Source organism: Pelophylax lessonae, assembly GCF_965119305.1.
Source record: "Pelophylax lessonae genome assembly, chromosome: 4".
Lineage (NCBI taxonomy): Eukaryota > Metazoa > Chordata > Amphibia > Anura > Ranidae > Pelophylax > Pelophylax lessonae.
The window spans coordinates 645,280,205-645,352,293 of record NC_138771.1 but is presented as its reverse complement, the minus strand read 5'-3'; the positions used below and the strand labels follow the sequence as shown (position 1 = coordinate 645,352,293).

The window sequence follows — 72,089 nt, the reverse complement described above, 5'->3', positions numbered from 1 at the left end:
AAGAGCACAGGTGGAGTCCAGTCTGCGCCAGTACTCATCTCGAGGTGTGGGTATGTCTTGACAATTTTGTGGTTCTTGTATGTCTTTAATGGGCATATATATGTTTAATCAGTTTCTGCTGTTTTTTCATGAAGGAAAGTTAACCTCCAGCTCCTCACAAGTTATTTATATTTGACAACCTACAGGTTTATTAGATTGTGCCACTCAGATGTAATACTCTCTAATATAATATCTATCTTACATAGAATTTATTGCCAAAACCGAGCTCTTTTTGTTTTCAGCACTCATGCTTATACATGACCTCTATTACTCATCCAAATATTAAATTATTGCTTGTGCAGATGGATAGGGACACCTTTGATCCTTTCCACGACTAAAACTCACCTCCTTTAATCCACCATCATCTCTACTGCCTTCTTACCACAACTCCAAACAGCTCCTTTTGTTGTGAGCTGAAATCAACCAGCAACTCCCACCCCTATAGCAGTTAAAAGCGGGACCTTTTTCTGCTGCTGGTTCACATTTACCACCCCCCCCCCCCCCACAAGGGGAGTGCTTATATACTCTTTCTATTCACCCTTATCTTTGTACCCATCTCCATCCTTTCTTACATTCTTCCCTTCACCCACCTGTCCTTTAATACAGCCTTCGTTATGGATATGTCTACACACAAACCTTCTTTCAAAAATCTTAAAATTGTTTCTATCAATGTGAAAGGTTTGAACGTCCCTGAAAAAAGATCCAAACTAATCCTCTACCTTCACTCACTCAAAGCAGATGTAGTGTTTTTGCAGGAAATACATTTAAAGTCTGACCACGTTCCCAAATGGGAACTAGAGAATTCCTAAAAATGCTCCACGCCATGAACAATCTGGCTAAAACCAAAGGGGCCTCGATTTTAATAGCGAAACATGTTCCCCTCGAGATATCGGACTCCCTGATTGACGAAGGAGGCAGGTATGTGTGTGTCAAAGGAACACTCTGGAAAATTCCTCTGACCCTAGTTAATGTCTATGCACCCAATACGGCTCAGGCAGGTACTTTCGAGAAATGACTTCAGTCCTCACCTCTTTTCAAGAGGGGTGTATAATTTACGGAGGAGATTTCAACTTAGCTCTCAACCGTGTGGAGGACACGTCCACCGGAATCTCCTCATTCCCATATAAAGCATTGAAGCAGGTCAGGACTCAATTACAGGATCTCACGTTACACAATTCATGGCGCTTACAAAACCCTACAGGTAGAGACTATTCCTTTTTCTCATCCCCACATAACAGGTACTCCAGGTTAGATTACCTATTTATCACACAAAAAGACATCCACCTACTTAATCCTCCTCATTCTGTTACTATCCATGATGTTAACGGGTCAGTTTTGACCCGTGTCTTAAATCAGCCATAAAATACCCTCTGAACAATTATTTATCATCCAATTTGTTTCTTACCTCTTGGTTACCTTGTTAGGCTTCTTTATCCTTGAAAAGATTGGTTTTAATATTTTTGGTGTGACCCTTAGACCTTTCTTTTGATAGCATACCTCTCATTTTCAAATTTAAAAAATGGTAAAATAAAGTCAGCAACTCTGAAATGTATTGGTCCTATGTTTCTTCACTTTATTTAGAGAAGCAGACAAGCATTCAAAGAGATAGGCCCCTCCCTAACTACAGCTCACACGGTTGAGAGGTGATTGGCTGTCAGTGTTACTAAGCAGAGAAAGTGTTTATGATTTCAGTTTTGACACTTATTAGTGTCCTATAATCCTATATTATAACTGGGTCAGAATTGACCCTAACACCATAAACGTCTTAATTTTCACCACAGTATTTTATAATTTAGTGAAAAGGATTCTTTTTCTATTACATTGTTTAAATAGAGGTTCCTGACAAAGTAAAAAAATCTTGATGCAATAAACAAATTTATGTGATACTTATAGACATTCAAAACCTGAAAACGGGTCGGTTCTGACCCTAACACAAGAGGAGGGTTAAAAAAACCTCCATTGAGCCAATGTACATATCGGACCATTGCGCCATTTCAGCCACACTAGCTATACCTCAGGCTCACAAACAGGACAAAATTTGCCGTTTAGACCAATCCATCATCATGCATCCTCAAAATACGGAAATAGTAAAAAAGCAAATCTCAGATTACTTTCTAACAAATGATACCCCTGATGTGGAGACCTCCTCTATATGGGAAGCTCACAAGTGTGTTTTTAGGGGCACTCTCCTAAAAATGGCTGCCCATAGGAAAAAACTGGCCCAAAGAAATCTATCTGAGCTCTTTTCGCAAGCCAAAAAGCTCGAACATTCACATAAATGCTTGCACGCATTAAAAAATCTTGAAGACCTTGAAAAGGTAAGAGACAAAATCAGAGAAGTGTTCAACACTAAGATCAAGAAATGTTTCATATTATCTCAAAAACTGTTTTACGAATTCAGTAATAAAAGTAATAACTACCTTGCTAGGGCGTTGGCTGCCAAGAGAGCTCAGAACACAATCCACCTCATAGTGGACTGTACAGGCAAAAACAGACATTCCAATTCTGAAATAGTCCAAGCCTTCACACAATATTACACATCTCTTTACAATTGCCCCCCCCAAACATAAACCGCAATCAATTAGTAATTCCCGAACCGAATATATTAAGGAGTATCTCCATCTCAACAGTTTTAAACCGCTTACTAAACAATAATCCGCCAGTATTGATGTTCCATTATCTGCAGATGAATTTAACTTGGCTTTAAAACAAATGAAAACCGGTAAAAGCCCTGGTCCAGACGGCTTTTCCCTGGCATACTACAGAACCTTTGCGGATGCCCTAACACCATTTTGGAAAACATTCAATGGTCTGGATAACCCTAATTCTAAGCACTCCAAACTTCTTGAGGCGCATATCTTGGTTATACCAAAACCAGGAAAAGACCCAACGCAAGTACAAAATTATAGGCCAATTTCCTTACTTAATGTAGATGTTAAAATATTCTCAAAAATTTTAGCCAACCGTCTTCTAACGTTATCCCTTCCCTAGTTGATTCGGACCAAGTCGGTTTTGTGCCTGCCAGGGAAGCTAGGGATAACACACTCAAAGCAGTTAATATACACTACATCCTTTCCTCCACATCTCAAAAGGCCTGTTGCTGTCACTTGATGCGGAGAAGGCATTCGACAGGTTAGCATGGGACTTCTTGGAGGCCGTCCTCAACTCGATAGGTCTGGGTTCCAGATTAATGGCCTTTGTTCTGGCTTTATATCATGGCCCCTCGGCAAGCGTCTGCGTTAATGGCTCCCTGTCTAATGCCTTCACCAGCAGCAATGGAACCCGTCAAGGTTGTCCCCTATCCCCACTTTTATTCATATTGACACTTGAACCCGTCCTTAAAAATATAAGACTAAACCCTGACATAACCGGTGTCTCTTCTGCCACTAACCATTATAAAATTGCAGCATACGCAGATAATGTCTTGCTCTTTCTTTCCAACCCCCTAATCTCACTGCCCAACCTACAAAAGGAACTAAAAATATTTCAGTATATTGCAAATTTTAAAATCAACAGAACTAAATCAGAAGCTCTTAACATATCACTACCTAGCAAAATTGTTGAACAATGTAAACCAGCCTTCCCCTACAAATGGAAACCCGATTCCATCACTTACCTAGGCATCGAAATCCCCACTAATCTGAATGCTATATTTAAGAAAAATTACCTCCCCATATCTCAGACGATATATCAGGACCTCAAGAAATGGAATAAGGCCCATTTCTCCTGGTTCGGCCGAGCTGCAATTGTTAAGATGAACATCCTTTCACGTATTTTGTATCTCATACAAACACTCCCGATTCGCCTACCACTCCACTTCATTTCTTCTTTGAAGAAAGCTATTAGACTATTCATTTGGCACCATAAAGCGCCACGCGTCAAATTCTCATTACTCTCCAGACCTAAATCCAAAGGGGGCATGGGCATTCCTGATATTTACCTCTACTATCAGGCTTCCCTTCTTTTGTGTATAGCAGATTGGCACACTCAAAAACACAGGAAAGACTGGGTGGAACTAGAAAGCTCCTTCTCATCAATCCCTATCCAATGTATTCCATGGCTTTCGTACTCGGATACACAAGATGCATTAAAAAAACATCCTCTAATTGGCCCTACTATTCTCTGCTTCCATTCCGTAAATGCCAAACATAAACTGATTAAAGAAAATAGCATCCTCACGCCCTTATTAAACAATCCCCAATTCGTTCCGGGTCAATCTTATCACTCTTTACGCTCAGTTCCCAATGATATAGGAATAAGCATTTTCCACCTTTTGCGGAATAGGAAACTTCCCAATTTTGAAGATTTAAAAACAACACTAAACACCCCCTCCCTGACCAGATGGGAATATATCCAGCTACACTATTTCATTACACCTCGATTGAAAAAAAACTCTAACAATTCCTTACTTACTAAATTTGAACAAATATGTGCACTTCAACAGCCTCAACAACCCCTGCTATCTACATTACACTCTCTCCTATGAGAAATATGTCCGAAGCACATGGGTAAATTATCTGATGACTGTTCTGCAGATGTGCAGATTCCCCTCACAGATACACAGTGGGAAAAAAATATTGTGTAACATCCTGAAGGGATCAGTAAATGTCTCTATTCAAGAAAACAATTACAAAATACTTACCAAATGGTATCGCACACCTCTGATACTCAACAAATTTAATAAAAACATACCAGATGAATGTTGGAGGTGCAAGCAATCACATGCTGATTTAAGGCATATTTGGTGGTCCTGCCCTCGTTTACAGCCGTTTTGGAGCACGGTCAGACTATATATTCACAAAGTCACTTCTCTAGATCTGCAACTACACCCAGCACAATTTCTGGTCCACTTTTACTCCAAACTTTACCCTAAATACTACCATATCTCTTCCTATGATCATTCCTATGATCATGATCAATGCCGCCAAATTATGTGTACAGGCGGTCTCCGGGGTAAAAACATCCGACTTACAAACGACTCCTACTTACAAACGGAGGAAGACAACAGGAAGTGAGAGGAAATCTACCCCTAGGAAGGGAAATTCACTACTGTAAGAGTTCTCATGGGAAACAGGGGTCTCCATTGAAGCTTTATCACCAATCCTTGTTTCCACAACAACCCAAAATTTTCAAAATCCAATTGTCATAGAGGCATAAAGTGAGGTGAAATCTTCTGAACAGGGGTACAGACAGCAAAACAAATGGTACAAGGGTGTTAACCCTTCCCTATACTATCCAAAAAGCTTAAAAATTATTCTTTAGGCTGGAGCTACATTTAAAAAAATGTACCTGTTTCCGACTTACAAACAAATTCAACTTAAGAACAAACCTACAGTCCCTATCTTTTTTGTAAGCCAGGGACCGCCTGTACAAAGGCTATGGGGCACTTCTAAAACCCCATCCCTTACCTCTTGGTTCTCCCAGATCAATAACATCTTAGAGATGGAAGAGCTCATTTCTACAATTCACGACTCTCCAAACAGATACACTAAAACTTGGGAAGATTGGATCATTTTCAAGCATTTGCAAGAGTACAACCAACTTGTCAACAGAAATGACGAATAAATAACATTATCCTTGGATTTCCTTTCACAGAATTACACCACTTACTCAAAGCAACTCTCCCTTTCCCCCTTCCTTATGGCCTTCCCTTTCCTCCCACCCCCCTCCCCTTCATTTCTTTGCTCTATTTTTTTCTCTCTTTTACCCTTCTCTTCTATCTCTTCTCCTTTCTCTTCTACTGTCCCTTTGCTGGTCACAGGGACCTCTCCTTGAACCCCACTTAGGCTACATCGTATTTTGCAATATAATAAAGCTACCTCCAATACCATTGAATTACTCTTTGTTGTTTGATGAACAGAATAATATTGCATTTATCTGAACTTTATCTTTCACCTTCGGGTATCTACGACATCATACTCTCTGTATAATGTTTGTCAACTGTTTGTTAACCATTATTTTCTTCAATAAACATTTTGGGAAAAAAAAAGAAAGGTTAAAACTCAGCTGGATCTTAACATATTGACAAAAGCTCCTAATAAAATTGAATGTATAAATGTCATATTAAATGCTGTTTTTGTTTTGCCATCCACCAGAATTGTGAGAAATTGAACACAGTAGATTTTCTTATGGTTACAACCTAAATTATTATGTATTTTTATGTTCTCTTACTAGATGGGCTATCACAATAACATAACTTATATTGTACTAACAGGCTTTCCAAATATAAATAGCATAAACATTCTATTTTTCTTGGTATTGTATTTCATTTATTGCATTACTATTTCTGGAAATATTTTTATTGTGGTTTTATTTAATCTGAGTAAATCACTTCAGTCTCCCATGTACCTCTTCATTACCCAACTTTCATTGTGTGATATAATTCTGTCCACAGATATTCTTCCCAACCTTCTTTATATCATCTTACATGATGAATGTACCATGTCTCTTGCTGGATGTATCATCCAGTTTTTCTTCTTTGCCCATGCTGAGGTCTCAGAGTGTTTTCTACTGACTGTGATGTCCTATGACCGGTATTTGGCCATCTGTAAGCCCCTGCACTACAACTCTTTAATGAACCAATCAATTTGCATTAAATCACTGATTATAGTTTGGTTACTAGGTTTTAAAATTGCATTGGCTGATTCGGCACCCTTGCTCACTTTACACTACTGTGGACCAAACATCATTCATCACTACTTCTGTGACTTTGAACCCATACTTGAGCTTTCCTGCTCTGATACTTCATTGGTTCATATTCAGACCTTTGTAGTAGGTTTCATTTTTATCATAACACCTTTTGTGTTAATTGTTATATCATATATCTATATTGTTGTAGCCATCCTCAAAATGAAATCAGTTGCAGGTAGACAAAAGGCCTTCACCACCTGCAGCTCTCACTTGACCGTAGTGTGCATTTTTTATGGGACTATAGTTGCTGTGTATATGTTTCCAACAAAAGGTCACCTAGATATTCTGAACAAGTTCCTCTCTCTCTTTTATACTGTAATGACTCCATTGATTAATCCAATCATATACACATTCAGGAACAAGGACGTTAAAAAAGCTATTGAGAAAATAAAATCATCATTTTTTAAATAAAAATGTCAATGTGATAGAAAGTAAACATAAAAAAAATAAATAATTGATTTTCCCATCCCAGTCTTAGTCCGTAGGGTTCAATATTGAGTTGGCCCATCCTTTGCAGCTATAACAGCTTCAACTCTTCTGGGAAGGCTGTCCACAAGGTTTAGGAGTGTGTCTATGTGAATATTTGACCATTCTTCCAGAAGCACATTTGTAAAGTCAGGCACTGATGTTGGATGAGCAGGCCTGGCTCTCAGTCTCCACTCTAATTCATCCCAAAGGTGTTCTATCGGATTGAGGTCAGGACTCTGTGCAGACCAGTCAAGTTCCTCCACCCCAAACTCACTCATCTATGTCTTTATAGACCTTGCTTTGTGCACTGGTACGCAGTCATGTTGGAACAGGAAGTGGAAATCCCCAAACTGTTCCCACAATTTGGGAGCATGAAATTGCCCAAAATGTCTTGGTATGCTGATGTCTTAAGAGTTCCCTTCACTGGAACTAAGAGGCCAAGCCCAACCCCTGAAAAACCACGCCTTACCATGATTCCCCCCTCAACCAAAAGATTTGGACCAGTGCACAAAGTAAGGTCCATAAAGACATGGATGAGCGAGTTTGGGGTGGAAGAACTTAACTGGCCTGCACAGAGTCCTGACCTCAACCCAAAGAAAAACTTTGGGATGAATTAGAGCGGAGACTGCAAACCAGGCCTTCCCGTCTAACATCAGTGCCTAACCTCACAAATGCGCTTCTGGAAGAATGGTCAATAAGTCCCATAGACGCACTCCTAAACCTTGTGGACAGCCTTCCCAGAAGAGTGCAAGCTGTTATAGCTGCAAAGGGTGGGCCAACTCAATATTGAACCCTACAGACTAAGACTGGGATGCCTTTAAATTTCATGTGCATGTAAAGGCAGGTGTCCCAATACTTTTGACAATATAGTGCATATATATATATATATATATATATATATATATATATATATATATATATATATATATATATATACCCACACACACACAGGATTGGGTGTCATCTTTGATCCACAAGGGGTACCATTTGTACGTGGACAATTTCTATACAAGCATGCCACTATTTCGACACTTATACAATCTTGGAATTGGCTCATGTGGCGTCATGTAACATGATCACCAGGGCTTCCCCAATGACTTGTAAACACCTATTTTAAAAAAAGGGTGAGAAATCCTGCTTGAGAAATAATGAATCGCCTGTCTTCCATTCACGCAGAGGGGATGGTCCAAATTTGCATGACAACTGGTGTTGTTGAGAATCCTCTCTGTGTCCATGACTATAACCTTAACATAGGAGGGATGGATTTCAACATCAATATGATAGAGCCATATTTATTTTTCCACAAAGTCAGACACTGGTACAAAAAGTGTATATTTTTTTATTTCAGTTGGCTTTATATATCACTTTTGAAATTTACAAAGAAACAGGAAGGAGTGGGTCCTTTCTAAAATGTCAGGAAGAAATCATGACAGCCCTTTTGTATCTAAAAGGTGCTGTGGCCCAAACACCAAATCCAGATGCAGTGCGCCTGCTGCATGAGAGACATTTTCCTGAAATCCTGTCTGGTACAAACCCAAAGGCCACCCCAAAGAAGATGTTGTGTCTGCAGCAGAAATGAAATAAGAAGAGACACCTGTTTTTTCTGTCCCTACTGTCCCGGCCAATCTGGTCTCTGCATCAAGGACTACTTCTGTCGTTACCACACACTAGTGGAGTATTAGTATAGAGAACAACACAGCACAGTGCAGGGCATGCAACTAGCTCACAAGGGTCTGTAAAGATGTTAGATAGTCAGGAAACCTGCTATAGCATTTTGAGAGATCCTAAAATCAGATGCTGGAAAGTTAATAGTTATAGTTTTTATAACTTACAAAAAAAAGTAAAAAAAAAATAAAAATGAATCAATAAATAAAAAAGTCAAAAAATAAGTTTTTGTTTTATTGAGTTCCATTGTTACTGTGTTTTATTGTTAACCATTGTTTGCTTCGCAGGAACACCATTCAGCTGCAGCATCGACCTGACAGTAGCAGGGTGTTCTTTCAGAATACATACATCAGTGCTTGCAGAGCTGCAGGAGGAGATTTCTCTTCTGCAGGTAAAAAAGAATGTATATGCCCAAGCATGTAAGGCCTGGGGTGATCAGTGGGTAGATTGCTCCTATGCTTCAGCATATATATTTTTCTTCTATTTGGGCACAGATTTCAATAACAAAAAAAGTTATTTTATTGAGTTAATGTTAAATAAAAGTAAAAAAAGTTCCATTGTTACTGTGTTTTAATGCTAACCATTGTTGTTTGCTTTGCATGAACACCATTCAGCTGCAGCACTGATCTGCTTATTCTAACAGAAACAGGGTGCTGCTCTTAGAATACATATGCCAGTGATTGCAGTACTGCAGTAGGAGATAGGAGAAAGGAGTAGGAGAAAATTCTTTGATGTGTGTGATGTGTCATCAGGAAATCACCAATCCATATAAAACCTTTATTCAGCCACCTTAAGAACTGCTGTGAATGTAACGCAAACACTGGAGCACTGAAGCTACTGGGGTGTGAGGAGAGAATAGGGATCTCTGAGCTCTCTGCCTTTCCCAAACAGTGAGCAAATAGGATAAGGTTGGACACAAGATAGCAGGATGCATCCCGCTATGAATCTAAATTAAAGCCCCAATTGGGCAGCAAGGACACAATAGTACTTCAGTCTCAACCCACTGAGGTTGAGGTCCCATTACAATAGTATAAGAAAACTGAGGAAACACTGAAAGAAATTTGATAGGGGGCATGGTAAGTATTTTGCAGATCTCATTGTATTGTCACAAGGTTTTGAAAAAATAAACCAATTAAATAAAAAATACATTTTAAATGTATTTCTTCATTTTCCAAAAACTCGTGGCAACAAATGGGATCTGCAAAATACTCCCCACTGCCTCTTAGCAAATACCTTGGAGTGTAGAAAAACAGTATACAAATACAACGGGTGTATCTCACAGTCAAATATGCAAAGTATGACGCAAATTTAATTTTTTTCACCCCAAAAGGGTGTATATTGAATAGTGGAATAGAAAAAAGTATATAAAACGATGTATCTCACACGTACAAACACAGACTAGGCCCCGATTACAATTTTTTGTACCCTAAAGGGAGGATGAGGAAGAGGAGTAGGAGGAGTTGGGAACAGGAGGCAAACTGAAGTGCCCTGCAATCCTTGGCGGTGGAAGGAGATGCGCCAAACAAATTTAAAAGGTGTATCTCACACGTACCGATACAGACTATGCCGTAATTTAATTTTTTATACTCCAAAAGGGTGTATATTGAATAGCGGAATAGGAAAAAATGTATAAAACGGTGTATTTCACACGTACAAACACAGACTAGGCCCCGATTACAATTTTTTGTACCCTAAAGGCAGGATGAGGAAGAGGAGTAGGAGGAGTTCGGAACAGGAGGAAAACTGAAGCGCCCTGCAATCCTCGGCGGTGGAAGGAGATGCACCAAGCAATTTAAAAAGGTGTATCTCACATGTACCAATACAGACTATGCCGTAATTAAATTTTTTACACTCAAACAGGGTGTATATTGAATAGCGGAATAGAAAAAAAATTATAAAATGGTGTATCTCACACGTACAAACACAGACTAGGCCCCGATTACAATTTTTTGTGTCCTAAAGGCAGGATGAGGATGAGGAGTAGGAGGAGTTCGGAACAGGAGGCAAACTGAAGAACCCTGCAATCCTCGGCGGTGGAAGATGCGCCCGAAAAGATTGAAAGGTGTATCTCACACGTACCGATACAGACTATCCCGCAATTTAATTATTTTTACCCCAAGGGTGTAGATTGAATAGCGGAATAGGAAATATGATATCAAAAGGTGTATCTATCTCACACGTACAGACCCAGACTAGGCCCTGATTACAATTTTTTGTACCCTAAAGGCAGGATGAGGAGTAGGAGGAGTTCGGAACAGGCAGGAGGCAAACTGAAGCACCCTGCAATCCTCGGCGGTGTAAGATGAGCCCCAAAAATTGAAAAGGTGTATCTCACACGTACCGATACAGACTATGCCGCAATTTAATTCTTTTTACCCCAAGGGTGTAGATTGAATAGCGGAATAGAAAATATGATATCAAAAGGTGTATCTATCTCACACGTACAGACCCAGACTAGGCCCTGATTACTATTTTTTTGTATCCTAAAGGCAGGATGAGGAGTAGGAGGAGTTCAGAACAGGCAGGAGGCAAACTGAAGCACCCTGCAATCCTCGGCGGTATAAGATGCGCCCCAAAAATTGGAAAGGTGTATCTCACACGTACCGATACAGACTATCCCGCAATTTAATTCCTTTTACCCCAAAGGGTGTAGATTGAATAGCGGAATAGAAAATATGATATAAAATTGGTGATTTTTCAATAGCACATGTGAACACAGCAGTGTCTTATGTCAGTCAGCTCTGCTGCAGGCTATGAAGGGAAAAAAAAGAAAATTCCCCTTTAAGTTTGTAATTTTTAAATAGATTAGTACAGACTATGCCACAATTTAATTTTTTTAACCCAAAAGGGTGTATATTGAATAGTGGAATAGAAAAAAGTGTATAATATTGAAAATCACTAGCACATGTGAACACAGCAGTGTCTTATGTCAGTCAGCTCTGCTGCAGGCTATGAAGGGAAAAAAAAAGAAAATTCCCCTTTAAGTTTGTAATTTTTAAATAGCTTAGTACAGACTATGCCACAATTTAATTTTTTTAACCCAAAAGGGTGTATATTGAATAGTGGAATAGAAAAAAGTGTATAAAATTTAAAATCAGTCAATAATAGCACATGTGAACACAGCAGTTTCTTATCACAGTCAGCACTGAAGCAAAAACGCTGCACACAACTGACTGATAAAAATAGATTTTTTTCTCCCTCCTCCTCAGCGGGCAAAAAGTTTGTGTTCACTGCACCACCCCACACACAGCAAAATCGATGTAGAACACTGACCCTGCCTATTCTCCAGCCTCGCCCTAAAATGCCCTAATAACTCGCCCTGCCTGCACTCCGACCTGACCCTGCATTATTTTCGGACACAATACAATTTTTCACTGTCTGTCCCTAATCAGCAGCCAGCACGTATGATGTGTGCTCTCTCCCTAATCTACAGCAGAATGACTCTCAAACTTATAAAAACATGGTCACATGCTTCAGATGGCCAATCGCAGCTACTAATACATTAGTAGGCATGGCTTGGATGGCTTAAGGCACACCAGTTAAACGCTTGTTGATTGGCTGTTGAAAGCCCGCCATTAAAAGCGCGCCATTACATACAAACCCGGAAATAAAATGACCGAACACGGATTTTAAACCCGAACATACAGTAAAGTTTTCGGGTCCATGTTCGGGTAACAAAAATCCAATTATTCGGTACGAACACGAATAATACAGTCCGTGTTCGCTCAACACTAATCCTGAGGAAGCCACCCATTTTCTCGACCGCTACTTCAATATCCAAGTGGACCCACCGGCGTCACCATCTCCCCAGCGCCCTCAGGGGGTGAGAGAACAGCGGAGTCCAAGGAAGGATCCGGCGAAAAAGCAACGCACCAATGGATCATCGTCACGCCACTGGAATCACTGAGTGCTCCTAAGCATCTACTGGTGCGGGCCACTCTTTCTCCAGGAGATGCTCTCTGTCCTGGCATCGATTCGCTCATGAGTCGCATATCCTTTTGCAATATTTCAATACGAGATGTTACTTTCTTTGCTCCTGTTGCCATGGGAAGCCTGCAGTTGAACGCCGGCTCTTCCGGCTTGGCCACCCCTATCAGCCTATCTGAGGACCTATGCCTCTCTTAAGGTCTCATTGCAGATGTTACTTTTGTTTTTTTTTCTTTCTTGCTTTATGGTTTGTTATACTCTTATGGATGCTGCCTGATGTTTATCTCTCTCTGGTTCACACAGCCTTATAGTTATCTGGGCCATGGTTTTACCCCTGGCTTCTATGATCGGTGATCCCCTCTGCTGCGCAATGTCGGCATTAACTATGTACTCTTCATCCATACTGGACGCTGATTATAGAGATCTCGGTAACTCTGTCCGTCCACATGTCTTTTTGCATGAGGAAAAAAGTGAAGTCTCCATGCTATCTGTGTTACCCATCCTTTTTACCCTTCCTGGCCTCTGTTGGGCCGACCTCTATCCTGCCTCTTCCCACATGTATGCTAGATACGCTATACCCTGTTTTATGCTCATCATGTTTCTTGTCTCAATTGTTACCTTATGAATGGCACCGTCTCACTCCCCTCGCTGCTCTAAACTGCCTCACGGCTCAATCTTGCCCGTATGATCCCCCATGACTATCGTTTCGTGGAATGTTAAGGGACTAAGGTCACCACACAAACGAATGGCAGTCCTCAGACACCTGAAGCGTCTGAGGACGGACATTGCTATATTACAGGAATCACATTTGGGGGAGAAAGACTTTTATAGAATGCCAAAACTCTGGGTGGCACAAGTATATGGTTCACCAGCGGTGAAAGGTAAATCAGGGGTATTGATTTTAATACATAAAAATTACCAGGCCACAGTCCAAACCACACATTTTGACAAGGAGGGCCGCATTGCCATCCTGCAGTTCACAAACATGCACCAGGACTGGGTGGTGGCTGGGGTATACGCCCCCACCACTTCTTCCGCACCATTTTTCCAAGCACTATCCCGCGACTTGGCGCCTTTCTTGCATCTACCTTTGCTAGTAGCAGGCGACTTTAATCAGCTCCTGCATCCCTCAGAAGACAGGTCACGGGACACGGGGACTATGCTCTCAAAGTGCTCCTATCACTCCCCTTTATTGCTCCACATGGTGGAGAGCCTACAACTCACTGACGCATGGCGCTTGTCCAATCCAACTGGCAGGGAATTCACTTTCTTCTCCCACCCCCATCACACACTCACGAGGATAGACTATGCTTTCACAAATGATAAATTGCTTCCTTACACCAGCTCACCAAAAATCCATGATATAGCTATATCGGATCACGCCCCCATCTCCATTGACATTTCCTTCTACGCTCATGCCCCATCCTTTAAGCACTGGAGGTTCCCCTCATATTTGGCCAAAGACCCTGGGGTCACTGCTCTTATCAGAGATGTGTGGTCTGACTTCATGACAAACAATGCCACCCCCTCCATTTGTCCGACGCTTTTATGGGAAACTGGCAAAGAGGTCCTTCGGGGACGCATCATATCATATGCGTTGGCGTATAAAAAGAACGTGGCCAAAGCCTACTTGGAGGCCAGCGCCTCTCTGAGAAAAGCTCAGGCTGACTTGAATCACACCAACTCCCCACCCCACAGAGAAACTTGGCGAAGGGCAAAGACTGACTTTGACACCTGGGCAGAAAATAGGGAACGCCTCTACAAATCTCACCTAGACTGGAAATACCACTCCTTTGGGAACAAGCCTGGGAAGCTGCTGGCCTCATTGTGCCACGGCCCCTTTGTCCCCACTCATATTTACTCCTTTAGGGGCAACGATGGCTGACTAGTAGAGTCCCCCTCCGAAATTAACACAGTCTTTGCGGACTTCTATACGTCTTTATATGGTCCTGAACCCTGCGATACCACTGCAGCTTCACGGTGGCTGTCATCTGTGGACCTGCCTAGAATATCTCTTGCCCAATTGGACACTCTGAATGCCCCCATCTCTTTGGAGGAGGTGCGGAAATCTATCCAAGGCTTGTCGCCAGGGAAATCGCCTGGCCCTGACGGCTACACCCCGGAATTTTATAAACTGGCCATAGACCACGTTGCTCCCACTTTGCAGCAAGTCTTTAATCATATTATGTCAGGACACCCTTATATGCCCACTGGCTATCAGGCACATATTAAGTTGATCTATAAAAAGGGAAAGGGCCCAAAAGATCCGGGTTCCTATAGGCCCATCTCGCTGTTAAACGTGGACTCAAAGTTACTCTCCAAAATTATAGCAGACAGACTGGCATCACTACTCCCTACACTTATTCACCCGGCCCAATCTGGCTTTACCAAAGGCCGATCGGCTGCCGCCAATATTAGAAAGGTGTTAACGGCCCTAGAAGTCTCCAAAGCTAATCAGGACAATCAGGCAGCTATTATAACCCTGGACACCGAAAGGGCATTTGATAATGTAAAAATACAGTGGTTAGACAAAGTGTTGGTACATTTCGGTTTCTCTGGCCCTTTATCACACACGATCAGAACTATGTATGCATCCCCCGAAGCTCAGGTGGTAATAGCAGGACACATATCGCAGTCTTTTAAACTGTACAAGGGTACCAGACAGGGGTGCCCATTGTCTCCCCTGTTGTTCAACTTGGCCCTAGAACCTTTGTCGAGATTCATGCTGAGCCATCCTGAGCTCCGGGGCATCAAGGTGGGCCAAGAAAAAATCCGCACTGCTATGTTCGCGGATGATGTCTTGATTTTCACAGCAGACCCCGGACACGATCTGCCTATTATACAGCAAATATTCGCGGAATACAGATTGTGCTCGGGCTTACGCATTAATTTTGCCAAAAGCGAAGTTCTCCCGCTTAATACAATACACACTCCACAGTGGGCCTCCTCCTCCACCCTTCGCGTTAACACCAGCTACATCACATATCTGGGCATAAAAATAGGTCACTTCCCATCCTCCTTATACCGTCTTAACTCCACACCGGTCATCGACAAGATGATCGCGGAATTGAAAACCTGGGCGGATTTGCCTCTCTCATTCATGGGCAGATGTCATCTGTATAAAATGGCTACTTTCCCTAAACTCCTATATCCCCTCCAAACCTTACCGCTTCTCCTTAAACATGCTGATGTCATTAGACTACACAAGGCCGTTTCTTCTTTCCTATGGAAGGGGAAGCATTCTAGAATATCGCTGGCCAAACTTCATCTATCTAAACGGGAAGGGAGCGAGGATCTTCCAAACACTCGCATGTATAATGTGGTCTGCCTCATGAGGAATTGTATGGACTGGTTGAGCCATGAATCTAGATATACGAACTATGCTATAGAATCGCATTTGGCCGCTCCTTGGAACCTGGCAGCACTGCTGCACTGTGGGACTGCTGACATTCCGGTGTCCCTGCGCCATAACCTCCTGCTCAGAGATACTGTGATGGCATGGAGGGAGTTGAGGAAACGTTTTAAGTTACCTCAACGTCTCTCCAGATACCTACCTATTTGCAATCACCCCATGTTCCCGCAGGCTCAGCAGTGCTCCGCTTATGATGAATGGTCAAAACGAGGTATTACTAAGTTTGCTCAGTTATTTGACATGCATACCGGTACACCTCTCCCTTTTGCTACTTTCTCTGCTCAATTTAATCTCCTAACTGGAGACTATCTATACTATCAACAATGTATCAGCTTTGTGGACTCTATTTGCCACACACCTCAAAACCATTTTGCTACCTCCCTTCTGGACACGTGGCTGCTACATGGCAAACATAAAATTTTGCATCTTTACAAGCCCTTACATGCTGATCTCCCTCAAGGCATATCAAATCAGGTAGAGACTGCACATCACCGCATCCTATCAGGCTACCTAACCACTCGTAGATTCATCACAAACAAATTTTGGAGAGAGCAACAATTTAAAATCTTGCACCGGGCATATTTTCCACATATCCGATGGTCCTCAGATATCTCTCACCATTTCTGTACGTTATGCAATTGTCGATTCCCTTCTTTACTTCATACAATTTGGATGTGTTCCCCAATATCCTCTTTCTGGGACAGAGTTCTGAGGTATGTGACAAAATGCGCGGGACTGCTGCTACCAAAGGACATATACCTTTTACTGTTTGGTGACCCCTCCTTGCCAAGCCTGCATTTGCCCAGACACTCTCAGAGTCTTTTGCTCAACTACAAGCCTTGGTTAATCTCCTGTCTCATGATAGCCCGCAGGCTAATCCTCAAACACTGGATGGATACATCTCCTCCCACACTCAAGAACTACATGATGACTTATCCATACTCCGAGATCGGGAACTTGTAGGCCTGCAGCATGCCTCATCCACTTGCCATACTCGTTTTGCCAGAAAATGGTCTGCCCTTCCCCCAGGGATGGGTACTCACCCACCTGACCTGACCTAGTCTATATTTGGTACTTCTAAACCCCTTTCTATGTACGCTGGTGCCACTTCTCTCCTAAACTTTATTTTCATACATCCAGTCAGGAGCCAAGTGCCACCAAGGAATGTCTAGTTGAGTGAAGGGGATGTTTGGTAATTATGTTTCCAGTTATAACTAGCTGATTTCCATGTTGTAAGGGGCAGTTTGAGACGGTGCCGAATGTTGATGTATATCCATACCCCCCACAGGAGCTTCTCTGGTGGGCACATGGCCCCCCTTAGCAAACTTCTTTTGTCCTTATGCACATCCATCTAGCTACTCCTCCTCTCCTCCCTTCCCCCTCCCGTCTTCCCCCCCCCATCCTTTCCCTCCCCCTCCTCCCCGTAGTTTTATAAAATGATACACTCCGTTTTGGTATCTCTTGTCCCCAGAGGTTACCGCCTACTTTTGAAGTTCCTCGAGCTACTGGGTAGGCTCTCATTTCATGACCAATTGCCTTCAGTTTTGTACCTTTGTTGTATATTTATTACATGGTTGTAATATACGTCTGTTGTACAGAGTTTGAACTTTAATAAAATATTATATAAAACAAATTAGTGCTGGGGGGGGGGGGGGGGTCGCGGCGGCGTTTTATTACTTATATAACTTAACTATAGTATATATTTTATATGCGGCCGGAGAAAATTTCTCTACACTCAATGTGGCCCAAAGAAGCCAAAAGGTTGGACACCCATGTCCTAAAGAATTGTATGTTAGTGCAAATAAAAAGTATCACGGACAGTACTCAATTGTCTATCTATAGACATATAATATTAATTTTAAGAAATATTAATAATAACATATCACACAGTAAACAACCAATATTGTCCTTGTAGTTAATGCAAGCAATTCATTTAAAATGTGCAGATTTAATGGTAGAAAATAGGCGAGTGGATAAAAGCTATAACAATAAACATGGATTCCCTACTGCTTTTAATTTAAGATTAAAAAAAGTGTGTGTGTCAGGAGATATACAATCTAAAATAAAAATATTCCTAAAAGATTATTACCTCAGATATATTTAGCAATGCAAAACAAAACAGCCCATCGAGGAGGAATAAATGTATAAAAGGGTTTCATATCAACTCAGTAAGTAACCAAGACTAACACGTCACTGCAAATGGTACATTGTTTCCACTAAAACATTTCATGGCTGATCTGACATTGTTTGATGGGGATTTTCAAAGCAAACAAATACATCCAGACCTCATCCCTAAAAATGTGCATGGAATTGAGGTGCAGTATGCAACAATTGTTTGAAGATAAATGAAAACACAGACGCATCATAGGATGCCTGTTTTGTGTTTGCATACCGATGAAGAACTGCAGAAGTAAAAGATGCATTTTTGATAATAATATTATTATAATACAGGATTTATATATATTTTTTTCTTTCTTCTCTCTCCTTCTCATGTCTCCTACTCCCTCTGTCTTCCCCCTTCTCCGTAACCCATCTCCCCCTATAGCCTCCAAATCCTATTAAGCCTCCAGTCCCTGGTTACAGATGCTCTACAACATTTCTATACATGTTTAAGATTTTTTGTGCATTACCCAATAGGCATAAATGCTTGTGTGTGTGGTTACAAGAAGCATTTTTTTTATCTGCTTGTCTGATATAAAGACTGGATTTAGTCTTCATTTAATGAGAAAGAGAAAGAACAAGAAAGTTGGATAGAGAGAGATGGAAAAAAAAAACAAGAAATTAGGATAGAGGGAGATAAAAGGGAAAGAAAGGAGAACAAAGAGAATGAGTGGCAAATCCTAAAATGTACCATAAGGGGTTTTAATTTTATATGAGTGGTAGGGATCCAGAAAGCATTATATGTCCACTAGTTAGGGGCGGAAATTACTTTCCTTGCCTTGGGTGCTGACAACCCACGCTACGCCACTGGGGCTGGTATGAAATTATTTCCAGGGCTGTTTTTTTCCCAGTCTGGCCCTGCCTCTGGATCAACTGTGGGTATAGAATTGTGTATATGGGATTGTATGATTGGGTTTTCATTACTTTTTTTTATTGGTTGAGCCAAATGGACTTTTTTCAACCTGACTATCTGTATAACCTCATCACACATGCACTGTTTCGATGGTCGGCGGCAACGGTCGGCCGATATTCAGACCGTGTATGTTGGCAACGTTTTCGACCGACAAATACTTTTTCAAAAGTCGGTGGTCGAATGATCGGGTGATATTCTAATCGTGTATTTACACCATAACTATGTAACTATCTTTTCATTATACTCATATACACTGTAACACATTGTTTTTGCTATGCTGTTTAATCAATAAACTTTTATTGAGAAAAAAAAAAAAAGATTTATATAGTGAAGCAATTTGCTCAGCGCTTAACAAAATAAAGGCAGTCAGCACAGTTACAATATAATTTGATACAAGAGGATTTAGAGGGCCCTGATCATAAGAGCTTACAATCTAAGGGGGAGGGTCAATTGATACAAAAGGTAATAGCTGTGGGGGTTGAGCTGATGGAGAAAGTTAAACAGTGTACTAGTTAGAAGCCGGATAGGTGCATGTATAGCTTCCCTCCACCACCAAATTCCAATTATTATACCATAATTTGCAACTCAACTCAACTGAAAAGATTGTATTATACATTTTGAAATCTGAGCTTTCTTGGTTCAGTGTCATGTTATAATATTCCATACATTTTGTACATATAGTATTACTTGCCAATGTCTAATTATCCAACTTCCTGACTATCTGCTGTTTTTTCTTCCTTCCTTCAACCACTTTAGCCCCGGAAGATTTGGCTGCTCAAAGACCAGGCCCTATTTTGCGATTCGGCACTGCGTAACTTTAACGGACAATTGCACGAACGTGCGACGCTGTACCCAAATGAAATTGATGTCATTTTTTTCCCCACAAACAGAGATTTCTTTCGGTGGTATTTGATCACCTGTGCGATTTTTATTTTTTGCGCTATAAAAAAAAAATGCAACAATTTGAAAATAAATAGCAATATTTTTCACATTTTTTTATATGAAATTCTCAAAAAAAAAAAGTAAAAATCTAAATTTTTTAACATTTTAGGCCAATTTGTTTTCTGCTACATATTTTTGGTAAAAAAAATCGCAATAAGCGTATTTTGATTGGTTTGTGCAAAAGTTATCGCGTCTCCTAACTACGGGAAAGATTTATGTCATTTTTATTGGTTTTTTTTTAATGGCGGCGATCTGTGATTTTTTGCGGGACTGCGACATTGCGTTAGACAGATGGGACCCCTACCTGATATTTGTGACACTTTTGGGGGGACCAGTGACATTGTTATAGTAATCAGTGCTAAAAAAATGCACTGTTAGTGTAGTAATGACACTGGCAGGGAAGGAGTTAACACTGTGGGTGATCAAGGGGTTAAATGTGAGCCTAGGGGAGTGATTCTAACTGTGGGGGGGGGGGCATGGCTTGTGAAATGATCATAGGGACCTGTGATTCTATATAGAAGGATCACAGGAGCTTTGTGACCATCCCAGGGAGAAGAACGGTCGGCTGTGTTTACAACAGCCATCCTTCTCTCTCAGCGGGGAAGATCGCGAGTGTCAGGTGGCAATTGGAGTCACCTGACACATGCATTGACTCCCCCGCTGATGATCGGGGGCGGGAGCGTGCCACCTGCTGCGCACGCTCGCCCCCTAGCTCCTCCCAGGCAAATGACGTACCCATACATGGTTTTGCCTGGGAGAGCCACTCTTCTGCCGTATATATACAGTATGCAGTCAGCAAGTGGTTAATCACTCCTGGACTGTCTTCCAAAATGCCCAGGAGTGAAGCGACTTACCTGTATGTCACTTTTTCTTCCTGGTCTGGGGCGCACGCTCGTGCCACCGGCGATCAGCTCCCACTGTGATTGGACACATCAGGAGCCAATCAGCAGGTTGAGTGGATGTGATGTCCGCCGGGACCTGCTGATCGTTTCTGAGTGAGGCAGAATGGCGGTATCATCATACAAGATCCGCAACATTATTCACTTGCAGGTTTTGATATTCTTTTTCACTTGATCTAATATAACACAATCACTATTTACATCACATCATTTTCACTGCAGGCAGGTTTCCCTATTACCTCTACAGGGTGTCCCAAATGTGTGACTCCTTGCAAGTCAGATCTTCTCTCCACCCGTTCGGGGCGTCGAGAGGCCATCTTTGAAATATCTCTAGACCAATGGAAACTCTCTGGTAAAAAACATCCATCAGTACTAATGATATCACATACCCCTGAAGAAGACCTTTACGATATTAGGTTGAAACGCATTGGGTTACCATTTTGCTGGTTGTAATGGTTTTCCTTTTTGCATTGTTTTTAATTTATAAGTGATTATTCTTGATGGGTTATGTTGTGTGGAATACACTTTTTAACATTCTTGTCAAATCAAAATCAATATTTTACAATTCTGTCTGGGGGGGGGGGTTTCCTTTCTGTAATCAATTTGGGGTGCGCAGCTTCCTCCTTCCTATATGTTTTTTTTTTAATTCTCTAGAAGCTAGGACTTAACCCTTGGGTGGTTCAGTGGATATGCAGCTGGCTAAGGGATGGATACCAGAGTGTGGTTGTAAATGGGGTTCACTCAGAACAGAGAGCAGTCACTAGTGGTGTACCACAAGGCTCTGTATTAGGTCCTGTTCTATTTAATCTCTATGTAAGTGATATAATTAAAGGTTTGGTGGGTAAGTTGTGTCTTTTTGCTGATGATACAAAGATGAGTAATATGACCAATAGTTTAGAAATAACACAGATTTATGCAGAAAGGTTAGGGGGGTGTGGCCGGAAGTGAACCGAGGCGGACGTGTAGGAGAAGAGCTCTGCCAGTTCCACGACTCAATCCTTTGAAATCCTCGGTTTAGGCTGCAATTAGAGGACCATCGCTGCCATACTAAGCTTCCTTAGACTCTGGGGGACCTGATCGGCCACAAATCGTGAAAAACGAGCCACTGGGAGCAGATTTACACTTGAGGCCTAGTCTAAGCCCGCCGAAATCGGGGACTTGGTAAGGCCATCTCCTCCCTATACATCCCCCAGACCACACAAAGGCATCTTCACAGGCAGGCAAGAAGCTGTAACCCTTGGCCCACTTATCATACAAGAACTTACAGCCTCATTCTATCCTGCCCATGTCAGACTAAGTGTGTTCCCCAGACAGTACAGCATCTGTTTCCACAAACAGCTTTCATCATTTTATCATGCTGGGTTTACATCCCTACAGAAGAACTGTGACTACTTTACTTTATGCTGCTTTACCCCAGTGGCACACCAGTCTTTCACTGTATAAAAAGTTCTCAGGGCGTGCGGCCCTGACATTAATGGTGGCACACATGTAAAACGGATTGTCCCACCAACCATCTGCCTAATTCACTTTACATCGAGGCATTTACCTGACCCACAATGGGAAAAAGTGACAGGGCTTCATCCTCCACCCGCTCTCGCTCTCCCAGAGATCAGGATCAACGTTCTGGAATCCAGGTTCCTGACATGTTTAAGAAACAGACAGGAGAGACATCCCATACTGCAGTGCATGGAGGTGAGAGAAGCATTAATTTCCCAAGGGACAAAAACTACAACTGTGAGTGTCCCCACACATCCCTCTCCTGCTCTCAGTGTACCAAATGACTCCCCTGGTCACTCTACATCCTCACACTGTGTATCACTACAGGATCTTAAGACTATAGCTGATGTCATAAAATCCACCCTTTCAGCAGCCATTGCAGATCTCAAAAGGGAGATGCATAACATTTCTGGAAGGCTGGAAGAAGTTGAAGAGATAACAGACAAACATGATACAGACATATTGAGTGCACAGAGAGACATATTGAACCATTGTACACAACTAAGAGATCTCCATAGACATCTGGAAGATCTTGAGAATAGAGGTCACAAGAACAACATTCGAAAAAGAGGCCTCCCGGAATCTATTGAACCTGCTCAATTAACACAGACTGCCCTTACCATATTCAACGACCTATTGGGAAGACCGCCTGACACCCCAATAGAGATTCATCGCCTTCACAGGGCACTGCGTCCCAAAGGGAGAGAATCGGACCCTCCCAGGGACATTATCGGTTGTCTAGCACAATTTAAACTAAAGGAGGAAATTCTCCATAATTCTAGGATCAGGGGTCGTATACTATTCCAAGGCTCTGAAATTAAATTATTCCAGGATCTCTCCCCGATTACATTACAGAAACAAAAAGACTTACGTCCACTACTAAACCTCCTCAGGGATAGAGAAATCCCCTACAAGTGGAAGTTCCCGTTTTGCTTGTTTGCTGGTTCCAGAGGACGCTTCGCTTCACTTAGACACCCTGAGGAAACTGCGACGTTCTACAACACTCTGGGCATACCTCTGATTGAAATCCCAGGCTGGTCTCATGTGAACAGACAGCACCCTAACCAACATGTTGAATAAATGGACACTGTGCATCAAGATGACTCTGCCTTCTTCAGAAGACACAGGTTATCACCTAATTCATCTCCTTCACAAATGTACAGGCACAACCCTGGTCAGGGTAGTGTCCCTTCATCTCCTGCCCACAGGAAACCTCATAGAAATTGATTAGGCTGTTGCATTTCTATCCGTATAGCAACAAGCGCAGAATCCAAAGATTGTAATTAAAATCATCTTGAGTTCTTTTTGACATGTATTGCTTGTGATCAATACTAGCTCCTTGAATACAACCAATACCAAAATCACCAAGAAAGACACCAAGAAAAAAGGGAAGAGGAGGGAGGGGAGGGGAAAGAGGGAAGAAAAGAGGGAAAATTGCATATAAGAATGACTGTACTCTGTATCTTTATAGGCCTTCTTGAACATACGTACAGACTCATATGTACTCACTGCCCTCTCTTCTTCTTTATTTAGTGAAGGAGAATTCCCCTCCCTGCTAATAATGTAATAGGGAGAGACAACGTACCAATTGTGCCTACCTACAATTAGCCTTATCTGTCTTATATTAAACTAAACTAATGCTGACAGGTGCTCCCTCTTTACTCTCTCTCCCAGACATACTGCCACCACTCTTAAGGGGTGAGTACCTCTCAGAGAGAAGTAACATGAACGAGATTCCTTGCCAGATATGTTATAACAATTAATTGTTCATTTAGATTGCGACATGTCCCACAATATATCCTCGCTAAAGAGTATTGGGGCGCATACTGCCTTCCACTGTGGAGCTTTAGAAATCTATGTCTTCCGTTTTTTTATTGTTGTGTTATTCCAATATATTACCACTAGATGGCGATACTTACCAATCTAAAACCCTAGCAGTCTCACTGGGTTATATTACTGCTGAATATTCTTACTCACCTGATTCTTTCCTATATACTCAGAGCACAGGTGGAGTCCAGTCTGCGCCAGTACTCGTCTCGAGGTGTGGGTATGTCTTGACAATTTTGTGGTTCTTGTATGTCTTTAATGGGCATATATATGTTTAATCAGTTTCTGCTGTTTTTTCATGAAGGAAAGTTAACCTCCAGCTCCTCACAAGTTATTTATATTTGACAACCTACAGGTTTATTAGATTGTGCCACTCAGATGTAATACTCTCTAATATAATATCTATCTTACATAGGATTTGTTGCCAAAACCTAGCTCTTTTTGTTTTCAGCACTCATGCTTATACATGACCTCTATTACTCATCCAAATATTAAATTATTGCTTGTGCAGATGGATAGGGACACCTTTGATCCTTTCCACGACTAAAACTCACCTCCTTTAATCCACCATCATCTCTACTGCCTTCTTACCACAACTCCAAACAGCTCCTTTTGTTGTGAGCTGAAATCAACCAGCAACTCCCACCCCTATAGCAGTTAAAAGCGGGACCTTTTTCTGCTGCTGGTTCACATTTACCACCCCCCCCCCCACAAGGGGAGTGCTTATATACTCTTTCTATTCACCCTTATCTTTGTACCCATCTCCATCCTTTCCTACATTCTTCCCTTCACCCACCTGTCCTTTAATACAGCCTTCGTTATGGATATGTCTACACACGAACCTTCCTTCAAAAATCTTAAAATTGTTTCTATCAATGTGAAAGGTTTGAACGTCCCTGAAAAAAGATCCAAACTAATCCTCTACCTTCACTCACTCAAAGCAGATGTAGTGTTTTTGCAGGAAATACATTTCAAGTCTGACCACGTTCCCAAATGGCACACTAGAGAATTCCTAAAAATGCTCCACGCCATGAACAATCTGGCTAAAACCAAAGGGGCCTCGATTTTAATAGCGAAACATGTTCCCCTCGAGATATTGGACTCCCTGATTGACGAAGGAGGCAGGTATGTGTGCGTCAAAGGAACACTCTGGAAAATTCCTCTGACCCTAGTTAATGTCTATGCACCCAATACGGCTCAGGCAGGTACTTTCAAGAAATGACTTCAGTCCTCACCTCTTTTCAAGAGGGGTGTATAATTTACGGAGGAGATTTCAACTTAGCTCTCAACCGTGTGGAGGACACGTCCACCGGAATCTCCTCATTCCGCATTGAAGCAGGTCAGGACTCAATTACAGGATCTCACGTTACACAATTCATGGCGCTTACAAAACCCTACAGGTAGAGACTATTCCTTTTTCTCATCCCCACATAACAGGTACTCCAGGTTAGATTACCTATTTATCACACAAAAAGACATCCACCTACTTAACCCTCCTCTTTCTGTTACTATCCATGATGTTAACGGGTCGGTTTTGACCCGTGTCTTAAATCAGCCATAAAATACCCTCTGAACAATTATTTATCATCCAATTTGTTTCTTACCTCTTGGTTACCTTGTTAGGCTTCTTTATCCTTGAAAAGATTGGTTTTAATATTTTTGGTGTGACCCTTAGACCTTTCTTTTGATAGCATACCTCTCATTTTCAAATTTAAAAAATGGTAAAATAAAGTCAGCAACTCTGAAATGTATTGGTCCTATGTTTCTTTACTTTATTTAGAGAAGCAGACAAGCATTCAAAGAGATAGCCCCGTCCCTAACTACAGCTCACACGGTTGAGAGGTGATTGGCTGTCAGTGTTACTAAGCAGAGAAAGTGTTTATGATTTCAGTTTTGGCACTTATTAGTGTCCTATAATCCTATATTATAACTGGGTCAGAATTGACCCTAACACCATAAACGTCTTAATTTTCACCACAGTATTTTATAATTTAGTGAAAAGGATTCTTTTTCTATTACATTGTTTAAATAGAGGTTCCTGACAAAGTAAAAAAATCTTGATGCAATAAACAAATTTATGTGATACTTATAGACATTCAAAACCTGAAAACGGGTCGGTTCCGACCCTAACACAAGAGGAGGGTTAAAAAAACCTCCATTGAGCCAATGTGCATATCGGACCATTGCACCATTTCAGCCACACTAGCTATACCTCAGGCTCACAAACAGGACAAAATTTGGCGTTTAGACCAATCCATCATCATGCATCCTCAAAATGCGGAAATAGTAAAAAAGCAAATCTCAGAATACTTTCTAACAAATGATACCCCTGATGTGGAGACCTCCTCTATATGGGAAGCTCACAAGTGTGTTTTCAGGGGCACTCTCCTAAAAATGGCTGCCCATAGGAAAAAACTGGCCCAAAGAAATCTATCTGAGCTCTTTTCGCAAGCCAAAAAGCTCAAACATTCACATAAATGCTCGCACGCATTAAAAAATCTTGAAGACCTTGAAAAGGTAAGAGACAAAATCAGAGAAGTGTTCAACACTAAGATCAAGAAATGTTTCATATTATCTCAAAAACTGTTTTAGGAATTCAGTAATAAAAGCAATAACTACCTTGCTAGGGCGTTGGCTGCCAAGAGAGCTCAGAACACAATTCACCTCATAGTGGACTCTACAGGCAAAAAAAGACATTCCAATTCTGAAATAGCCCAAGCCTTCACACAATATTACACATCTCTTTACAATTGCCCCCCCCAAACATAAACCGCAATCAATTAGTAATTCCCGAACCGAATATATTAAGGAGTATCTCCATCTCAACAGTTTTAAACCTCTTACTAAACAATAATCTGCCAATATTGATGTTCCATTATCTGCAGATGAATTTAACTTGGCTTTAAAACAAATGAAAACCGGTAAAAGCCCTGGTCCAGACGGCTTTTCCCTGGCATACTACAGAACCTTTGCGGATGCCCTAACACCATTTTGGAAAACATTCAACAGTCTGGATAACCCTAATTCTAAGCACTCCAAACTTCTTGAGGCGCATATCTTGGTTATACCGAAACCAGGAAAAGACCCAACGCAAGTACAAAATTATAGGCCAATTTCCTTACTTAATGTAGATGTTAAAATATTCTCAAAAATTTTAGCCAACCGTCTTCTAACGTTATCCCTTCCCTAGTTGATTCGGACCAAGTCGGTTTTGTGCCTGCCAGGGAAGCTAGGGATAACACACTCAAAGCAGTTAATATACACTACATCCTTTCCTCCACATCTCAAAAAGGCCTGTTGCTGTCACTTGATGCGGAGAAGGCATTCGACAGGTTAGCATGGGACTACTTGGAGGCCGTCCTCAACTCGATAGGTCTGAGTTCCAGATTAATGGCCTTTGTTCTGGCTTTATATCATGGCCCCTCGGCAAGCGTCTGCGTTAATGGCTCCCTGTCTAATGCCTTCACCAGCAGCAATGGGACCCGTCAAGGTTGTCCCCTATCCCCACTTTTATTCATATTGAACCCACTTGAACCCGTCCTTAAAAATATTAGACTAAACCCTGACATAACCGGTGTCTCTTCTGCCACTAACCATTATAAAATTGCAGCATACGCAGATAATGTCTTGCTCTTTCTTTCCAACCCCCTAATCTCACTGCCCAACCTACAAAAGGAACTAAAAATATTTCAGTATATTGCAAATTTTAAAATCAACAGAACTAAATTAGAAGCTCTTAACATATCACTACCTAGCAAAATTGTTGAACAATGTAAACCAGCCTTCCCCTACAAATGGAAACCCGATTCCATCACTTACCTAGGCATCGAAATCCCCACTAATCTGAATGCTATATTTAAGAAAAATTACCTTCCCATATCTCAGACGATATATCAGGACCTCAAGAAATGGAATAAGGCCCATTTCTCCTGGTTCAGCCGAGCTGCAATTGTTAAGATGAACATCCTTCCACGTATTTTGTATCTCCTACAAACACTCCCGATTCGCCTACCACTCCACTTCTTTTCTTCTTTGAAGAAAGCTATTAGACTATTCATTTGGCACCATAAAGCGCCACGCGTCAAATTCTCATTACTCTCCAGACCTAAATCCAAAGGGGGCATGGGCATTCCTGATATTTACCTCTACTATCAGGCTTCCCTCCTTTTGTGTATAGCAGATTGGCACACTCAAAAACACAGGAAAGACTGGGTGGAACTAGAAAGCTCCTTCTCATCAATCCCTATCCAATGTATTCCATGGCTTTCATACTCGGATACACAAGATGCATTAAAAAAACATCCTCGGATTGGCCCTACTATTCTCTGCTTCCATTCCGTAAATGCCAAACATAAACTGATTAAAGAAAATAGCATCCTCACGCCCTTATTAAACAATCCCCAATTCGTTCCGGGTCAATCTTATCACTCTTTACGCTCAGTTCCCAATGGTATAGGAATAAGCATTTTCCACCTTTTGCGGAATAGAAAACTTCCCAATTTTGAAGATTTAAAAACAACACTAATCACCCCCTCCCTGACCAGATGGGAATATATCCAGCTACACTATTTCATTACCCCTCGATTGAAAAAAAACTCTAACAATTCCTTACTTACTAAATTTGAACAAATATGTGCACTTCAACAGCCTCAACAACCCCTGCTATCTACATTACACTCTCTCCTATGAGAAATATGTCCGACGCACATGGGTAAATTATCTGATGACTGTTCTGCAGATGTGCAGATTCCCCTCACAGATACACAGTGGGAAAAAAATATTTTGTAACATCCTGAAGGGATCAGTAAATGTCTCTATTCAAGAAAACAATTACAAAATACTTACCAAATGGTATCGCACACCTCTGATACTCAACAAATTTAATAAAAACATACCAGATGAATGTTGGAGGTGCAAGCAATCACATGCTGATTTAAGGCATATTTGGTGGTCTTGCCCTCGTTTACAGCCGTTTTGGAGCACGGTCAGACTATATATTCACAAAGTCACTTCTCTAGATCTGCAACTACACCCAGCACAATTTCTGGTCCACTTTTACTCCAAACTTTACCCTAAATACTACCATATCTCTTCCTATGATCATTCCTATGATCATGATCAATGCCGTCAAATTATGTGTACAGGCGGTCTCCGGGTTACAAACATCCGACTTACAAACGACTCCTACTTACAAACGGAGGAAGACAACAGGAAGTGAGAGGAAATCTACCCCTAGGAAGGGAAATTCACTACTGTAAGAGTTCTCATGGGAAACAGGGGTCTCCATTGAAGCTTTATCACCAATCCTTGTTTCCACAACAACCCAAAATTTTCAAAATCCAATTGTCATAGAGACATAAAGTGAGGTGAAATCTTCTGAACAGGGGTACAGACAGCAAAACAAATGGTACAAGGGTGTTAACCCTTCCCTATACTATCCAAAAAGCTTAAAAATTATTCTTTAGGCTGGAGCTACATTTAAAAAAATTTACCTGTTTCCGACTTACAAACAAATTCAACTTAAGAACAAACCTGCAGTCCCTATCTTTTTTGTAAGCCAGGGACCGCCTGTACAAAGGCTATGGGGCACTTCTAAAACCCCATCCCTTACCTCTTGGTTCTCCCAGATCAATAACATCTTAGAGATGGAAGAGCTCATTTCTACAATTCACGACTCTCCAAACAGATACACTAAAACTTGGGAAGATTGGATCATTTTCAAGCATTTGCAAGAGTACAACCAACTTGTCAACAGAAATGACGAATAAATAACATTATGCTTGGATTTCCTTTCACAGAATTACACCACTTACTCAAAGCAACTCTCCCTTTCCCCCTTCCTTATGTCCTTCCCTTTCCTCCCACCCCCCTCCCCTTCATTTCTTTGCTCTATTTTTTTCTCTCTTTTACCCTTCTCTTCTATCTCTTCTCCTTTCTCTTCTACTGTCCCTTTGCTGGTCACAGGGACCTCTCCTTGAACCCCACTTAGGCTACATCGTATTTTGCAATATAATAAAGCTACCCCCAATACCATTGAATTACTCTTTGTTGTTTGATGAACAGAATATTATTGCATTTATCTGAACTTTATCTTTCATGTTTGATAACACATACTTAATGTTATTACTTTTACCTTCGGGTATCTACGACATCATACTCTCTGTATAATGTTTGTCAACTGTTTGTTAACCATTATTTTCTTCAATAAACATTTTGGGAAAAAAAAAAGAAAGGTTAAAACTCAGCTGGATCTTAACATATTGACAAAAGCTCCTAATAAAATTGAATGTATAAATGTCATATTAAATGCTGTTTTTGTTTTGCCATCCACCAGAATTGTGAGAAATTGAACACAGTAGATTTTCTTATGGTTACATCCTAAATTATTATGTATTTTTATGTTCTCTTACCAGATGGGCTATCACAATAACATAACTTATATTGTACTAACAGGTTTTCCAAATATAAATAGCATAAACATTCTATTTTTCTTGGTATTGTATTTCATTTATTGCATTACTATTTCTGGAAATATTTTTATTGTGGTTTTATTTAATCTGAGTAAATCACTTCAGTCTCCCATGTACCTCTTCATTACCCAACTCTCATTGTGTGATATAATTCTGTCCACAGATATTCTTCCCAACCTTCTTTATATCATCTTACATGATGAATGTACCATGTCTCTTGCTGGATGTATCATCCAGTTTTTCTTCTTTGCCCATGCTGAGGTCTCAGAGTGCTTTCTACTGACTGTGATGTCCTATGACCGGTATTTGGCCATCTGTAAGCCCCTGCATTACAACTCTTTAATGAACCAATCAATTTGCATTAAATCACTGATTATAGTTTGGTTACTAGGTTTTAAAATTGCATTGGCTGATTCCGCACCCTTGCTCACTTTACACTACTGTGGACCAAACATCATTCATCACTACTTCTGTGACTTTGAACCCATACTTGAGCTTTCCTGCTCTGATACTTCATGGGTTCATATTCAGACCTTTGTAGTAGGTTTCATTTTTATCATAACACCTTTTGTGTTAATTGTTATATCATATATCTATATTGTTGTAGCCATCCTCAAAATGAAATCAGTTGCAGGTAGACAAAAGGCCTTCACCACCTGCAGCTCTCACTTGACCGTAGTGTGCATTTTTTATGGGACTATAGTTGCTGTGTACATGTTTCCAACAAAAGGTCAACTAGATATTCTGAACAAGTTCCTCTCTCTCTTTTATACTGTAATGACTCCATTGATTAATCCAATCATATACACATTCAGGAACAAGGACGTTAAAAAAGCTATTGAGAAAATAAAATCATCATTTTTTAAATAAAAATGTCAATGTGATAGAAAGTAAACATAAAAAAAAAAATATTTTCCCATCCCAGTCTTAGTCCGTAGGGTTGAGTCCGTATTGAGTTGGCCCATCCTTTGCAGCTATAACAGCTTCTGGGAAGGCTGTCCACAAGGTTTAGGAGTGTGTCTATGGGAATGTTTGACCATTCTTCCAGAAGCACATTTGTAAAGTCAGACACTGATGTTGGATGAACAGGCCTGGCTCGCAGTCTCCACTCTAATTCATCCCAAAGGTGTTCTATCGGATTGAGGTCAGGACTCTGTGTCGACCAGTCAAGTTCCTCCACCCCAAACTCACTCATCCATGTCTTTATAGACCTTGCTTTGTGCACTGGTGAGCAGTCATGTTGGAACAGGAAGTGGAAATCCCCAAACTGTTCCCACAATTTGGGAGCATGAAATTGCCCAAAATGTCTTGGTATGCTGATGTCTTAAGAGTTCCCTTCACTGGAACTAAGAGGCCAACCTAAAGAAAAACTTTGGGATGAATTAGAGCAGAGACTGCCAACCAGACCTTCTCGTCCAACATCAGTGCCTGACCTCACAAATGCGCTTCTGGAAGAATGGTCAAAAAGTCCCATAGAGGGGCGTGGCTTGCGCGCGAGCTTAATGGCTGCATAAGCTGAGAGCTCTCTGTAGCCGGCCGGAGAATCCACCAGCATCGGGGCAGCATGAGCGGATCCAGCACACCATTTTGCTCCTAATCCATCCCTGACCGTCAGGAGACATGACTTCCCGCAAAATAAAGGAGGAGAGGGGCCCTACAAAACTTATGGCTATGGCCTTCTTCTCTAAGCCGCCCGCACAGCCTGGGAGGATCCAAGATGGCGCCGCTGTGCCTGAAGACCGGGGAGACGCCGCGGCCTACACAGACCTACCCGATGTGATCCCCCTGGCATCGGAGGCCCTGGCACCCAGCTCTTCACAGGACTCATCGCCCGCAACACCGGTTGCCGGCAGCCCTGCAAAGACCCGCATGCGGATGGATCCGGAGGACATGACAGACCCTACAGTGAATACTCCACTATCTTCTATGCACTCTATGTCGGCATTACAGTCTTCCATTGCTGCCTTTCCTACCACGGGACAGCCTGTGCTTGATACAACCATGAAGAACATGCTGATTACCTTCCAGTCATCCCTGATGGCTAATCTTTCCACTATAATTCAAAAATTTTCCTGTGAGATGACACAAATGGGCAGAAGGGTGACACATATAGAAAACAAAATGGAGGAATGCACAGACACAGTGAACGATCTCATAGATGCCTACACTGACCAGCGGGATGATAATGACTGGATCAAACATAAATTGGCGGATCTTGAAGATCACTCACGCTGCAATAACATTAAAATGAGAGGCATTCCTGAGTCTGTACAACCTGCTGAATTACAACAGTATGCATCCAGTATGTTCTCGCTGGTACTGGAGCTGTCACCTATAGAGTTAACTATCAATAGGATTCACAGGCTCCCTAGACCACGCCATTTAGAGGATTCTGTTCCCAGAGATGTGTTACTACGCATTCACTTCTACTATGCCAAAGAAAAAATCCTACAAGTGTCCAGAAGATTGGGCGCATTACCTGCTCCGTATGCGGATATACAGCTGTATGCGGATTTTTCTCAGCACACACTTCAGCAAAGGCGGCAGTTGAAGACCCTGACCAAAGCTCTTTTTAATCATAAAATTACCTATAAATGGCGGCACCCCGCAACCTTACTTGTCACATACAACGGGATCCCCCATACTATCTCGACCATTGAAGGTGGGATGAAGCTGCTCCACTCCTGGGGTATCATTCCTGAACCCCCCAAAGGATTCCAGGATGGGCCGAGGCAGTCCCCACCTCCCCGCTCCAGACACCAGCAGGGGCCTACAAGACGCAAAGTCTAACCATGCATTCAACGCTACCCCTCTTCAGCGTACCATAGTCCGGCCGGGCTACTACTTAATATATTCATTCTCTCCAAGTACTTTCCTTCCACCTAGGTGGAGTACCCCCAATCCACTGTCGGCAAGCCTATACCAGGATTTCACTTGCTGACTGTTTTGCTTTATCTGGTGCTCAACTTAGCAACCATATTGAACTGTTCCGGTTCTTTTGCACATTACCACACAATTCTCTGTTCTAACTTTTTTCTTTCCTTACCAGGTACAGCTTTGTTTGTTCTTTTATTTTTGGTTTTCTACCACCTCTCAGTGCTTAACTGTTGCATCACTTGGAATTGAGGACCTCAAGTGCCCACCGTTGAACCACTTTGCAAGGACTTACCGTCTCCTTCAGTTTGGAGTTTCCAGCCGATGAAATACGAACGTTCTCATCCAGCATCATCTACCCACTTAAGGTAATTGTGAATCTCACCTGTTAGCAGCTGCCCCTCCAGACCACACCCTCCTAAGAAGTCGTTCTTTTCCTCACACCCCACTCAATTCCCTCAAAGGAGATATCCTTGGCGTGCAAGAAACACACTTCTCCATTTCTGCAACCCCCAATTGTAGTCATAAGTAGTGTTGAGCGAACACGGACTGTATTATTCGTGTTCGTACCGAATAATTGGATTTGTGTTACCCGAACACTGATCCGAAAACTTTACTGTATGTTCGGGTAAAAATCCGTGTTCGGTCATTTTATTTCCGGGTTTGTATGTATTGGCGCGCTTTTAATGACGGGCTTTCAACAGCCAATCAACATGCGTTTAACTGGTGTGCCTTAAGCCATCCCAGCCATGCCTACAAATGTATTAGTAGCTGTGATTGGCCATCTGAAGCATGTGACCAAGTCTTTATAAGTTCGAGACCGAGCGCCGCTGCGTCATTCTGCTGTAGTACAGGGACAGAGCACACATCATACGTGCTGGCTGCTGATTAGGGACAGACAGGCAAAAATCATATTGTGTCCGAAAAGAATTGAGGGACAGGTCGGAGTGCTGAAGGCAGGGCGAGATATTAGGGCATTTTAGGGAGAGGCTGGAGATAGGAAGGGTCAGTGTTCTACAATCGATTTTGCTGTGTGGGGGGGGGGGGGGTTTGCAGTGCCCCGATCTTATCGATCCTTTTAGGGAGAGTCTGGAGATAGGCAGGTGTCAGTGGTCCACATCGATTTTGCTGTGTGTGGGGTGGTGTGAACACAATCTTTTTGCCCGCTGAGGAGGAGGGAGAAAAAAGTATTTTTTATCAATCAGTTGTGTGCAGCGTTTTTCCTTCAGTGCTGCTGACTGTGATAATACACTGCTGTGTTCACATGTGCTATTATTGAGTGATTTCACTTTTTTCTATTCCACTATTCAATATACACCCTTGGGTTAAAAAAATTTAATTGTGGCATAGTCTGTACTAATCTAGTTAAAAATTACAAACTTAAAAGGGGAATTTTCTTTTTTTTTTCCCTCCATAGCCTGCAGCAGAGCTGACTGATATAAGACACTGCTGTTCACATGTGCTATTGATAAATCACCAATTTTATATCATATTTTCCATTCCGCTATTCAATCTACACCTTTGGGTAAAAACAATTAAATTGCGGCATAGTCTGTGTCGGTACATGTGAGATACACCTTTCCAATTTTTGGGGCGCATCTCATACCGCCGAGGATTTCAGGGTGCTTCAGTGTGCCTCCTGCCTGTTCCGAACTTCTCCTACTCCTCATCCTGCCTTTGGGGGTACAAAAAATAGTAATCAGGGCCTAGTCTGGCTCTGTACGTGTGAGATACATACACCTTTTAAAAAATATTTTCTATTCCGCTATTTAATCTACACCTTTGGGGTAAAAACAATTAAATTGTGGGATAGTCTGTGTCGGTACGTGTGAGATACTTTCCAATTTTTGGGGCGCATCTCATACCGCCGAGGATTGCAGGGTGCTTCAGTCTGCCTCCTGCCTGTTCCGAACTCCTCCTACTCCTCATCCTGCCTTTGGGGGTACAAAAAATAGTAATCGGGGGCCTAGTCTGGGTTTGTACGTGTGAGATACACCACTGTTTGGTAAAATTTTTCCTATTCCGCTATTCAATATACACCCTGTTTGAGTGTAAAAAATTAAATTACGGCATAGTCTGTATCGGTACATGTGAGATACACCTTTTAAATTTGTTTGGCGCATCTCCTTCCACCGCCGAGGATTGCAGGGCGCTTCGGTTTGCCTCCTGTTCCCAACTCCTCCTACTCCTCTTCCTCATCCTGCCTTTAGCTTACAATCTAAGGGGGAGGGTCAATTGATACAAAAGGTAATAGCTGTGGGGGTTGAGCTGATGGAGAAAGTTAAACAGTGTACTAGTTAGAAGCCGGATAGGTGCATGTATAGCTTCTCTCCACCACCCAATTCCAATTATTATACCATAATTTGCAACTCAACTCAACTGAAAAGATTGTATTATACATTTGAAATCTGAGCTTTCCTGGTTCAGTATCATGTTATAATATTCCATACATTTTGTACATATAGTATTACTTGCCAATGTCTAATTATCCAACTTCCTGACTATCTGCTGTCTTTTCTTCCTTCCTTCAACCACTTTAGCCCCGGAAGATTTGGCTGCTCAAAGACCAGGCCCTATTTTGCGATCCGGCACTGCGTAACTTTAACGGACAATTGCGCGATCGTGCGACACTGTACCTAAATGAAATTGATGTCATTTTTTTCCCCACAAACAGAGATTTCTTTTGGTGGTATTTGATCACCTGTGCCATTTTTATTTTTTGCGCTATAAACAAAAAAATGCGACAATTTGAAAAAAAATAACAATATTTTTCACATTTTTTTATATGAAATTCTCAAAACAAATGTAAAAATCAAATTTTTTTTAACATTTTAGGCCAATTTGTTTTCTGCTACATATTTTTTGTTAAAAAAAATCGTAATAAGCGTATTTTGATTGGTTTCATTTTTGTTGTTTTTTTTTTTAACGAGTAATCGATCTGTGATTTTTTTGCGGGACTGCGACATTGCGGTGGACAGATCGGACCCTTGACTGAAATTTTTGACACTTTTGGGGGTACCAGTGACATTACTACAGTAATCAGTGCTATACATATGCGCTGTTACTGTAAAAATGACACTGGCAGGGAAGGGGTTAACTTTATTAGAAATGCAGTGGCTATGTGTGTCCCTAGGGGCGTGCTTCTAACTGTAAAGGGGCGTGGCTTTTCATGTAACAGCAGAGATCTACGGTCCTACATATGATCTCTGCTGTTACACAGGTGAGAATGACAGGCGGCTTTGTTTACATTAGCCGCCTGCCTTTCTCCCTCTGTACCTGACGATCACGAGTGACCAGCGGACATCGGGTCTGCCGGTCACTCGCGCGGAGGTGTCCGTGAATGAGCGGGGGCGGGAGCACGCCTCCGGACCGGAAGTGTGTGCTCGCCCCCCTATTGGCTCACAGGCTAGTGACGTACCGGTACGTCACTTTGCCTGCACGGGGCTGACCGCCACAGTATATGTACTTGCGGCGGTCGGCAAGTGGTTAATGCACGTAAAGTAAGTAGCCAAATTTCACATGTTTTAGCCTATTTAATGGGGAAAGCAAGCAGCTACATTTACTTCCAGAGTACAACAAAACACACTGACACCTTGGTTGGAAAACTAAATTGGCCGCGGCCTTTATTTATTGGTTTTCAAAATTTTACTTGTTAAACCATACATGAATTTATTTATTAAAATTTCCATAATAAATAATCAATTCACAACACAACCCAGCTTTGAAGCTCAGGTTATCTTAACCATGCATAACTTTCCAACAAATGTCCCCCTTTTATAAAAAAGGTGACCCACCACATAAACAAGGCCACGCCATTTCCATGGGAGGGACAGCGGATCGCTTTCCTTCTGACACGACTGGCATCTAGCCAAGACCCCCTTTATAAACCGAACCCAATGGCTTCTAGAAACTTCTAGTTCACCTGGCCTTAGTTTTTAAGGTTCCCCCCAGCCTACTGTTACAAGGCTCCCCTCCACGCTTCCTGCCTATTTAAGGGGGAGCCTTGAAACTTCTTAATGCTGCTGCCTTCCCATGAGGAAAAGGCGAAAATGTGGCCTTGAAATCCCTTTCTGCTTTACCCTCACATTATCTGTATGGCAGTGCTGAAATAGAAGAGGAAGAAACAGCACAAGGAGCCAATCAAGAATATTACAGTGTGAGGTCTTTACTGTTACGTCCTCTTGAAACTATTGCATAGTGTAATAGTACGTACATGATACTGCTTACTACATTCATTTGCTGATTATACTTTAATTGTTCTCTCTTTATCTTACTTTTTCTTTTTCTTTTGGTATTTTAGCCACATTGGCTTTATATTCTCTTTATAACAAGTAGAACATGTATCAATGCTACAAAGCTGTTTTTTCTTTAGAAGATGCTTTAGCTTCGAGCGTTTTATCTTAACCACTTTAAGACGGGAAGTATTTGCCCCCTTAATGACCAGGCCCTATTTTGTGATTTGGCACTGCGTTACTTTAACAGACAATTGCGTGGTCTGTACCCAAATAAAATTGACATCCTTTTTTTCCCACAAATAAAGCTTTCTTTTGGTGGTATTTGATCACCTGTGCAATTTTTATTTTTTGCGCTTCAAACAAAAATAGAGCGAAAATTCTGAAAAAAATATATATATTTTTTTTCACTTTCTTTCTGCTCTATAACATTCTCAAATAAAAAAATAAATAAAAATCTAAATTTTTTAACATTTTAGGCCAATTTGTTTTCTGCTACATATTTTTGGTAAAAAAAAATCGCAATAAGCGTATTTTGATTGCTTTGTGCAAAAGTTATCGCGTCTCCTAACTACGGGAAAGATTTATGTCATTTTTATTGTTTTTTTTTTTTTTACTAGTAATGGCGGCGATCTGTGATTTTTTTGCGGGACTGCGACATTGCGGTAGACAGATCGGACCCCTACCTGACATTTGTGACACTTTTGGGGGGACCAGTGACATTGTTATAGTAATCAGTGCTAAAAAAATGCACTGTTACTGTAGTAATGACACTGGCAGGGAAGGAGTTAACACTGTGGGTGATCAAGGGGTTAAATGTGAGCCTAGGGGAGTGATTCTAACTGTGGGGGGGGGGCATGGCTTGTGAAATGATCTATATAGAATGATCACAGGAGCTTTGTGATCATCCCAGGGAGAAGAACGGTCGGTTGTGTTTACAACAGCCATCCTTCTCTCTCAGCGGGGAAGATCGCGAGTGTCAGGTGGCAATTGGAGTCGCCTGACACATGCATTGACTCCCCCGCTGATGATCGGGGGCAGGAGCGTGCCACCTGCTGCGCGCGCTCGCCCCCTAGCTCCTTCCAGGCAAATGACGTACCCATACATGGTTTTGCCTGGGAGAGCCACTCTGCTGCCGTTTATATACAGTATGCAGTCAGCAAGTGGTTAATCACTCCTGGACTGTCTTCCAAAATGCCCAGGCGTGAAGCGACGTACCTGTATGTCACTTTTTCTTCCTGGTCTGGGGCGCACGCTCGTGCCACCGGCGATCAGCTCCCACTGTGATTGGACACATCGGGAGCCAATCAGCAGGTTGAGTGGATGTGATGTCCACCGGGACCTGCTGATCTTTCCTGAGAGAGGCAGAATGGCGGTATCATCATACAAGATCCGCAACATTATTCACTTGCAGGTTTTGATATTCTTTTTCACTTGATCTAATATAACACAATCACTATTTACATCACATCATTTTCACTGCAGGCAGGTTTCCCTATTACCTCTACAGGGTGTCCCAAATGTGTGACTTCTTGCAAGTCAGATCTTCTCTCCACCCATTCGGGGCATCAAGAGGCCATCTTTGAAATATCTCTAGACCAATGGAAACTCTCTGGTAAAAAACAATCATCAGTACTAATGATATCACATACCCCTGAAGAAGACCTTTACGATATTAGGTTGAAACGCATTGGGGTACCATTTTGCTGGTTGTAATGGTTTTAATTTTCGCATTGTTTTTAATTTATAAGTGATTATTCTTGATGGGTTATGTTGTGTGGAATACACTTTTTAACAAATCGTGAAAAACGAGCCACCGGGAGCAGATTTACACTTGAGGTCTAGTCGAAGCCAGAAGCCGCTGACTTTCCTAAAGCGGCACCCGGCCGCGATCAGGGACTTGGTAAGGCCATCTCCTCCCTATACATCCCCCAGACCACACAAAGGCATCTTCACAGGCAGGCAGGAAGCTGTAACCCTTGGCCCACTTATCATACAAGAACTTACAGCCTCATTCTATCCTGCCCATGTCAGACTAAGTGTGTTCCCCAGACAGTACAGCATCTGTTTCCACAAACAGCTTTCATCATTTTATCATGCTGGGTTTACATCCCTACAGAAGAACTGTGACTACTTTACTTTATGCTGCTTTACCCCAGTGGCACACCAGTCTTTCACTGTATAAAAAGTTCTCAGGGCGTGCGGCCCTGACATTAATGGTGGCACACATGTAAAACGGATTGTCCCACCAACCATCTGCCTAATTCACTTTACATCGAGGCATTTACCTGACCCACAATGGGAAAAAGTGACAGGGCTTCATCCTCCACCCGCTCTCGCTCTCCCAGAGATCAGGATCAACGTTCTGGAATCCAGGTTCCTGACATGTTTAAGAAACAGACAGGAGAGACATCCCATACTGCAGTGCATGGAGGTGAGAGAAGCATTAATTTCCCAAGGGACAAAAACTACAACTGTGAGTGTCCCCACACATCCCTCTCCTGCTCTCAGTGTACCAAATGACTCCCCTGGTCACTCTACATCCTCACACTGTGTATCACTACAGGATCTTAAGACTATAGCTGATGACATAAAATCCACCCTTTCAGCAGCCATTGCAGATCTCAAAAGGGAGATGCATAACATTTCTGGAAGGCTGGAAGAAGTTGAAGAGATAACGGACAAACATGATACAGACATATTGAGTGCACAGAGAGACATATTGAACCATTCTACACAACTAAGAGATCTCCATAGACATCTGGAAGATCTTGAGAATAGAGGTCACAAGAACAACATTCGAAAAAGAGGCCTCCCGGAATCTATTGAACCTGCTCAATTAACACTGACTGCCCTTACCATATTCAATGACCTATTGGGAAGACCGCCTGACACCCCAATAGAGATTCATCGCCTTCACAGGACACTGCGTCCCAAAGGAAGAAAATCGGACCCTCCCAGGGACATTATTGGTTGTCTAGCACAATTTAAACTAAAGGAAGAAATTCTCCATAATGCTAGGATCAGGGGTCGTATACTATTCCAAGGCTCTGAAATTAAATTATTCCAGGATCTCTCCCCGATTACATTACAGAAACAAAAAGACTTAAGTCCACTACTAAACCTCCTCAGGGATAGAGAAATCCCCTACAAGTGGAAGTTCCCATTTTGCTTGTTTGCTGGTTCCAGAGGACGCTTCGCTTCACTTAGACACCCTGAGGAAACTGTGACGTTCTACAACACTCTGGGCATACCTCTGATTGAAATCCCAGGCTGGTCTCATGTGAACAGACAGCACCCTAACCAACATGTTGAATAAATGGACAATGCATCAAGATGACTCTGCCTTCTTCAGAAGACACAGGCTATCACCTAATTCATCTCCTTCACGAATGTACAGGCACAACCCTGGTCAGGGTAGTGTCCCTTCATCTCCTGCCCACAGGAAACCTCATAGAAATTGATTAGGCTGTTGCATTTCTATCCGTATAGCAACAAGCGCAGAATCCAAAGATTGTAATTAAAATCATCTTGAGTTCTTTTTGACATGTATTGCTTGTGATCAATACTAGCTCCTTGAATACAACCAATACCAAAATTACTAAGAAAGACACCAAGAAAAAAGGGAAGAGGAGGGAGGGGAGGGGAAAGAGGGATGAAAAGAGGGAAAATTGCATATAAGAATAACTATATTCTGTATCTTTATAGGCCTTCTTGAACATACGTACAGACTCATATGTACTCACTGCCCTCTCTTCTTCTTTATTTAGTGAAGGAGAATTCCCCTCCCTGCTAATAATATAATAGGGAGAGACGACGTACCAATTGTGCCTACCTACAATTAGCCTTATCTGTCTTATATTAAACTAAACTAATGCTGACAGGTGCTCCCTCTTTACTCTCTCTCCCAGACATACTGCCACCACTCTTAAGGGGTGAGTACCTCTCAGAGAGAAGTAACATGAACGAGTTTCCTTGCCAGATATGTTATAACAATTAATTGTTCATTTAGATTGCGACATGTCCCACAATATATCCTCGCTAAAGAGTATTGGGGCGCATACTGCCTTCCACTGTAGAGCTTTAGAAATCTATGTCTTCCTTTTTTTTTTATTGTTGTCCCTATTCCAATATATTACCACTAGATGGCGATACTTACCAATCTAAAACCCTAGCAGTCTCACTGGGTTATATTAATGCTGAATTTTCTTACTCACCTGATTCTTTCCTATATACTCAGAGCACAGGTGGAGTCCAGTCTGCACCGGTACTCATCTCGAGGTGTGGGTATGTCTTGACAATTTTGTGGTTCTTGTATGTCTTTAATGGGCATATATATGTTTAATCAGTTTCTGCTGTTTTTTCATGAAGGAAAGTTAACCTCCAGCTCCTCACAAGTTATTTATATTTGACAACCTACAGGTTTATTAGATTGTGCCACTCAGATGTAATACTCTCTAATTTAATATCTATCTTACATAGGATTTATTGCCAAAACCTAGCTCTTTTTGTTTTCAGCACTCATGCTTATACATGACCTCTATTACTCATCCAAATATTAAATTATTGCTTGTGCAGATGGATAGGGACACCTTTGATCCTCTCCACGACTAAAACTCACCTCCTTTAATCCACCATCATCTCTACTGCCTTTTTACCACAACTCCAAACAGCTCCTTTTGTTGTGAGCTGAAATCAACCAGCAACTCCCACCCCTATAGCAGTTAAAAGCGGGACCTTTTTCTGCTGCTGGTTCACATTTACCACCCCCCCCCCCACAAGGGGAGTGCTTATATACTCTTTCTATTCACCCTTATCTTTGTACCCATCTCCATCCTTTCCTACATTCTTCCCTTCACCCACCTGTCCTTTAATACAGCCTTCGTTATGGATATGTCTACACACAAACCTTCCTTCAAAAATCTTAAAATTGTTTCTATCAATGTGAAAGGTTTGAACGTCCCTGTAAAAAGGTCCAAACTAATCCTCTACCTTCACTCACTCAAAGCAGATGTAGTGTTTTTGCAGGAAATACATTTCAAGTCTGACCACGTTCCCAAATGGCACACTAGAGAATTCCTAAAAATGCTCCACGCCATGAACAATCTGGCTAAAACCAAAGGGGCCTCGATTTTAATAGCGAAACATGTTCCCCTCGAGATATCGGACTCCCTGATTGACGAAGGAGGCAGGTATGTGTGCGTCAAAGGAACACTCTGGAAAATTCCTCTGACCCTAGTTAATGTCTGTGCACCCAATACGGCTCAGGCAGGTACTTTCGAGAAATTACTTCAGTCCTCACCTCTTTTCAAGAGGGGTGTATAATTTACGGAGGAGATTTCAACTTAGCTCTCAACCGTGTGGAGGACACGTCCACCGGAATCTCCTCATTCCCATATAAAGCATTGAAGCAGGTCAGGACTCAATTACAGGATCTCACGTTACACAATTCATGGCGCTTACAAAACCCTACAGGTAGAGACTATTCCTTTTTCTCATCCCCACATAACAGGTACTCCAGGTTAGATTACCTATTTATCACACAAAAAGACATCCACCTACTTAACCCTCCTCTTTCTGTTACTATCCATGATGTTAACGGGTCGGTTTTGACCCGTGTCTTAAATCAGCCATAAAATACCCTCTGAACAATTATTTATCATCCAATTTGTTTCTTACCTCTTGGTTACCTTGTTAGGCTTCTTTATCCTTGAAAAGATTGGTTTTAATATTTTTGGTGTGACCCTTAGACCTTTCTTTTGATAGCATACCTCTCATTTTCAAATTTAAAAAATGGTAAAATAAAGTCAGCAACTCTGAAATGTATTGGTCCTATGTTTCTTTACTTTATTTAGAGAAGCAGACAAGCATTCAAAGAGATAGGCCCGTCCCTAACTACAGCTCACACGGTTGAGAGGTGATTGGCTGTCAGTGTTACTAAGCAGAGAGAGTGTTTATGATTTCAGTTTTGGCACTTATTAGTGTCCTATAATCCTATATTATAACTGGGTCAGAATTGACCCTAACACCATAAACGTCTTAATTTTCACCACAGTATTTTATAATTTAGTGAAAAGGATTCTTTTTCTATTACATTGTTTAAATAGAGGTTCCTGACAAAGTAAAAAAATCTTGATGCAATAAACAAATTTATGTGATACTTATAGACATTCAAAACCTGAAAACGGGTCGGTTCCGACCCTAACACAAGAGGAGGGTTAAAAAAACCTCCATTGAGCCAATGTGCATATCGGACCATTGCGCCATTTCAGCCACACTAGCTATACCTCAGGCTCACAAACAGGACAAAATTTGGCGTTTAGACCAATCCATCATCATGCATCCTCAAAATGCGGAAATATTAAAAAAGCAAATCTCAGAATACTTTCTAACAAATGATACCCCTGATGTGGAGACCTCCTCTATATGGGAAGCTCACAAGTGTGTTTTCAGGGGCACTCTCCTAAAAATGGCTGCCCATAGGAAAAAACTGGCCCAAAGAAATCTATCTGAGCTCTTTTCGCAAGCCAAAAAGCTCGAAGATTCACATAAATGCTCGCACGCATTAAAAAATCTTGAAGACCTTGAAAAGGTAAGAGACAAAATCAGAGAAGTGTTCAACACTAAGATCAAGAAATGTTTCATATTATCTCAAAAACTGTTTTACGAATTCAGTAATAAAAGCAATAACTACCTTGCTAGGGCGTTGGCTGCCAAGAGAGCTCAGAACACAATCCATCTCATAGTGGACTCTACTGGCAAAAAAAGACATTCCAATTCTGAAATAGCCCAAGCCTTCACACAATATTTCACATCTCTTTACAATTGCCCCCCCCCCAAACATAAATCGCAATCAATTAGTAATTCCCGAACCGAATATATTAAGGAGTATCTCCATCTCAACAGTTTTAAACCTCTTACTAAACAATAATCCGCCAATATTGATGTTCCATTATCTGCAGATGAATTTAACTTGGCTTTAAAACAAATGAAAACCGGTAAAAGCCCTGGTCCAGACGGCTTTTCCCTGGCATACTACAGAACCTTTGCGGATGCCCTAACACCATTTTGGAAAACATTCAACAGTCTGGATAACCCTAATTCTAAGCACTCCAAACTTCTTGAGGCGCATATCTTGGTTATACCGAAACCAGGAAAAGACCCAACGCAAGTACAAAATTATAGGCAATTTCCTTACTTAATGTAGATGTTAAAATATTCTCAAAAATTTTAGCCAACCGTCTTCTAACGTTTATCCCTTCCCTAGTTGATTCGGACCAAGTCGGTTTTGTGCCTGCCAGGGAAGCTAGGGATAACACACTCAAAGCAGTTAATATACACTACATCCTTTCCTCCACATCTCAAAAAGGCCTGTTGCTGTCACTTGATGCGGAGAAGGCATTTGACAGGTTAGCATGGGACTACTTGGAGGCCGTCCTCAACTCGATAGGTCTGGGTTCCAGATTAATGGCCTTGGTTCTGGCTTTATATCATGGCCCCTCGGCAAGGGTCTGCGTTAATGGCTCCCTGTTTAATGCCTTCACCAGCAGCAATGGAACCCGTCAAGGTTGTCCCCTATCCCCACTTTTATTCATATTGACACTTGAACCTGTCCTTAAAAATATAAGACTAAACCCTGACATAACCGGTGTCTCTTCTGCCACTAACCATTATAAAATTGCAGCATACGCAGATAATGTCTTGCTCTTTCTTTCCAACCCCGTAATCTCACTGCCCAACCTACAAAAGAAACTAAAAATATTTCAGTATATTGCAAATTTTAAAATCAACAGAACTAAATCAGAAGCTCTTAACATATCACTACCTAGCAAAATTGTTGAACAATGTAAACCAGCCTTCCCCTACAAATGGAAACCCGATTCCATCACTTACCTAGGCATCGAAATCCCCACTAATCTGAATGCTATATTTAAGAAAAATTACCTCCCCATATCTCAGACGATATATCAGGACCTCAAGAAATGGAATAAGGCCCATTTCTCCTGGTTCGGCCGAGCTGCAATTGTTAAGATGAACATCCTTCCACGTATTTTGTATCTCCTACAAACACTCCCGATTCGCCTACCACTCCACTTCATTTCTTCTTTGAAGAAAGCTATTAGACTATTCATTTGGCACCATAAAGCGCCACGCGTCAAATTCTCATTACTCTCCAGACCTAAATCCAAAGGGGGCATGGGCATTCCTGATATTTACCTCTACTATCAGGCTTCCCTCCTTTTGTGTATAGCAGATTGGCACACTCAAAAACACAGGAAAGACTGGGTGGAACTAGAAAGCTCCTTCTCATCAATCCCTATCCAATGTATTCCATGGCTTTCGTACTCGGATACACAAGATGCATTAAAAAAACATCCTCTAATTGGCCCTACTATTCTCTGCTTCCATTCCGTAAATGCCAAACATAAACTGATTAAAGAAAATAGCATCCTCACGCCCTTATTAAACAATCCCCAATTCGTTCCGGGTCAATCTTATCACTCTTTACGCTCAGTTCCCAATGATATAGGAATAAGCATTTTCCACCTTTTGCGGAATAGGAAACTTCCCAATTTTGAAGATTTAAAAACAACACTAAACACCCCCTCCCTGACCAGATGGGAATATATCCAGCTACACTATTTCATTACACCTCGATTGAAAAAAAACTCTAACAATTCCTTACTTACTAAATTTGAACAAATATGTGCACTTCAACAGCCTCAACAACCCCTGCTATCTACATTACACTCTCTCCTATGAGAAACATGTCCGAAGCACATGGGTAAATTATCTGATGACTGTTCTGCAGATGTGCAGATTCCCCTCACAGATACACAGTGGGAAAAAAATATTGTGTAACATCCTGAAGGGATCAGTAAATGTCTCTATTCAAGAAAACAATTACAAAATACTTACCAAATGGTATCGCACACCTCTGATACTCAACAAATTTAATAAAAACATACCAGATGAATGTTGGAGGTGCAAGCAATCACATGCTGATTTAAGGCATATTTGGTGGTCCTGCCCTCGTTTACAGCCGTTTTGGAGCACGGTCAGACTATATATTCACAAAGTCACTTCTCTAGATCTGCAACTACACCCAGCACAATTTCTGGTCCACTTTTACTCCAAACTTTACCCTAAATACTACCATATCTCTTCCTATGATCATTCCTATGATCATGATCAATGCCGCCAAATTATGTGTACAGGCGGTCTCCGGGTTACAAACATCCGACTTACAAACGACTCCTACTTACAAACGGAGGAAGACAACAGGAAGTGAGAGGAAATCTACCCCTAGGAAGGGAAATTCACTACTGTAAGAGTTCTCATGGGAAACAGGGGTCTCCATTGAAGCTTTATCACCAATCCTTGTTTCCACAACAACCCAAAATTTTCAAAATCCAATTGTCATAGAGGCATAAAGTGAGGTGAAATCTTCTGAACAGGGGTACAGACAGCAAAACAAATGGTACAAGGGTGTTAACCCTTCCCTATACTATCCAAAAAGCTTAAAAATTATTCTTTAGGCTGGAGCTACATTTAAAAAAATTTACCTGTTTCCGACTTACAAACAAATTCAACTTAAGAACAAACCTACAGTCCCTATCTTTTTTGTAAGCCAGGGACCGCCTGTACAAAGGCTATGGGGCACTTCTAAAACCCCATCCCTTACCTCTTGGTTCTCCCAGATCAATAACATCTTAGAGATGGAAGAGCTCATTTCTACAATTCACGACTCTCCAAACAGATACACTAAAACTTGGGAAGATTGGATCATTTTCAAGCATTTGCAAGAGTACAACCAACTTGTCAACAGAAATGACGAATAAATAACATTATGCTTAGATTTCCTTTCACAGAATTACACCACTTACTCAAAGCAAATCTCCCTTTCCCCCTTCCTTATGGCCTTCCCTTTCCTCCCACCCCCCTCCCCTTCATTTCTTTGCTCTATTTTTTTCTCTCTTTTACCCTTCTCTTCTATCTCTTCTCCTTTCTCTTCTACTGTCCCTTTGCTGGTCACAGGGACCTCTCCTTGAACCCCACTTAGGCTACATCGTATTTTGCAATATAATAAAGCTACCTCCAATACCATTGAATTACTCTTTGTTGTTTGATGAACAGAATATTATTGCATTTATCTGAACTTTATCTTTCACCTTCGGGTATCTACGACATCATACTCTCTGTATAATGTTTGTCAACTGTTTGTTAACCATTATTTTCTTCAATAAACATTTTGGGAAAAAAAAAGAAAGGTTAAAACTCAGCTGGATCTTAACATATTGACAAAAGCTCCTAATAAAATTGAATGTATAAATGTCATATTAAATGCTGTTTTTGTTTTGCCATCCACCAGAATTGTGAGAAATTGAACACAGTAGATTTTCTTATGGTTACAACCTAAATTATTATGTATTTTTATGTTCTCTTACTAGATGGGCTATCACAATAACATAACTTATATTGTACTAACAGGCTTTCCAAATATAAATAGCATAAACATTCTATTTTTCTTGGTATTGTATTTCATTTATTGCATTACTATTTCTGGAAATATTTTTATTGTGGTTTTATTTAATCTGAGTAAATCACTTCAGTCTCCCATGTACCTCTTCATTACCCAACTTTCATTGTGTGATATAATTCTGTCCACAGATATTCTTCCCAACCTTCTTTATATCATCTTACATGATGAATGTACCATGTCTCTTGCTGGATGTATCATCCAGTTTTTCTTCTTTGCCCATGCTGAGGTCTCAGAGTGTTTTCTACCGACTGTGATGTCCTATGACCGGTATTTGGCCATCTGTAAGCCCCTGCATTACAACTCTTTAATGAACCAATCAATTTGCATTAAATCACTGATTATAGTTTGGTTACTAGGTTTTAAAATTGCATTGGCTGATTCGGCACCCTTGCTCACTTTACACTACTGTGGACCAAACATCATTCATCACTACTTCTGTGACTTTGAACCCATACTTGAGCTTTCCTGCTCTGATACTTCATTGGTTCATATTCAGACCTTTGTAGTAGGTTTCATTTTTATCATAACACCTTTTGTGTTAATTGTTATATCATATATCTATATTGTTGTAGCCATCCTCAAAATGAAATCAGTTGCAGGTAGACAAAAGGCCTTCACCACCTGCAGCTCTCACTTGACCGTAGTGTGCATTTTTTATGGGACTATAGTTGCTGTGTATATGTTTCCAACAAAAGGTCAACTAGATATTCTGAACAAGTTCCTCTCTCTCTTTTATACTGTAATGACTCCATTGATTAATCCAATCATATACACATTCAGGAACAAGGACGTTAAAAAAGCTATTGAGAAAATAAAATCATCATTTTTTAAATAAAAATGTCAATGTGATAGAAAGTAAACATAAAAAAAATAAATAATTGATTTTCCCATCCCAGTCTTAGTCCGTAGGGTTCAATATTGAGTTGGCCCATCCTTTGCAGCTATAACAGCTTCAACTCTTCTGGGAAGGCTGTCCACAAGGTTTAGGAGTGTGTCTATGTGAATATTTGACCATTCTTCCAGAAGCACATTTGTAAAGTCAGGCACTGATGTTGGATGAGCAGGCCTGGCTCTCAGTCTCCACTCTAATTCATCCCAAAGGTGTTCTATCGGATTGAGGTCAGGACTCTGTGCAGACCAGTCAAGTTCCTCCACCCCAAACTCACTCATCTATGTCTTTATAGACCTTGCTTTGTGCACTGGTATGCAGTCATGTTGGAACAGGAAGTGGAAATCCCCAAACTGTTCCCACAATTTGGGAGCATGAAATTGCCCAAAATGTCTTGGTATGCTGATGTCTTAAGAGTTCCCTTCACTGGAACTAAGAGGCCAAGCCCAACCCCTGAAAAACCACGCCTTACCATGATTCCCCCCTCAACCAAAAGATTTGGACCAGTGCACAAAGTAAGGTCCATAAAGACATGGATGAGCGAGTTTGGGGTGGAAGAACTTAACTGGGCTGCCCGGAGTCCTGACCTCAACCTAAATAAAAACTTTGGGATGAATTAGAGCGGAGACTGCGAACCAAGCCTTCTCGTCCAATATCAGTGCCTGACCTCCTAAATGCGCTTCTGGAAAAATAGTCAAAAAGTCCCATGGACGCACTCTTAAACCTTGTGGACAGCATTCCCAGAAGAGTTGAAGGTGTTATAGCTGCAAAGGGTGGGCTAACTCAATATTGAACCCTACAGACTAAGACTGGGATGCCATTTATGTGCATGTAAAGGCAGGCGTTCCAATACTTTTGACAATGTAGTGCATATATATATATATATATATATATATATATATATAGCCACACACACACAGGATTTGTGTCATTTTTGTTCCACAAGGGGTACCACGTGGACAATTTCTATACAAGCATGCCACTATTTAGACACTTATACAATCTTGGAATTGGCTCATGTGGCGTCATGTAACATGATCGCCAGGGCTTCCCCAATGACCTGTAAACACCTATTTTAAAAAAGGGTGAGAAATCCTGCTTGAGAAATAATGAATCGCCTGTCTTCCATTCATGCAGAGGGGATGGTCCAAATTTGCACGACAACTGGTGTTGTTGAGAATCCTCTCTGTGTCCACGACTATAACCTTAACATAGGAGGGATGGATTTCAACATCAATATGATAGAGCCATATTTATTTTTCCACAAAGTCAGACACTGGTACAAAAAGTGTATATTTTTTTATTTCAGTTGGCTTTATATATCAGTTTTGAAATTTACAAAGAAACAGGAAGGAGTGGGTCCTTTCTAAAATGTCAGGAAGAAATCATGACAGCCCTTTTGTATCTAAAAGGTGCTGTGGCCCAAACACCAAATCCAGATGCAGTGCGCCTGCTGCATGAGAGACATTTTCCTGAAGTCCTGTCTGGTACCCAAACCCAAAGGCCACCCCAAAGAAGATGTTGTGTCTGCAGCAGAAATGAAATAAGAAGAGACACCTGTTTTTTCTGTCCCTACTGTCCCGGCCAATCTGGTCTCTGCATCAAGGACTACTTCTGTCGTTACCACACACTAGTGGAGTATTAGTATAGAGAACAACACAGCACAGTGCAGGGCATGCAACTAGCTCACAAGGGTCTGTAAAGATGTTAGATAGTCAGGAAACCTGCTATAGCATTTTGAGAGATCCTAAAATCAGATGCTGGAAAGTTAATAGTTATAGTTTTTATAACTTACAAAAAAAAGTAAAAAAAAAATAAAAATGAATCAATAAATAAAAAAGTCAAAAAATAAGTTGTTGTTTTATTGAGTTCCATTGTTACTGTGTTTTATTGTTAACCATTGTTTGCTTCGCAGGAACGCCATTCAGCTGCAGCATCGACCTGACAGTAGCAGGGTGTTCTTTCAGAATACATACATCAGTGCTTGCAGGGCTGCAGGAGGAGATTTCTCATCTGCAGGTAAAAAAGAATGTATATGCCCAAGCATGTAAGGCCTGGGGTGATCAGTGGGTAGATTGCTCCTATGCTTCAGCATATATATTTTTCTTCTATTTGGGCACAGATTTCAATAACAAAAAAAGTTATTTTATTGAGTTAATGTTAAATAAAAGTAAAAAAAAAAAGGAAATAAATAAAAAAGTCAAAAAAGACGTTTTTTTTTTAGTTCCATTGTTACTGTGTTTTAATGCTAACCATTGTTGTTTGCTTTGCATGAACACCATTCAGCTGCAGCACTGATCTGCTTATTCTAACAGCAACAGGCTCTTAGAATACATATGCCAGTGATTGCAGTACTGCAGTAGGAGATAGGAGAAAGGAGTAGGAGAAAATTCTTTGATGTGTGTGATGTGTCATCAGGAAATCACCAATCCATATAAAACCTTTATTCAGCCACCTTAAGAACTGCTGTGAATGTAACGCAAACACTGGAGCACTGGAGCTACTGGGGTGTGAGGAGAGAATTGGGATCTCTGAGCTCTCTGCCTTTCCCAAACAGTGAGCAAATAGGATAAGGTTGGACACAAGATAGCAGGATGCATCCCGCTATGAATCTACATTAAAGCCCCAATTGGGCAGCAAGGACACAATAGTACTTCAGTCTCAACCCACTGAGGTTGAGGTCCCATTACAATAGTATAAGAAAACTGAGGAAACACTGAAAGAAATTTGATAGGGGGCGTGGTAAGTATTTTGCAGATCTCATTGTATTGTCACAAGGTTTTGAAAAAATAAAACAATTAAATAAAAAATACATTTTAAATGTATTTCTTCATTTTCCAAAAACTCGTGGCAACAAATGGGATCTGCAAAATACTCCCCACTGCCTCTTAGCAAATACCTTGGAGTATCTTTCCAGAAAGGGGTCCTTTGGGAGTGCTTTCAACTGTCCTGGCATTTCATAGCCTCCAAAACAGTGATAGGTAGTCAGGAAGTTAAATCAGGAAATAACACTATTTGAAAGCCTGAAGGTGGTCATTGGATTTTGAGCTCCTGTACACGGCGAGGCTGGCAAACATTCTCTCACATGTGCTATCCCCATACTCAGGGGAAGTCATTTGGGGGGTGTTTGAACTGTCCTGGCATTGTATGCCCAACATTTGAAGCTTTTGCCACACATTATATATTTTTTAAAACATTGTGTCACGGTTCTCGCAATGCCTTACAGACAGCCAGGCATTAGGGATGATCGAACTTTTGAAAAGTTTGGTTCGACCAGAACACCCGAATTTCCTGAAAGTTCGGTTTGGATTCCCGAACCCCATTGATATCAATGGGACCCGAACCTCAGGAATCAAAAAACACAATTTTGAAACCCTAAAACCTAATAAATGCCCTAAAAAGTGCCTAGGGTTCTGGGTCATGCCCCAGGGACTATGAATCAGGCAAAAAAAAGTTCTTAAAAAGTGTCGTTTTTTATAGAGAGCCAATTATTGAAAGAATTATTGAAAAAAAAATAGATTTCTTTGGATTTAGTGTCTGGGGGGTCTAAAAAGCATACCTGTGAAGTTTCAGCTCTGTAGCATGTCCAGAACCAGAATTATAGCATGCCAAACCTTCAAAAATGACTTTTTTGCTTAACCGCGCCTTTTTCTTTTGCTCCTAATAAAACAGATGTGTGTGACGCCTTTTGCAGTGGACTTAACGCTTACAACAAGAACAGGCTTTAACTTGTCACTGAGGCTTTAAGTCCACTGCAAAAGGCTTTGCTACTCTGCGTCACACACATCTGCTTTATTTAGCGACAACTTTGGGTCACATAGCAGTGTGCGTCTTGCAGATGATTTTCACATCGCACAGTTGATAAAACCTCAGTAGGGACGGATTGCACCTAAATGGGGTAGGTGCAGCCGTACTGGGTGAGAGGATGGCCAAAAAGTTAGAGGGGCTTTTAAACTAGGGAATGGGGGGGAGGGTACAGATGTAGAATTAGCCAGTGGAAAGCAAGTTTCAGAGGGCAGAAATGGGGGCATTAGCGGTAGGGTGTTCGGAGCTCCTATACCCAGGGTGGGTACAGGGAAAAATCAAGAGAGCAGCCTAAAAACATCAAATGAGGATAAATGTAACAGATCAAAATTACGAGGTTTGTATACCAATGCCAGAAGCATCTTGGCCAACAAGATGGGAGAGCTGGAGCTGCTGATGTTTGAGGAGGACTTTTGTGGGGATAACTGAGACTTGGTTTGACAGCTCTCATGACTGGATGGCGACCATTCAGGGGTATTCCCTTTATTACAGGGATAGAGAGGGTAAAAAAGGGGGAGGGGTATGTCTGTATATTAAGAACAGTATACAGGTAAATATGAGGGATGATATTAATAATGGAGCTAAGGACGAGGCAGAATCCCTATGGGTAGAGCTTCAAAGGGAAGGCACGGTGGGGAAGGTAATATTGGGCGTATGCTATAGGCCCCCCAACCAGAGGGAGAAGGGTAAGGCGGACCTCATGTTACAGATAGGATTGGCAGCAAGGATGGGAAATGTCATTATAATGGGGGACTTTAATTATCCGGATATAGACTGGGCAGAAGGAACCGCGCACTCAGCCAAGGCTCGGCAGTTCCTAAATGTTTTGCAGGACAATTTCATGGGTCAGATGGTGAATGCACCGACAAGAAACAATGCGGTACTTGACCTACTAATTACCAACAATACAGACCTGCTCACGGATATAGAAATACGGGAAAACTTAGGGAACAGTGACCATAGGTCAATTGGTTTCAGTATTAATTACAGTAATAGGAAACACAAGGGTAATATAAGGACACTGAATTTCAAAAGAGCCAATTTCCCTAAACTGCGCTCGCTGCTAGAAAATATCAAATGGGATAGAACCCTGGGAACAAAAAACACGGAGGAAAAATGGGAGTGCTTCAAGAGCATACTTAACAAGGGGGTGGGCCAGTGCATTCCACAGGGCAATAAATTTAAAAGAGCAAAACTAAGCCCTGGGTGGCTAAACTCCAACATAAAAATGTATATTAGAGCTAAAGAAAAGGCCTTCAAAAAATACAAGACTGAGGGGTCATTGGCAGCATTTAAGCACTACAAAGAGTGTAATAAGAAATGTAAAGACGAAATCAGGGCGGCTAAAACAGAACACGAGAGACATATAGCGGAGGAGAGTAAAAAGAACCCCAAGAAGTTCTTTAAGTATATAAACAGTAGGAAAGTGAGGCCAGAGCACATTGGCCCCATAAAAGATGATAAAGGAAAAATGGCCACTGAGGACAGAGAAAAGGCGGAAGTGTTAAATAATTTCTTTTCTTCAGTCTTCACAAAGGAATCGGGGGGCTACACGAACCTTGCTTGTAAGGCCGAACTAAATAATACACCCCAGGAAGTGCCGCCATGGCTAACAGAGGATAGACTTAGAGCTAAACTAGAGAAACTTAACATAAATAAATCCCCGGGACCGGATGGCTTGCACCCGAGGGTACTTAATGAGCTCAGCCAGGTGATTGCCAGACCATTATTCTTGATCTTTAAGGATAGTTTACAGATGGGTATGGTGCCAGCTGATTGGAAAAAAGCCAACGTGGTACCAATATTTAAAAAGGGGCCAAGATATATCCCGGGTAACTATAGGCCGGTCAGCCTAACATCAGTAGTCTGCAAAATTTTGGAGGGGATGTTAAGGGACCACATACAAGACTTTAGTAATGAAAACGGTATTATTAGTAGTAAAAAAATCGTTTGTGCCAAACCAATCTATTAACCTTCTACGATGAAGTGAGCTGCCACCTAGATAAAGGAAAGCCTGTGGATGTGGTGTATCTGGACTTTGCAAAGGCCTTTGACACCGTTCCCCACAAACGCTTACTGTACAAACTAAGGAAGGTAGGTATGGACCATAAGATGAGTACCTGGATAGAGAACTGGCTCCAGGGGAGAGTACAGAGGGTGGTGATTAATGGGGAGTACTCGGATTGGGTGGGTGTGGAAAGTGGGGTCCCCCAGGGTTCTGTCCTGGGACCAATCCTGTTTAATTTATTCATAAATGATCTGGAGGAGGGGATATCGAGTACAATCTCAGTATTTGCAGATGATACTAAATTAGGCATGCCAATATCTTCTATGCAGGATGTGGAAACCTTGCAAGCGGACCTGAACAAAATAACGGGGTGGGCAACTACATGGCAGATGAGATTTAATGTTGAAAAATGTAAAGTAATGCACTTGGGGGCCAGAAATCAGAAAGCAAGCTACTCACTAGGGGGGGAACCTCTGGGTGAGTCTAGGATGGAAAAGGACTTGGGGGTACTGGTAGACAACAGGCTTGGCAGTGGCATGCAATGCCAATCCGCCGCAAGCAAAGCCAACAGAATACTGGGTTGTATAAAAAAGGGGATTCACTCCAGAAATAAAGAGATTATTCTCCCGCTCTACAAGACTCTGGTCCGGCCACATCTGGAGTATGCTGTCCAGTTCTGGGCACCGGTCCTCAGGAAGGATGTACTGGAACTGGAGAAAGTCCAGAGAAGGGCAACAAAAATAATTAGGTTAATGGAGGACATCAGCTATGAGGAAAGACTACAAGCACTGAACTTATTCTCTCTGGAGAAGAGACGATTGAGGGGGGATATGATATCAATGTACAAATACTGTACTGGCGACCCGAGCATAAGGAACAAACTATTCAGAGAAAGGGAATACAATAAGACACGTGGCCACTCACTAAAACTTGAGGAAAGGCGGTTTAACATTAAAGTGCGTAAGGGGTTCTTCACTGTAAGAGCGGTAAGGATGTGGAATTCTCTTCCACAAGCAGTCGTATTAGCAGGGAGCATTGATAGTTTCAAAAAACTATTAGATGGACACCTTAAAGACCACAACATACAGGGGTATACAATGTACGGTTAAAAGCAAACACACACACATCATAGGTTGAACTGGATGGACTGATGTCTTTTTTCAACCTCACTAACTATGTAACTATGTAACTATGTAAGTGACAACTATACATAAATTAAAATTCATCACAAAAAAAAACAGATTATTTTTCTTAGAATTTCAGTAGCGCAGGGATGGTGTTACCCTCCTTTCATAAAGTGAAAATAAATAAAGTGTATAAATTGCATAAATAATCCAGAACATCCAACTAAGCAAGAACAGAGTCCTTCAAAAGTCAAAAGTCGTTGTTATGTAGTGTAGTGTTTACTGCGGTTAAGCAAAAAAGTCATTTTTTAAGGTTTGGCATGCTATAATTCTGGTTCTGGACATGCTACAGAGCCGAAACTTCACAGGTATGCTTTTTAGACCCCCCCAGACACTAAATCTAAAGAAATCTATTTTTTTTTTCAATAATTTTTTCAATAATTGGCTCTCTATCAAAAACAACACTTTTTAAGAACTTTTTTTTGCCTGATTCATAGTCCCTGGGGCATGACCCAGAACCCTAGGCACTTTTTAGGGCATTTATTAGGTTTTAGGGCTTCCAAATGGTGTTTTTTGATTCCTGAAGTTCGGGTCCCATTGATATCAATGGAGTTCGGGAATCCGAACCGAACTTTCAGGAAATTCGGGTGTTCTGGTCGAACCGAACTTTTCAAAAGTTCGATCATCCCTAATGTCTGGCTGTCTGCCTTTTGCAGTGGACTTAACGCTTACAACAAGAACAGCCGTTAAGTTGTCACTGAGGCTTTGGCAACTCTGCGTGGTGAAATTCACGTGCAAAACACACACTGCTATGCGACCCAAAGTTGTCGCTAAATACAGCAGATGTGTGTATCGCTGAAATGTATTTTGCACAATAGCTGACTAGCAAGCACGTATACCTGCTGTAGATATATCAGCAGTGCATCGTGCTCACTGTGTATCCCTACAAAAACTAGATTATTGAATCAAACTATAGTGGTATATAGTACCCTAACTACACTGCATATCCCTTTCCTCACACTAAAAGGACAGCTCCATACAGCAAAAGATAATTTCTAACTGACACTGTCCTTTAATTAATTTTTTTTTTCTAACTCAAACAGCAACTAACTACACTGACAACTTTCTAACTACACTGACAATCTTTCTGTAAGCTGACTGCTCTTCTGCTGATATGGAGCTTTACAAGCAATCGGCTATGCAGCAACATTGTTTAACACAGCAGGAGAAACGCAAATGCTTCCATTCTCTTCCAAAGTCTCTGTATTACAGTGTGTAATGTTCCGGTACCTTTGGTACCCTAAATTACACTTTCCACAAGTGTATGCGCCCTACCATTTACTTTTGGAAAGGTGCGCATACACCTTTAAGACTGGAGCTGTCATCACTCAGCGCCGGACTAGATGGCTATTTAAGGCGTCGGTTCTCACTCACATGTGTTCGTTCAAACACCCTTACTTAGATGCTAACCTTGCTTGAAGCTTTCATGCTTGCAAGCTTACTTCGCTGACGGAACCTCGCTGCGCTGATCCCTTTATCCCGCTACTGGATCATCCGCCTCTCCTGAACCACCCTTCGGCTGTATCGCTAATAGTGCTAAGTACCCCGCAGGGGAATTCTCTATAAACTTATACTAAGCTTACACTATCTAGCTCTGCATAGTAAAGACTGTTTATTACATCTGAATAAACTAGATTGCTAGCTCTTGAGACTACTGCTACTTTTCTGCACTGGGTTGATCTCTTTTGTATGTCCACCTGCTATTCTATCATCTGCTATCATACAACATTGCTAAACCTTCCTGCATCCATCTGCTACTGTCTCACCTTCAAGTGTCTATCACCTATCACCTCCACTCAACCTATCCCTCAACCTTCATCATTGTGTTACCACATACATAAAGTCATTCTAGGAACCAGCTTGCTAATTGTGTGTATTTACTGGCTGAAATAAGACCTTCCACACATGATGAGTCATTGAGGTTGGGAATGGTATCTCAGCATATCTCTTACATGACTACTGACGTGGAACTATTTCTGCAGCTGAAAATCCACACCATATAAGAAACGCAGGAGCATTACACAGTGCTAGAGGTTAGGCGGGGCTATGTTATATACTGGGGTGTGTATTCACTCCTGATTGGCCTCTGGTCCCCGTAGTCACTCCAATCACATTCCTAGCAGACTCCTGCCCCCTCATTGGCTTTTACTGACGTTTCTGGGCCAATCACGGGCTTTTAAAGCCCACTTCCTGTCCCATTGCATTTGGGGCAGTTCGGGTGACTGAATTCCGAACTTTTACAGCAAAAAGTTCGGAATTCGGCCGAATTTTGAACACCCAATGTTCGGGTCGAACCAATGGTCGACCCGAACCGTTCGATCACCCCTACCAGGCATGGCCGCCGTTAAGTACCTGACATGGGATTTGAACCTGGGTGCTTTAACATTCTATCCTGTTATCCTACCTCTGAGCACACTACAGCTCATATGGATCCAGCCCTGTTAATCTGGTATTGCCCGCAGCACTAGGGGGCTGGACATTACCTGTGTATACTCCTGTGTCTCATTGTCCACCTGAAGCTAATTGCTCATTTAAGCAAGCTATAAAACACTGCCTCTCGCTTATAGTGTCAGTTCATTGCTGATCTTTGTTCCAGATAGTTCCTGTTTGACAGATGCTGTTCCTGTGTTCCTGTTTCCTTAGTGTGTGTTCCAGACTGACTCCGGCTTCCATCCTTACCTTCGCTCCTTGTTGTTCCTGCGACCTTATCTTCCTCTCATCTCCTGATCCTTATCCAGATTTGTGTCATCCAGTGACTACAGTTATTCCTGGACTTCCCTTCCCATTATATTCCTGCCGGTCCAGCTTATTGGAGCACCTTCCCTGCCAAGCCCCCGTGCACAGATTCACAGCCCAGGTGGCTTTCTTACCTGGTCACCTTGGACTGTGTATATCTGCAAGGGTGAGCATACATATCTGCGTTACCAACTCCAAAAAAGGTAAGCATTGTGACATAATGAACTCACCATATGGAGTCCGCAGAGATGTGCAAGCAGCTCACCCAGCAGGTGTCCAGCCTGGCCCAGACTGTGGCTGAATTGCAGCAAGAAGTGCTGATACCTAAAGGCACAGTACGCCCAGCCCTGGAACCTGCACATCCAGAACCCTATGTTCTGTTACCTGACAGATTTGATGGTTCCCGTTCCTCATTTACAACCTTCCGGATGAATTGTGAGCTCCTGTTTGTCCTTAAGCCCATTACCTATTACAGTGACTTTATCAAGGTTCATTCCGCTATTAATCTGCTTTCCAGAAGGATGAAGACATGGGCATACCAGATGCTGCAGGAGAAAAGTCCTATCTTGGACAATTGGGAGTCATTTATAACTACTATGGACTCTCAGTGTCTTACCTCCCAGAAAGCTACTTCCAAGCCTGCTCCTGGTTCCCGCAGACCTTGAGTACCTAGAGAAAAAGCAAACCCATACGAATATGACTCTGCCTGGTCACGGTACAAGCCTGCCTGCACCAGCCGGCCTTGTCACCCTGACACTACTCCAATATGCCTTGATCCTCCAGAGATTAAAGAGGAGCCCATGGAAATCGGCGCCGCGCGCACCAGGCTGTCTTCCAAAGAAAGAGACCATAGGAGAAACAGTGGCCTTTGTTTCTATTGTGGAGAGAGGGGATATTTTATCACATTTTGCCCAACTCGTACATCCAGGCCTAAGGCTCTCCCAGTGGATACCATGCAGATCCGTTCTGTCTTCCCAGAAAAACAGCCTGGAAACTGCCAAGGTTGCTGCCAGCCCTGTCCCCGTTCTGTGTCTAAAAAGGACACCCAGACTATGGCAATCGTTGAAACCAATAGCCCTGTGGAAGTCCCTCCTCCAGCTCCAGTAACGTCTGTACCTCTTTCCAAAGAAACTCCTGTTCTAGCAAGCACCTTCATTACTTCCTGCCCTGACAACGAAGTTCTTTCACCTGACTGCACATATGCTTCTAATGGCACTGTGGTACGTAAGGATGACCTGAAGTTGTTTGAGGAAGTATTAAAAGCTGCAAATGCCTATCCTGAATAAGACCTCTGCAAAGAACCTGTTCCTGTCCGGAGGGTGTCTTTAAAGGAGGGGTACTGTCACGGTTCTCGCCATGCCTTACAGACAGCCAGGCATGGCTGCCGTTAAGTACCTGACATGGAATTTGAACCTGGGTACTTTAACATCCTGTCCTGTTAGCCTACCTCTGAGCCACACTTCAGCTCATATGGATCCAGTCCTGTTAATCTGGTATTGCCTGCAGCACTAGGGGGCTGGACTTTACCTTTGTATACTCCTGTCTCTCATTGTCCACCTGAAGCTAATTGCTTATTTAAGCAAGCTATAAAACATTGCCTCTCACTTAGAGCAGTGTCAGTTCATTGCTGATCTTTGTTCCAGATAGTTCCTGTTTGACAGACGTTGTTCCTGTGTTCCTGTTTCCTGAGTGTGTGTTCCAGACTGACTCCGGCTTCCATTCTTACCTTCGTTCCTTGTTGTTCCTGCGACCTTATCTTCTTCTCATCTCCTGATCCTTATCCGGACTCGTGTCATCCAGTGACTACAGTTATTCCTGAACTTCCCTTCCCATTGTATTCCATCCGATCCAGCTTATTGGAGCACCTTCCCTGCCAAGCCTCCATGCACAGATTCACAGCCCAGGTGGCTTTGTTACCTGGTCACCTTGGACTGTGGATTAGGGTTGAGTGAACCCGAACTGTATTGTTCATGTTCGTACCGGACTTTTGGGTTTTCGGTACCCGGACCCGAACATTTCATTGTATGTTCGGGTACTGTCCGTTGTTCGGTAATGTTATTTTAATGTTTTGGCGTGGTTTTAATGGCACGCTTTCAACAGCCAATCAGCAAGCGTTTAACTAGTGTGCCCTAGAAGCCATCACAGCCATGTCTAGTATTGGCATGGCTGTGATAGGCCAGTGCAGCATGTGACCCAGACTCTATATAAGCTGGAGTCACACAGCGCCGCGCATCACTCTGCTAATACTACTGTAAGGAGAGGTTCCTGACTGCTGCTGCTGAGGGACATTGAGGACTTTACTATAGGGCGAGGCTGGAGAGATTGCTTGTAGGGAAAGCATAGGAGGAACAATCTGCTTTATCATACAGTGATCTACATTGATTTGATTTTGTGGGGTACAGTGAACAATGTATTTGCCAGGAGGGAGAGATAGGAGTTTACTGTAGGGCCAGGCTGGAGAGATTGCTTTTAGGGAAAGCATAGATAGGAACAATCTGCTTTAATCAGACAGCGATCTACATTGATTGTATTGTGTTAGGGTGCAGTAGAACGATCTTTATGCCCTGAACTGAGCCAAGTGAGGAGGAGAAGGGAGAAACAAAAAAATGTTATCAGTCTGTTAGGTGTGCGGTGCTGCACATTTCATGCAACCTCAGTGCATATGTGTGTGCTTAATCTGCATTGAAAAAAGAAAAAAACATTTTTTCCTTCACTTTAAAGACTGTATGTCAGACAGACATTGCTTTTCTAACCTCCTATTCAAAAAGCACCAATGTGAGGGGAAAATTATTATTTTACAGTATTTAGGGTAAAAAAAATTTTTTTCAGATTTTCATTCAAATGTTTTTTTTTTTTTTTTTAATTCAATAGCCGAACAGAACAACAATATTCAACCATGTCTGTTAGGCGTGCAGTGCTGCACATTTCATGCAACCTCAGTGCATATGTGTCTGCTTAATCTGCATTTAAAAAAGAAAAAAAAAAATTCCTTCATATTTAACTTTAAAGACTGTACGTCAGACAGACATTGCTTTTCTAACCTCCTCTTCAAAAAGCACCAATGTGGGGGGGAAATAATTATTTTACTGTATTTAGGGTAAAAAAAATATTTTTCAGTTTTTTATTCATACATTACAGTGAGATACACCCATTGCATACTGTTCTATTGCGCCATGCAATAAAAAAAAACTATTTAGGGGACAAAAGAGTTTATTGCTGCCCTGTTCGCATATGTTACAGTGAGATACACCCATTGCATACTGTTCTATTGTGCCGTGCAATATAAAAAACTATTTAGGGGACAAAAGAGTTTATTGCTGCCCTGTCCGCATATGTTATAGTGAGATACACCCATTGCATACTGTTCTATTGTGCCGTGCAATAAAAAAAAATATTTAGGGGACAAAAGAGTTTATTGCTGCCCTGTTCGCATATGTTACAGTGAGATACACCCATTGCATACTGTTCTATTGTGCCGTGCAATATAAAAAACTATTTAGGGGACAAAAGAGTTTATTGCTGCCCTGTCCACATATGTTACAGTGACATACACTCATTGCATACCGTTCTATTGCGCCTTGCAATAAAAAAACAATTTAGGGGACAAAAAAAGTTGATTGCGGCCCTGTCTGCATATGTTACAGTGAGATACACCCATTGCATACTATTGTATTGCGCCTTGCAATAAAAAAACTTTTGGGGAGAAAAAAAGTTGATTGCGGCCCTGTCTGCATATGTTACAGTGACATACACCCATTGCGTACTGTTGTATTGCGCCTTGCAATAAAAAAACGATTTAGGGGACCCAAAAAGTTGATTGCGGCCCTGTCTGCATATATAACAGTGAGATACACCAATTGCGTACTGTTGCATTGCGCCTTGCAATAAAAAAACTATTTAGGGGACCGAAAAAGTTGATTGCGGCCCTGTCTGCATATGTTACAGTGAGATACACACATTGCGTACTGTTGAATTGCGCCTTGCAATAAAAAAAACTATTTAGGGGACAAAAAAAGTTGATTGCGGCCCTGTCTGCATATGTTACAGTGACATATACCCAATTGCGTACTGTTGTATTGCGCCGTGCAATAAAAAAACTATTTAGGGGACAAAGAAAGTTTATTGCGGCCATGTCCGCATATGTTACAGTGACATACACCCATTGCGTACTGTTAAATTGCGCCTTGCAATAAAAAAAAACTATTTAGGGGACAGAAAGATATTACATTGCGGCTTAGTCTGTATCTGTACGTGTGAGATACACTCGTTGGATACTGTTGTTCTAGTCCGCTATTCAATAAACACCCATTTAGGGAAAAAATATTAAATTGCGGCCTAGTCTGTATCTGTACGTGTGAGATACACCAGTTGTATAATGTTGTTCTAGTCCACTATTCAATAAACACCCATTTTGGGAAAAATATTAAATTGCGGCCTAGTCTGTATCTGTACGTGTGAGATACACCTGTTGTATACTGTTGTTCTAAAAAACAAAACACAGAGCGCTACGAAGACCTCCAGCATATGAAGGGTGGATGAACAGAACTAATAAGCAGCTGAATCCAGGGAGGGGGGGGGGAGGGGGGGGGGAGGGAAAAAAAAAAACAAAAAAAAAAAAAAACACAGGCAATAAAAAAGGTTGTAGCTGCAAATAGACATAGGCATAAAATGGTACCATACAATAGGGGACAATGGGATACCATAAATAGGTTGATGATCCTAAAAGGGATAAAGTCCGTGGGCACTGAGCTGCTCTTCCACAGATGAGGAGGAAGAATCTGTATAGACAAAAAGAAGAGGGGAGAAGCGCTCTAAGTGCAGACAATTTATTGCAGATAACAAGGCAGGTGATATACACTCACTAGACATGAAGACTGAAAAGCTGTATGTGTCAAAGCAATCCTGCAGCCATCCTCTGGAGGGTGTCCTCTGGTCACAGGAAGCCGTATGCAGTACTGTCACTGGCGGTGGGAGGGAAGAAAGCCGGCTGTCTCCCACAACATCAGCGGTGAGCGGTCAAGCGGCTCGGATCTGCGGTTCCGTGTTGCGAGTGATGGATGGAGGCACTCTCACCCACAGGGATGGTGGGATCTGTCCGATGTGTTACGGCATGCACGACGCGTTTCTGAGCATACGCGGGGTCCTCTGCACCCGGCGCGCTCTTTCATCAGGTGCTAGAGTGCCGTAGTCTCTGTGGGGCTTTATGTAGTGCTGAACAAGAGGATAATTAGGCACAGCTGAAGTAAGGGGAGGGCAACCGCCCACAGCACTGAGCAAAAACCTAACCAATCAAACATTTTTGTAGCAATGGGAGAGATTAAAAACAACTTAGAAGTGGAGTGTGATCGGTCGGCTGCCCTTAAATACACATGTATGTGGGCTAGACAACCGCTTATCACAGTGATAGCAAACAATTAGGCAATACAAAACATATAATAAATGTAAAATAGGGGTAAGCCTGGGTTCATCAAGGCTTATGAAGAACATGTAAAAACGTTCCAGGTTTAAAATGATACAATTATAAAAATAAAAAAGTTAATAAAAAGCTAATGCATAATACCTATACAGGCTGTGGTATGGAGAAACATATAAGCAAATGAAACAATAAAAGGAGGAAGGGGGAGGGGGGGGAGTAAAAAAGCCTTATATATTGGATAAGAAAATGGAGGATGGATATAACCCATATATAGGTGTACATATGTATATCCTAATAATTATATTTTCTGTATAAAGGATTTTTATATGGATTACCAACTACGGTACCACATGTATGATATATAGGGGAATAAGCCTTCTGATTGCTCAGTAGGTAAACCTTATAAAGTTTGTATAAAAGATTTATATACCAGAACCAGGGCCAAAGTGTATACATTAAAAAATCATCTGATATGATGTGATGAAAAAATAATAAATAAAGACCAACAGAAAACCCTGATAATGATTATAAAATAGTGTGCACGTCTAATTCTTCATTTAACCCTCGAGGAGCGAGAACATCTAACGTATAGATCCAGAAAGTCTCTCGCATACATAATTTGGAAAATCGTTCTCCCTCCGGCAAGTCTTTGGGAATCGATTCGATAACCCAAATTTTTAGTCCCTCAGTGGATTTTCCGTGGACTTCTGAAAAATGTCGAGGGACACTATGAAGGTCACATCCACCTTCAATAAGACGGCGATGTTTGCCGAATCGTTGTCTGACTGGTCTGATGGTTCGACCTACATAGAGCAACTGGCAGGGACATATCAGACAATACACCACATAGTCTGTGGAACAGTTGAAAAAATTGTCCAAGATATAGGTTTTGTCGTTATGTGTAAAGTTCTTTTGGCCATGTTGCACAAAACTACACATTTTGCATAACTTTTTACGGCAGGCATACATGCCTTTCAGGGGGATCATCCATGAGGGATGATTAGTGGCCTTGATGTTCTTTAATTTGCTGGGTGCTATTTTGTTTTTCAAGGTGGTAGCCCTCCTATAAGTCACTTTTGGCTTGTCCAAAATGACCGAGTTCAAGTGGGGGTCTTGTTTTAGGATATCCCAGTGTTTTGATAGAATTTTTTCCATTTTTCTATACTGACAATGGAACTTAGTGACAAAACGAACAGGATGATATTCGCTCTTGGCCCTAGAACTAGGATGTTTCCCTGGAAGATAGGCCTCATAGGCTGAGTTTACCAAATCATCAGGGTAGCCCTTCTCTGAGAATTTTTTCTTTAAGTGTTTACTTTGAGTTAGATAATCTCCATCTCTGGTACAGTTCTGTCGAAGTCGACAGAACTGGCCTTTTGGTATATTTTTCGTCCATTGGGGGTGATGGCAACTCTTATAATGGAGATATGAATTACCTCCCGTGGGTTTGATATAATTTTTGGCATGTATCTGATGTAGCTCATGTCCCAATTCCAGATCTAAAAAAGGCATAGAATCTGGATGTGAGACTGACGTGAACGATAGACCCAAAGAGTTGTTATTGCAGTGGCTGACAAAACCGTCAATCTGGGATGCGGAACCATCCCAGATGACGATAATGTCGTCAATATACCGCCCAAAAAAAACGATGTGTTGAGCAAATGGATTATTCTGCCAAATGTATCTAAGTTCCCAATAGCCCATGGTCAGATTCGCATATGAAGGAGCAAAGTTAGCTCCCATGGCTGTGCCATTTATCTGCAGATAAAACGTGTCCTCAAACTGAAACTAGTTGTGGGTTAGGCAGAAATGTGTCGCCTCCAAAATAAGAGAAACTTGGTCATGATGTAGGGAAGAATCTAGTAGGAGAAAATGTTGTAATGCTTGTAAGCCTATACTATGGGGGATAGATGTATACAAGGAGCTAACATCTAAAGATAGCCACGAGTAACTATCTTCCCATCTATATGGCGTAATCTGCTCCAATAGGTGGCCCGAGTCTCGTATGTACGATTGCAGACTTTGGGCCAAGGGCTGTAAAAAGACATCAATAAACTGTGAGAGGCCACTAGTGACGCTATTCTTTGCTGCAACGATAGGTCTCCCTGGGGGATGAAGGGGGTCTTTATGAACCTTTGGCAGGTGGTAGAAATATGGAGTATTATAATACTCCTTTTTCAAAAAGGCCGCCTCATCCTTATTAATCACTTTTTTGGATAGTGCAGAACCTACCAGTTGTTCGACCTCAATTTTATATATGGGCAATGGGTCTTTTGAGAGCCTCAAGTATGTTTTTTGGTCACTTAATAGTCGAAGGGCTTCGTTCACGTAATCAGTTTTATTCTGTAGGACAATGCCCCCACCTTTGTCTGCAGATTTAATAATAAGATCAGGGTTATCAGAGAATCTCTTAAGGGCCTGGGATTTGCCATGATGGAGATTAAGGTGGGAGTATTTGCTCTGTTTTGATGTATCTGAACACATGGCTTGCAGGTCAGCAAAGACTGTCCTATAATAAGTTTCTAGGTACGGGCCTTTTGAGCGTGTGGGGTAAAACACGGATTTAGGCCGTAAGTCCATATGGGTATAGTGTGGCGACTCCGGGAGATGCTGAGTATATAACAGTATATCAGGGTCCAGATCGTCATCCTCACAGGGATCATAAGTGCTAAAGGGACTGCCAGGAAAAATCTCATCAGTTGGGGTAGGGGCATTGGTGTCTACATTGTCAGTGAGGGAGCTGGTATCAGCCTGTTTGGCCTTTATATTGAAATAACGCTTCAATGTAAGGTTGCGTATAAACTTATTTAAATCACGAAATAGTAAAAAGGAGTTAGGGAAGGAGGTAGGGGCAAAACTTAGGCCTTTATGTAATAAGGACATATCATCCTGATTTAACTGGACGGAGGAAAGATTAAAAATCTTTATAGTCTCCGTTGTTTGGAGTTTATTTTTGGTAATTCGTTTACCTCCTCTACATCCTCGTCTATAATTTTTCTTTTTTTCTTTCTGGTATTGGTCAGTGGGCCCTCCTCTAAAAAAGACACCGGAGGAGGGACCATTGTAGAGGGAACCGTGTCAAGTTCATTGATCATGACAGGAAAAGATATATTTTGGCTCAAGCCAAGTGACTTTGGTGTTACTGGTATCTGACTGGCTATAGGGGGACTAATGAACTCTTCCCGGTTGGCGGGTAAGTTTGGGAGGGTCTGAACCGACGTGGGGACAGATGACTTACCAGCGGTAACTCGGGCGTTGGTGGTACTGGAAAGTCTATTTTTAGTAATATTATTATAGGTGGCAGAAATGCTCTCAATCTTACTAACTTTACCTATATCTGTCTTGGTTTTGTTTTTATTTTTATTTTTATTATTACACTTATTAGAATGGTTAGGTGGAATTCTGGTTGGACAACTAGAGGGAATATTACTCTTATTATGTTGGTCAAAGAGTCTATCTACCTTAGTGGTCTGATTCTTGGCTATGGGTATGAGTCTATGGTTGTACATGGGCCGTGTATAACTGCCAACACTATGTGGCGCGGTCCTAAGGGGTTGGACTGGGTGAATCTCCAGGGACATTATTGGAGGTATGTGGTGATTTTGTTTCCACAGGAAAACCTTATCGTTGCTGTAATCATCTAGGTCTCTCCTAAATTTATCCAATTTAGTATGTATGAGTTGGTCCTCCTTTCTTTTTGTATTCCTTTTTAGAGTGTCAAACCACTCAAGAGGGATATGCGTATGAAAACTCTCAATGTCCTGAATCAATATTTGGATGTTGTGTACTAATGAATCGTATTTAATGTGTCCCTGAGTGGCGAGAAGCCCTAGCCACTTAGTGGTGCAGAACTCTGCAATACCGCGCCACTCTTTCAGGTGGGCGGGATCTAAAAAGGAGCAGGTCTGCGTAATCCTAAGGCCCCTGGGGGAAATTTTGATTCAGGACATTGAGAGTTTTCATACGCATATCCCTCTTGAGTGGTTTGACACTCTAAAAAGGAATACAAAAAGAAAGGAGGACCAACTCATACATACTAAATTGGATAAATTTAGGAGAGACCTAGATGATTACAGCAACGATAAGGTTTTCCTGTGGAAACAAAATCACCACATACCTCCAATAATGTCCCTGGAGATTCACCCAGTCCAACCCCTTAGGACCGCGCCACATAGTGTTGGCAGTTATACACGGCCCATGTACAACCATAGACTCATACCCATAGCCAAGAATCAGACCACCTAACCATTCTAATAAGTGTAATAATAAAAATAAAAATAAAAACAAAACCAAGACAGATATAGGTAAAGTTAGTAAGATTGAGAGCATTTCTGCCACCTATAATAATATTACTAAAAATAGACTTTCCAGTACCACCAACGCCCGAGTTACCGCTGGTAAGTCATCTGTCCCCACGTCGGTTCAGACCCTCCCAAACTTACCCGCCAACCGGGAAGAGTTCATTAGTCCCCCTATAGCCAGTCAGATACCAGTAACACCAAAGTCACTTGGCTTGAGCCAAAATATATCTTTTCCTGTCATGATCAATGAACTTGACACGGTTCCCTCTACAATGGTCCCTCCTCCGGTGTCTTTTTTAGAGGAGGGCCCACTGACCAATACCAGAAAGAAAAAAAGAAAAATTATAGACGAGGATGTAGAGGAGGTAAACGAATTACCAAAAATAAACTCCAAACAACGGAGACTATAAAGATTTTTAATCTTTCCTCCGTCCAGTTAAATCAGGATGATATGTCCTTATTACATAAAGGCCTAAGTTTTGCCCCTACCTCCTTCCCTAACTCCTTTTTACTATTTCGTGATTTAAATAAGTTTATACGCAACCTTACATTGAAGCGTTATTTCAATATAAAGGCCAAACAGGCTGATACCAGCTCCCTCACTGACAATGTAGACACCAATGCCCCTACCCCAACTGATGAGATTTTTCCTGGCAGTCCCTTTAGCACTTATGATCCCTGTGAGGATGACGATCTGGACCCTGATATACTGTTATATACTCAGCATCTCCCGGAGTCGCCACACTATACCCATATGGACTTACGGCCTAAATCCGTGTTTTACCCCACACGCTCAAAAGGCCCGTACCTAGAAACTTATTATAGGACAGTCTTTGCTGACCTGCAAGCCATGTGTTCAGATACATCAAAACAGAGCAAATACTCCCACCTTAATCTCCATCATGGCAAATCCCAGGCCCTTAAGAGATTCTCTGATAACCCTGATCTTATTATTAAATCTGCAGACAAAGGTGGGGGCATTGTCCTACAGAATAAAACTGATTACGTGAACGAAGCCCTTCGACTATTAAGTGACCAAAAAACATACTTGAGGCTCTCAAAAGACCCATTGCCCATATATAAAATTGAGGTCGAACAACTGGTAGGTTCTGCACTATCCAAAAAAGTGATTAATAAGGATGAGGCGGCCTTTTTGAAAAAGGAGTATTATAATACTCCATATTTCTACCACCTGCCAAAGGTTCATAAAGACCCCCTTCATCCCCCAGGGAGACCTATCGTTGCAGCAAAGAATAGCGTCACTAGTGGCCTCTCACAGTTTATTGATGTCTTTTTACAGCCCTTGGCCCAAAGTCTGCAATCGTACATACGAGACTCGGGCCACCTATTGGAGCAGATTACGCCATATAGATGGGAAGATAGTTACTCGTGGCTATCTTTAGATGTTAGCTCCTTGTATACATCTATCCCCCATAGTATAGGCTTACAAGCATTACAACATTTTCTCCTACTAGATTCTTCCCTACATCATGACCAAGTTTCTCTTATTTTGGAGGCGACACATTTCTGCCTAACCCACAACTAGTTTCAGTTTGAGGACACGTTTTATCTGCAGATAAATGGCACAGCCATGGGAGCTAACTTTGCTCCTTCATATGCGAATCTGACCATGGGCTATTGGGAACTTAGATACATTTGGCAGAATAATCCATTTGCTCAACACATCGTTTTTTTTGGGCGGTATATTGACGACATTATCGGCATCTGGGATGGTTCCGCATCCCAGATTGACGGTTTTGTCAGCCACTGCAATAACAACTCTTTGGGTCTATCGTTCACGTCAGTCTCACATCCAGATTCTATGCCTTTTTTAGATCTGGAATTGGGACATGAGCTACATCAGATACATGCCAAAAATTATATCAAACCCACGGGAGGTAATTCATATCTCCATTATAAGAGTTGCCATCACCCCCAATGGACGAAAAATATACCAAAAGGCCAGTTCTGTCGACTTCGACAGAACTGTACCAGAGATGGAGATTATCTAACTCAAAGTAAACACTTAAAGAAAAAATTCTCAGAGAAGGGCTACCCTGATGATTTGGTAAACTCAGCCTATGAGGCCTATCTTCCAGGGAAACATCCTAGTTCTAGGGCCAAGAGCGAATATCATCCTGTTCGTTTTGTCACTAAGTTCCATTGTCAGTATAGAAAAATGGAAAAAATTCTATCAAAACACTGGGATATCCTAAAACAAGACCCCCACTTGAACTCGGTCATTTTGGACAAGCCAAAAGTGACTTATAGGAGGGCTACCACCTTGAAAAACAAAATAGCACCCAGCAAATTAAAGAACATCAAGGCCACTAATCATCCCTCATGGATGATCCCCCTGAAAGGCATGTATGCCTGCCGTAAAAAGTTATGCAAAATGTGTAGTTTTGTGCAACATGGCCAAAAGAACTTTACACATAACGACAAAACCTATATCTTGGACAATTTTTTCAACTGTTCCACAGACTATGTGGTGTATTGTCTGATATGTCCCTGCCAGTTGCTCTATGTAGGTCGAACCATCAGACCAGTCAGACAACGATTCGGCAAACATCGCCGTCTTATTGAAGGTGGATGTGACCTTCATAGTGTCCCTCGACATTTTTCAGAAGTCCACGGAAAATCCACTGAGGGACTAAAAATTTGGGTTATCGAATCGATTCCCAAAGACTTGCCGGAGGGAGAACGATTTTCCAAATTATGTATGCGAGAGACTTTCTGGATCTATACGTTAGATGTTCTCGCTCCTCGAAGGGTTAAATGAAGAATTAGACGTGCACACTATTTTATAATCATTATCAGGGTTTTCTGTTGGTCTTTATTTATTATTTTTTCATCACATCATATCAGATGATTTTTTAATGTATACACTTTGGCCCTGGTTCTGGTATATAAATCTTTTATACAAACTTTATAAGGTTTACCTACTGAGCAATCAGAAGGCTTATTCCCCTATATATCATACATGTGGTACCGTAGTTGGTAATCCATATAAAAATCCTTTATACAGAAAATATAATTATTAGGATATACATATGTACACCTATATATGGGTTATATCCATCCTCCATTTTCTTATCCAATATATAAGGCTTTTTTACTCCCCCCCCTCCCCCTTCCTCCTTTTATTGTTTCATTTGCTTATATGTTTCTCCATACCACAGCCTGTATAGGT

The 72,089-nt window shown here is 41.6% G+C and overlaps 3 protein-coding genes across 3 annotated transcripts; all 3 read left to right on the top strand.

Moving 5' to 3' along the window:
* Window positions 1-6,381: 6,381 nt before the first annotated feature.
* Window positions 6,382-7,140, top strand: LOC309552987 (olfactory receptor 2W1-like; the record flags this gene model as incomplete). The annotated part of the gene is made up of 1 exon (XM_082253892.1): window positions 6,382-7,140. One exon carries the CDS (start codon window positions 6,382-6,384, stop codon window positions 7,138-7,140), a length of 759 nt encoding a protein of 252 aa, XP_082110018.1.
* Window positions 7,141-31,020: 23,880 nt separating this feature from the next.
* Window positions 31,021-31,779, top strand: LOC309552986 (olfactory receptor 2W1-like; the record flags this gene model as incomplete). The annotated part of the gene is made up of 1 exon (XM_082253891.1): window positions 31,021-31,779. One exon carries the CDS (start codon window positions 31,021-31,023, stop codon window positions 31,777-31,779), a length of 759 nt encoding a protein of 252 aa, XP_082110017.1.
* A 16,855-nt stretch (window positions 31,780-48,634) lies between these two features.
* On the top strand, window positions 48,635-49,393 carry LOC309552985 (olfactory receptor 2W1-like; the record flags this gene model as incomplete). Its single annotated transcript, XM_082253890.1, has 1 exon — window positions 48,635-49,393. The coding sequence occupies one exon, from the start codon at window positions 48,635-48,637 to the stop codon at window positions 49,391-49,393; it is 759 nt and encodes a 252-aa protein (XP_082110016.1).
* Between the last annotated feature and the right edge of the window lie 22,696 nt (window positions 49,394-72,089).